Source organism: Gossypium raimondii, chromosome 6 (assembly GCF_025698545.1).
Source record: "Gossypium raimondii isolate GPD5lz chromosome 6, ASM2569854v1, whole genome shotgun sequence".
Taxonomy (NCBI): Eukaryota; Viridiplantae; Streptophyta; class Magnoliopsida; order Malvales; family Malvaceae; genus Gossypium; species Gossypium raimondii.
In genome coordinates, this window is record NC_068570.1 from 29,040,254 (window position 1) to 29,112,342 (window position 72,089).

The following is a 72,089-nucleotide window of genomic DNA, read 5'->3' on the forward strand; positions in this document are numbered from 1 at the left end:
TTCCTCATTCTACCTTAGTAACTCCTGTTGAAAGGCTTGCTGTTGTACAAACCGTGCCTCTTGCACCGCTATCTGTTCCTAGAAGGCCTGGAGTTGCGGAAGAGGTGGTTCTTGGTTGAGGGAATAATGCATTCCCTGACTAGAAGAGAGATTAAGGTCCAGGGAAGGAGAAGACCCCCGATAGATCGCGTTATCGAGGTTTTTGGGCCTGTCAGCGAACAAGTCTATTTCATCATGTCGGGGATCAGGACCCGATGCTCTTATCTGATCAGATGAGGGGATGAAAGGAGAGGTTTCGTCGGGGTGAGTCATTTTTTTACTTTAGGTTGAAGGGAACTGGATCAAACTAGAGAAAATCTGTTGGTCGGAAGCAGTCCACGTTCACCGCACCAATTATTGAGTAATATTTTCTCATGTTGTATTAAAGGAAACACAAGGGATATTTATACACATTTCTACTGTTACTATTACAACTCACAATAGGGCCCACTATTTTGTCTTGGCCTTTGAGCCGAGGGCACTAAATTCCCTGTCCCTGGTGTTGACATTCTCTAGGCCTCATTTGGTTTATTGGACGCTTACCTGTGGAGCACGTGGTCTTTTCTGACTTGGGACTGACTTTCCTTGTGAACCTCACATCTACTAGTCATGAGCAAGGGTCCTCTTTGCAGACATGGCTTGCGACCTCGTCCCTACGAGGTTTGCGCGAGCTATTCTCTTGGACCTCATTTGTGCAAAGCTTAAGCGAGCTCTCCCGCGCGAGTTATCTCTACGAACATCTTGCATTCCTGCGACGTCCTCAGCTGACTGTGCCTATAGAGGAACATTCTTCATCCGAGTCGGGTTCATCCGGGTCGGAGGTCTAGATCTTATCGGTCACTTAGACTATCGGTTCTAAAATCCTAACAATTATCAATACAAAAAAAATGTTAATTTAACATGTTAAAAAGTGTTTATTTTCTTATTTAAATATTATGTAAGGATTGTGTATAATTTTAAGAATTATATAAAAGAAATTAAAAAGTTTTTCGTCATAATTTTGACAAACTTGTGCCATTTAGGTTTAGCAGCCTCTGTCTTTCTTAAAAGAAAGGGCCAGAAAGAGCCAGCTCCTTTTGAAAAAGCAACCATGAATAAATTCCATCCTTTGCAATTTGTTTAATAGGTAGTTGGTAGGAATTAAAGTTTTAGATTTTAAAAATAGTGTAAATTAAAAAGTAAATAATTTATAAATATATTATTTATGATAATTTTTCAAATTTATAGAATTGTTAAATGCCTATATAGTAATAAATAATAAATTTTTAAAATAAATTTTATTTGGTAAATCGAATTTTCATACTTTTCTAAAATATATTTTATTTATAATAATGTAAATTATTTTTACCATTTACCCAATAAATGAAATTTAAATCCAACTTTTCAAATCGGAGCATAAAGTTTTTTTTGCAATTTATTAAGGTTAAACTCTCTAATAATTATCATTAAATTCATATATATGGATTTATTTTCTAAGGAATACAACTTACACTAGAAATCATATCATACGTATGTGAAAATTACGAAATTAGAACATTTGTATAAAAATAAAATGAAACTTTGGTTGAATAGTAAATTTAAAGTTTTATGAATCGGGCGAGTTCAAATTTCACTATATGCATATTTTTATTAGTTTTTAAAATAAAAGACTAAAATACCCTCAAATTGTATAACTTATTTTAATTACTTAAATGATATTTTATAATTTTCATAATCAAATTGGTGACTAGGTTGAAGGTAATACTAATTCAGTAAAACACAAATAGTATAAATATATATACAATTGATAAAGATCATAAATTGTGCATATTGAAATAAAATGTATAAAATTTATTAAAATGAAACTTTGATTGAATGGTAAATTTTAGATTTAATTAATTTAATTTATTCTGGTTCAAATCCTCCATATGATATATATTTTTGTTTTGTTAAAATAAAAGACTAAAATACCCTAAAAAGTATTAGTTATTTTAATTATAGAAAGACAATTTTGTAATTTTCTCTACCGAATTGATGATCTAGTTGAGTGTGACACCAACTCAATAAAACACTTAATAAATAGTATAGATATACAATTGACAGAGATAATAAATTATACATGTTAAAATAAAACACTTAATTAAGTTTGTGTAACAAATTAACTCGATACTAACTCATAATTGGTGACAACATCATGATAAACAATTGTAGTTCATAGTATTGTTAATCTGATGTATTTATATGTTTACATTTCATTTTACTCATAATATAATCTAATTTTTAAATTTTAATATAATACATATTTCATGTGTTATTATAATTAATTAGTTTCAAATTATATACTTTATTATTTATTTTATATTATTTTTAAACACAAACTTATGTTTTAAATCCATAATTTTCATATGTATTGACGTGTGATAAAATTTTAGTATTTATTAAAATTTTAGGCTAAAAAATTAATATTTTAAATTTATGATTATTCATTCAATAATATTATATCTAAAGTTGTAACTTCAATCACTGCATCTAATATTTATTATAAAAAATAGCAGTTCAGTGTTCACCTAAATATATTGAATTTCAATGTAAAAGAATCTTTATTTGCGTAAAACAATAGAGAAAGCAATAATTGTGCCCGCCTTCTTTGAACCAAGAAAAAAGTAACATCTTTGTCGTATCATTCATTATTATTTAGCCCTTCACTCCAAGTGCAGTGTGCAGTGTGCACCAAAAAGTTATTCACGTTTTTATAATTTAAATTAATAAAAATGGTAAAAGGTAAAAATAATAATTTTTTACTTGACTCAAGAAACAACACTAAACTGAAATAATATAAAATTAATTTAATATTTTTAATTATTTATTGATAGGTGGAAGGAATTTTTAATACTAATATAATTATTTTAATCAATATTAATATTAATATTAATATTAATTTAATTTAATTTTTTAATTATTTAAAATTTTCCAGTCTTTTTAAATTTTGTTTATTTTTAAATTATTTAATATAAATAATTAGGTGATATTGCTTATGTATTATTTTTGCCACATGTTATTTGGTGATTGGGCCACGTTATCATTTTTTAATGAGGGACTAGTAAAATAGTTAAATGAGTCAAGTTTACCTTTACATTTTCTAATACATTTAATATCTTTCAATTTTCCCAATCAAATTCTAAAAAGAAAAGGGTAAAAGTCAAATATCACGTGAAAACCTCTATAGTTAAAGAAAATTTCGTAACGGTGTTAATTTTTGGGTACTATACTTGACCAAAAAAGTTTAAATCATATTGAGAACACAAGTATAGTTTAGAAGATATTTTTTAATTAAGCCTTTATTTTAGGATAAAAACATTTAACTTGTAAAATATATTTAATTTTTCTATAGTTTGAAGAATATTCATTTATCACACAAATATTTCAAAAAAATAGATTTATTTATTGAGGTTTTCTTTTAAAATCATACTTTTATTATTTATATATATTATTGTTTTAAATTTTAATTAAAATAGTAAAATTCTAATTAAATATTGAAATAGTATAAAATTTAGATACATTTGACTTCTATTAAAATTAAGTATTTTGAATTTATATTTAATTCAATTATATATTATATATTATATATTTTACTTAAAATTATTAGTTACCATTATTTAAAAGGTTTGAATGAAAAGAAACTAATAAAATTAAAATAATAAAAAGTACAAATGATTCATAAAAAGTTAATATAAATAATAAAATTTAAGTTTTAAATATTTAACTTGTATTTGAATTAAAATTATTTTATTTTAAAAGAATAAAAGAGAAGATAAAACAAAATATAATTATCATTGATAACATTTTTTAAAAAATAAACATACTACCAATGAGATTCTAGCTTAAAAGAAAAGATTGTACGCAATAGAGGTGCCACATCATCCTATATACATTTCCAATTATTTAATGAAGTTTTAGCAAATTTTTCCATATTATTAGTACATAATTTTAGTAATTTTTTTAATCTAAGCCCGAACCCGAACCCGAACTCTAACCCAAACCCTAACCTTCAACCTTGAATCCCAAACCCTGAACCCCAAACCCAAACCCAAAATTGAACATTGAACCTGAACCCTAAATTTGAACTCTAACATGAAACTCAAAACCTCGAATCCTAAACCCTGAACCTAATTTCAAGGTTCGAGTTTGGGTTCAGGGTTGAGTGTCCAAGTTAAAAAATTACCAAAATTATGTATCAATGACATAGAAAAAATTGTTGAAATGTCATTAAATAATTGGAAAGGGATACACGATGACATGGCGTTCGTATTTCATACAATCCTTTCTCGACCAATGAGGTTTCAGCTTAATAGCAAGGTTAAAGCCCTAGGGACTTTAAGATCCTAGATTCGAGTCTCAATATATGTAAACCATGTATGGCTTTTGAATCCATATTTATTCTAGTTTAAGTCTCATCATGCGCAAGCCCTGTATAAATATTTATATTATAACTACACTTATTCAAATAATTTTTTTGTAATTGCAATAGTGATTATACTTGTAACTTCTAAAAAATACTTATATATGTTAACTGAAAATATATTATGTTTAACATATGCTTATATTATAATATAAGGAAATTACAATTTAAGTTAATATTATTTTATTGGAGGCTTTATATAGATTTATTTTAGTCTACGTTTGCATATAATTCAGTTATCAAGTTAGTCGTGTTTTGTAACGATTGAATTTAGTTATAGTTATTTGAATGTATTCTTTGATAATTGCATTTGTGACTATCCTTGTAACTTTTTAAAAAACATACATATATCAAATGAAAATATATTATATTTAACATATGATTATATTAAGATATAATACAATTTATAATTTATTTTAATAATAATTGAAATAATTTTATAATTAATTATATTTTTATTATTTTAAATTGAAAATTATTGAATGTCAAAATTGAAGACAACATAAATAAATAAAATAATAATTAATTAATGAACAATAAAGTTGTTCCTTTATTTAAAAATCATTTTATTAATGTATTTTTCATCAAATTTCAATGGGTAAATAAATCTTTTTCAAGCCATAGGAGCAAGATTTTTATTAAATAAAAATTTATTTACTAAATAAAACTTAGGATGAGTAGTGTATTTTTCTTTAAGCTTGTGTTTGGATAAATATAATCAAAGAAAAGGAAAGGAAAGGAAAGGAAAGAATATATTTGAATAGTGTTTGAAAAACCACTTAGTAATTGAATTTGAGTATAATTGCTATAATTGCTTGTAATTATACATCACTGACATGTTTGAGTAACTATTACAATTAGTGGGTCCCATTAAATTAGATGTAATTGAAGCACCCAATTACATTTTGTTAGCTCAATTAGTTATCAGAAATAGCCACGAGGGGGGTGAATTGACCTTTTAAAAATATGTGGAAGCAAATAGTTAAAATAGAGACAATGAACATGACAATATACAGTGGTTCGATCCCAATTGCCTACTCCACTACTTTAGCTTTCCACAATTAAGCATTTTCCCAAATTCACTAATTTGACAACCTTTGAGGATAAAGTTTAACATTACAATTCCCTTAAGATTTCTACCCAAATCTTAAGATCGTAACTCCCTTAAGGTTTCTACCAATGCTCACAAGTGTTTACAAGAAGAAAATAAAGAATTGAAGCACAAAGTGATTGGTAATGGATTTTTAATGTATCTTGAAGCACTTGATCTATCGTAATCTCACTTGTTGTAGTAGAACCTTTAGAAGCTGATATTTATACCCTCTAATTGATTTCCAATCGTTGTGGTTGTTGAGGAATCGAATAGAGCCATTGGGGATGAAAATACCAAATCGTTAAATTCACCTGCAACAAAAGGTATTGATACTTATCTATGATTATTGATACTATTAGCATTTAATGCATGATTCAATGACCATTAAAGTTAGTTTATAGCGGTACCAAAGACATTTTATCGATACTTGGTAAAAGGTATCAATAATTTTTGAAAATATATTAATACTTTTTGTGATTGTTTGAAAAAGCATGAAGTTAGAATGCAAAACGGTATCGATATCAAAGATGGTATTGATAAAAATATGATAGGTATAGATACTTTTTGAAATGCATTGATACTTTTTGCTTATGTTCAATTTTGTTTCAAGTTAATAAGCAATTTTGGTATAGATCTTGAAAAAGGTATCGATAAAAATTGTATGGGTATCAATACTTTTTGTAGGGAGTAGTTTTTCAATTGATTTAAAATGTTTCAATTGAGTTAAAAAATTTAAACTGTTTTTTGAACTTTCTCCATTTTTTAAGTGTTCAAAACATTTTCTAAGATGTTTAGAAGTCTTAAAATGATATTTATGCTTTGAACTTTATAATTTATTTGTTCAAAACAAACTTTATTCGAAAACATTTTTGTTTGTCATATCAAAACAATTTATCAAATAAAACTAGTTTAACAATCTCCTCCTTTTTATATAACAAAACATTTTGGTAAATTTATTTTTGAATTTGCAACTCCCTTTGTTAAAGTTCAATTTGAATCAAAGAGTTGATGTTATGATTTTGAAACCAAAACTTGGATTTATAATTTTGAAACAAAGACTTGAGTGTGAAAAACTGATCATCTAGGTGTTGGCATTAAAATATTAGTCTTTAAAAATAATCAACCAAATACCAATTAAATTTTCCTTTCTTTCTCCCTTTTTGTTATATAAAAATAAACAAATAAAGCTTAAAAGGAAAATAAAATGGTTAGTCCAAAGATAGATATTTAAAATAAAGAACAAGTGAACTAAAATTTACAAAATAATCATTAAAGTATCTTAAAATACCAAATAAACATTAAAGTGCAATCACATAGAAATAGGAAAAGAAAAATAACTCAAAGGATGTAATCATTTTGGTCTTTTTAATGATTTCATACACCTAATTGTATAGAACAAAAGCATGATGTATATAAATCATAAAAGACCATAAAATATGTAAAATTAAACATTTACATCAAATAAAGTCTAATTGAGCATACTCAGAGGCATTTAAAAATCATGTAAACTAAACCAAATAGGTCAAAAATAGACTAGACATGCAATATCAGCTCCCTCTAACTAATTGCATATGAGAGTCATTGAAATAATTTGTTAATGCTTTTTCAAACAATTTCAAGTCATAAAAATATTTTGAAAACAACAAAGTGCATAAATTTATTTGAACACAAAACCAAGACAAGGTAGTAATACCTAGTTCTCTCCTAAGTGTCCAAAATTTTTCTTTATCTAAAGGTTTGGTAAAAATATCAGCTAATTGATGCAAAGTGTGAATATATTTTAGAACTATGTCTCCTTTTGGACACGATCTCTAATGAAATGATGTTTAATCTATTTTTTATTACCCAAAATAAATATTATTTATTCAATTAATTTAATCCACTAAATTAATTTCTCAATTAAATAATTTTTCAATCCAATTCTAATTACATTAAAGTCATAACAATTTTACGTAATAGAATATATGAGGAAATATATTTAATTTCCTTATTCAATAAATCCATAATGTCCAATTAATCTATTTCCATCTTCAATTTCAATTATTTAATTACGATTAATTAAATAATAATTCAAAGAGCATTGAATTTATTCTCAAGTAATTTTGTGCTTTAATGGAAAAACACATTAATTGCGAATAGCGATAAATTTAACTATTTCTCTTAATTCATCATTTTCATTCATTGGTTCTACATGCAATCATTTATGGTTATCTTAAGCTAGAGGAGGAATCAATTGAATACATATAATTACGGCTCAAATAAATTATAATTATGTTCCATTTTTTCATTTATTAAATATAACATTATGTAGTCACGAAGTCATTCCTCTAAAGTATTGTGACTGAGCTGTAACACCCCTTACCCGTATCCGACACTGGAATAGGGTATGAGGCATTACTAGAACACATACACTTGCGAACGTATTTAACCGAGTTATAAAATTTCATCTAAATTAAAACTTTCAAAATTATTAACATGCTTTTATAACTCTTCACAATATATCCTCAAAACATTATAATCATAATAAAATTGGGCCTACGAGACCCGATACATAATCATGCAATTCAATGCTTCGTTTCCATTTCATTCAATTCGCAATTTCTCATGCTCACAATTTAAATCATATCACTAGCAATTTTCATTTAATTCACGTACAATTCAATGTCACTAAGTTTAACACTAATACGTATTTACCATTTAACTCAACGTTTATCGATTATACCATTCATTAACACATTTATGAAATTCTCAATTTTGCAATGAAAATATCACTTTAGCTTAAATAATAACATCATCCTGGTATAAATACACAACCACTTATCCATTTGCTTTAATTCTTTTGGGCCCATTTGTCACTTACCATCCTTGATCAAAATTAAGGAACGGTTACGGAAAATTGAGTACTTCACTTTCACTTTGCCATAGTATAATTATGGTCTTACGTATGATCACTTATCACTTGTCCTTGATCAGATAAGTGTAGCTAGGCTACCACTTATCACTTTTTCACTTGATCAGATAAGTGTAGCTAAGGCTACCACTTATCACTTTTTCACTTGATCAGATAAGTGTAGTTGAGGCTACCACTTATCACTTTGTCACTTGATCAGATAAGTGTAGCTAAAGCTACCACTTATCACTTTGTCACTTGATCATATAAGTATAGCACTTATCACTTTTTCACTTGATCAGATAAGTATAGCACTTATCACTTTTTCACTTGATCAGATAAGTGTAGCTAAAGCTACCACTTATCACTTTATCTCTTGATCAAAAGTACTCAAATCCGGCGTTCCACTTAATTTGATCATTTATTCGATTTTCGCATTTTTATTTTACTCTCATTTCAACACTAAATACATTTCATCATACATTATATATTTCATGAAATTAACACTTAATCATTAAATTTCAGCCATATGAACTTATTATTTCATCATCTTTCCACACTCGTTTTCTATGCACATCACATAAGATATAAACATATCATTCAACCATAGTCGCAAGCTAGTGTATTTAAACATAACTCTTTTTTGGGGCTAACCACATGATAAACCATTTCAATGCATAACTTATAAATTTAACATAGCATAATCTAGCCACTACTTGGCCAAAGCCTAAGCATAGACACCAAATATGTCAGCCAAATCCACATATAGCATAAGCATTATAAGCATGGATGAGCACAACACTTATTCATGTATCAGGCTTACCAACATGTGTTAATTCATAAACCATTCATGACATTATTTCATGCCAATCATATACCGAATATACCATACACACATACTATGAAACTTTATTTTCACACATGAGCTTAAACCATGACCAATAATGCACAAATATAAGCATCATTTCTATTTCATCGTTTATCAATTATAATTAAGCATATGACCAATTATACACAAATCATTCATATATTTCTCAATTTTCCTCCTCCTCCTCTCAATTCCACACCCTTAATGTGTATAACACACTTAAACAACATTATTCATACTTTCACTATTTTCTTGTATGTAAAATTCAAGCTGTCCGTCTGAGTCAGAGTCACTAAATTATTTTTATCTAGAGTTACAGAGCTCCAAATTAAGATCCGTAAATTTTCCCTGAAACTAGACTCACATATCTTCATAAAATTTTCAAAATTTTTGGTTCAGCAAAATAGTACAGTTTATTCTTTAAATTTTCCCCTGTTTCGTTGTATGACAGTTCCGACCACTCTTCACTAAAAATTAATTATCTCATTGTACAAAATTCGGATGATGTTTCCGTTTGTTTCTTATGAAAATAGACTCATTAAGTATTCTAACCATACAAATTATAACTCATAATAATTTTTGTACAATTTTTAATGATTTTACAAAATCAAAACAGGGGAACCCGAATTCATTTTGACCTTGTCTCACAAAATCTATTATATCTCATGATTTATAATTCCATTGCTTACACCGTTTCTTTTATAAGAAACTAGACTCAATAAGATTTAATTTCATATTTTATTCACCCTCTAATTCAATTCCCACAATTTTTGGTGATTTTTCAAAGTTATACTACTGCTGCTGTCTAAAACTACTTTAGTGCAAAATGCTGATTTCCATTTTGCCCCAAATTTCACAGTTTATACAATTTGGTCCTTTCTCAATTAACCCCTCAATTAATATAATTTTCTCAATTAATACTTTCCCTAGACATTATAAGTTGTATCACAACTATTGAAATTCAGAATTTCAACATATAACTCTATCTTCAAACTATTTTACTATGAGGTCCCAAACATTCACTTTCTATTCAATTCTTTCAATAAAATCAGCATATGAACAATTTAAAGCTCTAATTCCATGCTAAATAATCATATACTTCCAGCATGTATTCATAGCAACTTTCAAATTCTTTCATAGAATCAAAAACTAATGAATCCAACAAGTGGGCCTAGTTGTAAAAGTCCCAAAAACACAAAAAATTCAAGAAATAATCAAGAATTGAACTTACCTGCAGTAAAAATATGAAGAACCAGCTTGAAGAAACACTTCTATGGTGTTTTAGCTGATGAGAATGCAGAAAAATGAAGAGAAATCTAGATAATTCCACTTTGGTCCTAACTTTATTAAGCAAATTTTGCAATATTCCAATTTTACCCTTAATTCTCCTGACTTTCTTGCTGATTTCATGCCTTTGCCGTCCAGCCCAAATAGACCTTGGGTCTATTTTCCTTTTAAGTCCTCTTCCTTTTATAATTTAAGCTATTTAATCATTTCCTATAATTTTGCATTTGTTACAATTTAGTCCTTTTTGTTCAACTAATTATCGGAACTTTAAAATTTCTTGACGAAACTTTAATACTAACTTTTTAACACTCCATAAATATTTATAAAAATATTTATGGCTCGGTTTAAAATCTTCGATGTCTCAATACCTCGTTTTCAATTCTAATTATTTTAATATTTATTTCTAGTGCACTATTCACTATTTAAAAATTTTTCCTAACTTCACATTTAACTTATACTCACTAAATTAATAATATTTTCTACTCATTTGTCAAATTTAGTGATCTCGAATCACCGTTCTGACACCTTTGAAAATTCAGGCCATTACATTTTTCCTCGTCGGATTTGTGGTCCCGAAACCACTGTTCCGACTAGAACCAAAATCGGGCTGTTACATGAGCTCTCTCTTATTATATACCATTACGAAAGCTATTTAATAATTACTCGTCTAATGATCTTGTCATAAGTGTGTTACCCTCATAGGGTATTCTTAATCTCTTTGGGATAAATACGTTCTCTCAATATGATCCTATTTTATCTCATGGTAACCATTATATCTTCCTTCATGAAAATTAAATTACTATCAAATAGTAATTAAGTCATTTACCACAAAGACAAATGGTTTGTGACCATGTTTACTTTTCATCTATCATGTAATGCAATTGAGAGAGCATCACTTACCCATTTCTTGGGCAATGAATTCCACTATTGTGACTGATGCCACATACTACAAAAGTCATATACCCAACACATCAACTTTTATTTTCTTACCTATTTGAACATAGGCTTTTACTTACATCATGTTGGAAAAATCCCGATTTGAAAATGATTTTCTTTCACAGCGAAAAATTAAAATTTTGAAAATCGACCCGGTTTGTGATATTTATAGCAATAACCTTAACCGAATTTGTACCTGTGTTTTCAGCTTAGCGAACGTTCATTGTTCCCAACTTTCAACCAAATGATCTTCTCCGCTATTCTCGTACCACAACTTCTTCGAATGTGGACTCGAACCAATTGAATCAAAACACAGAGATAGAAAAAGTTCTCTCCTTTTAGGTTGAAAACGAAAATTCTTTCTTCTTAATAGAAACTGGTAGAATTGTTATTTTGGAAAAATATATATAATAGTTGAAAATAAATTCTCTCTATTTTTAGGCAGAATAACAATATCTCAAAATTGTGTTAATAGCTCTACCGGTGCCATCTATTTATAGGAAGAGAAGATAAAACCCTTGTTGAGTTGTAATGGTTTATTTCAAATAAAAAAAACATTCTACTTAGAGTATGACTAGGGTGGACAACACACCCTAGTATTCCTACTAGGGTTGTCACCCCCTTCATGTCCATGAGAGGTTTTTGGGCCTCTCTCACATCGAGTCCAATTACGAATACTTCTTGAACCTTTTTGACCCAATACTCTATAATATGATCCAACTTGATCAAGTTATTCTATTTCCCAAAATAAACTTTAATATTTATATAAAACAATTTTCTCATCCCTATTTTACCCAGCAAAATTTTGACAATTTTGCACCTAGTAAAATTTCAAGAAAATATGTTTAGTATTTCACAACTCAATATGTTCACTATGATCGAATGATTTATTTTCATTTTTGAGCTTCAAAATAATCCAAAAACATAAACTCATTCTTCCAGTCATTTTTAAGTAATCTATATAGGATTGCAAATGGATCATTTTCATTTTCATTTTTGGAAACTTACATTCATTTCCAAATGATTCCATCTCTCCATCTCGAAGAAAACCATAATCATTTTTGAATGTTTCTAATTTCTCTTTTCATATTTATTCCTTTCATTTCTATTCAGACATACAATTCATTTATGGTTTCAATAAGCTAGAGGAGGGACCGATTGAACATATGTAGTTGAGGATCAAATGATTTATAATTAAGTTCTGGCTTTTCTCCTATTAATTATAAACTCATTTAGTCACAAAGTCATTCCATTATAGTATCGTGACTGAGCTCTTCCCAACGACATACCATTACGAAAGCAACTATTCAGTGCTCGTCCAATGACCTTGTCATAAGTGTGTTACCTTCATATGATATCCTTGATCTCTTTTAGATAATATCTATTCTCCCAATATGATCCTATTTTATCTCATGGGAACAATTACATATTCCTTCATGGAAAGTCAATCACTATCAAATAGTGATCAAGTCATCCATCACAAATACGGACGACCCGTGACCACATTTACTTTTCATCAACCATGTAATGTCAATGAGAGGATATCATTTACCTGTGTTTTGAGTTATGAATTCCACTATTGTGAATGACGTTACATACTACAAAAGTTGTACATCCAATGCACCAACTTTCGGTTCCTTATCTATTTGAACTCAGACTTTTACTTACATCAAAGTGTACAAGTCACGCATACATAGTCTGTCGTCTACTCAGGATTTAGGTATGCCACACTATGAACATCATAAGTGAATAAATCCATAAACGAATTTAGGATCTATTCTGCTTAGGTTATGTCTGATGTACTATCAATCCAGTCAGCCAGTCAGTCACATCTTTGTCTCTATCTTTTGGAAGTCATTCGCTCTGATGCCTAAGACAAGACATCTCCCAATTGGACTTGATAGACGACATATTAGTCTTTCAATTAGTTTTCTCATTCCCGATTAGACTAAGGACATATTTAGGTTCATCTACTAATACAAGCTGTCTTTCCGTACTACGATCCAACCATGTAATACCGCTTAGCATCAGTTTAAACAATAGACAACCAATGAGCGACATTTTCTTCTATTTTGCTTTACGTGCAAAAATCATTTCAGGAAAATAATACAATGTATATTAATGTAATTTATGAATAATTTTATTAACTAATCTGCTCGAAAAAATTACAAGTGAACTTAGATGAAAATACTACACTTAGGGCACCAGATCTAACATATCAAAGTATACAAGTCACACATACATAGCTAATCGTCCACTCAAGATTAATGTATACCATACTATGAATGTCACAAGTGAATAAATCCATAAACGAATCTAAGATCTATTCTATTTGGGTCCTATCTGTTATACTGTCAGTATAGTTAGTCACGTCTATGTCTTTATCTTTTAGGAGTTTTTCGTTCTAATACTTAAGACAAGATATCTCCCTATGAGACTAGATAGATGACATATTAGTCTTTCAAATTGGTTTGCTTATTTCCGATTAAAATTAAAAATATGTTTAGATTATCTACTAATATAAGTTGTCTTTCTGTAATATGATCCGACTACATAATACCTCTTAGTATTAATTAAACGTTAGATAACCAATGAGCCAATATTTGCTTCCATTTTGCTTTGTGCACAAAAAACGGTTGAGAATAATATACAAAAGATATTAATGTAATTAATTGATATTTTATTAAACTAATTTATTTGAAAACACAAGTATACAAAGACGAAAATATTACACTAAGAGCACTATATCTAACAAAATAATATTCCAGTAGATGGAATGTTGAGCTGGTTGGTCCTAAAGAACAACCCATTTCACTTACTTATCAATCAATTTTTCATTGCATCCAAATAAGGTTCTTTTTATAACTGATATGATCCGAGATATTCTAAATATTATTTTAGGTATAAATCATTCTAGTAAAATCGATTTTGGCTGAAAAATTTAAAATTTGTTCTAAAATTGTCTTAATTTGGTAATTTGTTATTTTTAATAGCATTTGGGTAAAAAAATCCTACTATTATGTTACTGATAAGGGAAAATGTGTTCACCACATGCCATTTCCTATTTCATTGATTATTCTCCTATTTATAGAAAGAATAAAGGTCTTTGTCAAAATGTTTTCTTTTTTATTCTTCTTTTAAATCTTTACCTTGGACACGCGTGAAGAAAAGGGGAGATATGTGGAAAATAGAAATAAAGAGATAAAGAATGGGTTGCTCAGGCTATAAATCAGACTGTTGTGGTCTATCCGAAACACAAGAAACAACAAGTAGGCATGGCTAAAGCTACATCTTTTACTGCTTTCCTTTTGATGTCTTCTCTATTTCTTTCTTCTCACTTTTCTGTCTCAAAAGCAGACAACTCCGCTCCCATAGTGAGTGGTCTCTCATGGACTTTCTACAAAACTTCATGTCCCAAAGTAGAATCCATTATTAGAAAACAACTGCAGAAGGTTTTCAAGAAGGACATAGGCCAAGCTGCTGGCTTGCTCCGTCTTCATTTCCATGACTGCTTTGTTCAGGTGCCGGTTAATTAATATGCAAACACAGAGTCTCTTGGAGTAATAGTTATTGTATTCTGAATATTCTTCTTCCTAGAGTATTCTGAATATTACTCACAGCTTGAGTTACAACTAAAAGAAGAAATATTGCTTCAAATCCTACCATTTTCAGTTTTCACTAACAAGAATCTGCTTCATTAAAAGACACTTTAATGTGGCTACAGTGAGTTGGTGAATTTTTAATGGAAAATTGAATATGATCAGGTCATGATTTATATATAATAATAATGAATAAATATTGCAGGGATGTGATGCATCGGTGCTGCTGGATGGATCAGCGAGTGGACCAAGCGAGCAGGATGCTCCGCCGAACCTGACCTTGAGAGGATTCGAAATCATCAATGACCTGCGTGCGCGTGTCCACAAGGAGTGTGGAAGAGTCGTCTCTTGTGCTGATATCGCTGCTCTTGCTGCTCGTGACTCTGTTTACCTGGTATATTCTTTTACCACTCAATTTTCTTAAATATTTAAATTACTTCAACTTATTTGATTCTTCGAGTCAAGTTTAGTATTAATTAAACATAATAAATAATGATTTTTTTTTAGAGATATATGGTAATGAAATTAGAAAATATTAGCTAACAATTAAATTTAAATATTAATATCGATTGAGTATTAATTTAATGGGAGTTTCAACGCTCTAAAAATACTTTTATATTCTATTTAAAAGTGAAAAGAGGTTATATATTAGGTAAAATAAAATTATATATTTTAGTTAAAAGATTTATGATTTGAATATGGTATTTCAATTTACTGATTTATGGGTCTACTTCATATTAGAAATTGAAAGTTCAAAGGAAGGAAAAGTCAGCTTTTGGTGCGATAAAGCTTAAATTTCTTAAAGATTAGAGTATGGAATAAATATATTTGTTAGTTTATTTAATTTTAATACGTTTTCTACATATCCCATACTTAAAAAAGGAATCATCATTAACAAGGGTGATAACCATAATGAAAAATTTTAAATAATTCCAGTCATTCCATTAAAAGATACCCATTTTAAATCATAAAATTATAGATATTATCAAGTGAAAAATCAATAGTAATTTTACATTAGAAAGAAGAAAAAAATCTTATTAATTACAATTTGAATTAATTTAAAATAAAAGTAACAATGTTTTTCTAATAAAATTATTAACAATTAAGAAATTGAAAAAAATGACGAATCCATATTAAAATGCGACAAATCCGATGAACCTGCTAAGTGCTAATGCCGATTAGAAAATATAAAATTATGATTCTTTATTTCTTATTCCACTCCCCAAATTTCATTATTACTCCCCAGCTTTGCTTTTATAAAACTTTCTAATTGCAACAACGAGTGGGATTGGTGGTTAAATTATATTATATTTGATAAATTTAAAAACAGTAATTATTGAAAAACTAAATGTTAAAAATAAATATTAAAAATTGAGTGTTGAATTTAAATTATAAAATATTTTTAGTATTTTATTTAAAATTAAATATAAAATATAATTAAATTATTTGTTAAAAGATAAATATAATCATAAATGAAATAAAGTAAGATAAAATAAAAATTATTAAATATTGGCTATTAAGTGATGCCTATCTTTTATTATCTTCTATACTTCTTTTTTTTAGAAAAATTCTATATAATAGTTTTCATTATGTGTTACCAAACCTGTTTAAAAATTAAGTTGCTTAAAAACTAATTTTTAGTTGATTGAGTTTTTCAATAGTGCCTTGAATTTTTTTAACACTTTATCAAACATTACATGTACGAGTTTATAATTTTTTAATAAATTTTATAAATTTATAAGAATTAATTTTAAATATATTATTTTATAATTAAAAAATGTTAAAAAGTGATATTTAAAGGTTAAGTAAATAGGTAAAACTTTCAAAGCTAAAGTTCAAAAATGGTTGGAGGTTAGGTTTATTTTTGATAAATAGATAAATGATTTGATTTAAAAGATTTTCCTTTTTGCTTACCGCAATTAAAGAAACTTCTGCATAAACTTGTTATATTCACAAAATTATTAAATTAAATTAGATTTGTTTATACAAATCATGCATTGTCCCAACAAAATCTCCTACTAAATTTTGATTGAATATGGTAAATCGAATTAGACTCTAAAAGAAGATAAACTCTCCTATTTTCTTTCAATTCAAAATGTTATATAAAAGAAATCGAATTTCATTCTAGGGAGCTCATAGATTACCTTCAATCACAACGCTCTAATGATTTTTTCTTGATTGCTGCAGTCTGGAGGTCCGGACTATGACGTGCCATTGGGAAGGCGGGATGGACTGAGCTTCGCCACAAGAAATGCTACATTGCAGAACTTGCCCGCACCCTTCGCCAATGCTACCGCCATCCTCTCCAGTCTCGCTACCAAAAACTTTGACCCCACAGATGTTGTGGCTCTCTCTGGTGGCCACACCATCGGCATCAGCCATTGCAGCTCTTTCACTGGCCGCCTTTACCCTACTCAAGACACCACCATGGATCAAACCTTTGCCAAAAACCTCAAGCAAGTTTGTCCTACTGCAAATTCTTCAAACACCACGGTGTTAGATATAAGGACCCCTAACAAATTCGATAACAAGTATTACGTTGATCTCATGAACCGCCAGGGTCTTTTCACCTCCGACCAAGACTTGTACACAAATAGTAGGACCAGGGGCATTGTTACTAGCTTTGCTGTTAACCAGACTCTCTTCTTTGAGAAGTTTGTGGCGGCCATGGTAAAGATGAGTCAGTTGAGTGTCTTGACAGGCAAGGCCGGTGAAATTCGTGCCAATTGCTCCGTAAGGAATGCCAATAACAACTCCCTCTTAGCGTCTGTGGTGGAAGAGGAAGCTAGGTCTGAATATTAAGGACTTAACATCTTAACTATGTTTTTGTATCACATCTTTTCTTTGTCGGTGTATTTGCTTGCTTAAGTTGGGGTGACGGGGTTTGTATCCAGTGTTAACTTTTAATAAAAGTATCCAAACTTTGATGAAAACCAGACCAAGTCTGAAATCAACCAGACAAGGAGCTTTACAAATTAGAGCTCAAGTTAATAATATCAGCCATGGGATTAGCTTCTAAGTTGCATGGAGAATCTAACTTAATCCAGGCCTAACTATGCACATCTTTGTTCTTTTATATAGATACAAGTAGGAATTGCAGCAGCTAAAGATATATTAGATGTTGAGCACTCTGTACTGAACCTAATGCCGTATAGAGGAAGTTGATTCAGTACGTATTTTATGTATATCCGCGTATGTTCTCTCTTTGATACCCATACAGACGTGGCAATACAATAATTTTAGAAAAAGTTATATTGGTAAGACACATTATATTTCTAAAGAGATAATTAAGATGTCATTGTTGGAAATGGAGCAACATCTTGAAAGAATTGACCTTCTTGGAAAGGACATAAAAAAAACATTAGTATTACAAAAAATATATTTCAAATAATTTAATTTTATATGTAAATGAACTTCAAATTATTTTTTTAATATAACTCACTTAAATTAAGTATTTTATGTAATCTAGTTGAAATTTACTTCTATTATTAATTTTAAATAATTTTATTTCACAAAGATAATCAAATTGATAAGAGCACAACATCTACACAATCTTAAAAGTCCATGATTCGAAATTGTTTTGAAAGAGAAGGCTTGATTCGATTCAGGAAGCTCTAGACCGACTCCTATGATTTTAACAATGAGCAATGATGTTCTAAGTTTGAAAATAACAAATAAAAAGTGAGATTTAAGATCAATAGTTGAAGCAAAGAAAATACTAAGAAAAGTGAAGAAAAAGAAAAGAATAGTCAATTTGAGGCGGAAAGAATGATTGAATGTCTGGAAGCCTCTTAGGAAGAAAACTGACTTTCAAAGAAGCTTTATTGATACCTAAGAACACAAAAACAACAAGTATAATGATTAAAACAAAACTAAGAAACAAGATAAATAAAGAAAACATAAATTAAAAGGCGGAGGATGGACCGAATAAATTGATGGATATGAATAGAATGATAAATGTTTGATTGAACTCTTCGAGGAAGATTTCCCAACAAGCTCAAGCAATGACTCTAATCAACCCGCTAAGGCTGAACTCTAGTAAATTAGAATGTGAAGAGTGCTTCCCACAGTTTCAAGAAGAATACTAAAATACACAAGAAAGATATCTTGCAAAGATAAAAACTCAAAGAGTTGTATAAATCAAAATAATGAAGGATGTCTTTAATGAATAATGAAGAGACCTTTATATAGGCTAGCTAATTATATCAAAATAAAACTTCTAAGTAGAATGAAACTCTAATTAATCTAAACAAGACGTAGTTCTAGTGGAACTAAAATTTCTTGTTGACTAAGAGTAAAACTCTTGAACAACTTAAAATATTTAAAAGTATCCTAAAATTCTAAAACAAATAATAAAAATATAAAAACCTAATAGATACAATATTGAGATCATATATAATCAAAATTAAGCCTTAAAATAGCACCCAATATGAATTAAACTTGACTTAAAGCCCGAAGCTCATAAATTTTCAAAACAATCTCGTCCAGAAATTTTGCTCGTGCAGTATTCACTACAACGACCATAACTTGAGTTCCCAGACTCGAAATCAAGTAAATAAAAGTGCATTTTGAAGTTAAGAGATAATTATCCAATCGACATAAGACATATTGACCCAGAAATGCCTGGATCCCTCCCAAAAATGCATCGCAAGTCAACTGATTATAACATGGGCTAGGTGTATAGGCCTAATTGGGTTCTTTGAAGTGTAACACCTAATTATTTTCATCATGAATTGAGCTTTTAAGTTCGCGAATATACTTGGACTCTTCTTGTAACAACCCAATTTTAGACGGTGTTAAAAAATGTGATTTCGAAACTCAATTTCATAAACCAAGTTAGTGAAATTATGAATAAAAGAATTTATATACTTAACTGAAAATATATTAAAGGATGGTCAAGAAATTTAATCAAAAAAATCACCAATTATAGTGTAGGGACTTAATTGTAAAAGTGCAATCTCTATTAAATTTTAATTTACTAAAAAACAAAAGGATGTAAGGAGCAATTGGGACAAGGACTTATGTAATAGAGATTCGTATACAATTATTGGGGATAACAAGAATGATTAATTTAGCCAACGTGACTTGTCCTACCATCAAAATAAGCTTCGCATCCCAACCATTTAACTTATCTCGCACATTGTATTAAAAAGTAGAGGAAGAGACAGGTTGATGAAAAAGTGGGATACCCAAATCTGAAGCATCTTGGAAACCCATCATATTCACAATGTTGTTAGCAAGTGTATGATCAGTATTAGGCAAAAAGAAAACATGAGTCCTAGAATAATTAATTTTGTGCCTAAAAAAAAGACAAAACTGAGAAAAGACTTAATCAAAGTTGCTTGTTCTAGGCTTGACTCACTACGTCACGCCCTAAATTTCTTAAATATGGAATGTTAAATTATGTTAAATAATTTAATTTGGTTCGGTGTTTAAGTGTTGTGGTTGTGTGCGTGAGGTATGGGGTTCAAGTCGTTCCCTTGAAATTTTGTTACTTTTGATCTTTTGACTTAAATCTTATTTTCTCACAAGTTATGATAGAATGAGCTTATTGATTTAGTGGTAATGTGTTAGTGTACCTTTTGGTTTTGTGTTCGAATATTTATGTGTACAAATTGAGAATTATTTTTGTTTCTTAGGCATAGGTTAGTAGTTGTGTTAAATTGAAATTTTAAATAATCTGGTAGGTTGGGATAATATCAGAATATTTTATTTTTACTTTTGGATTAAATTTCAATTTCCCTAATTTTGCTCCCAACAAACCGTCCAAGCCCCTACTCTTCTCACGTTGTTTTTCTCTTTTCTCCTTTTCCTTTTTATTGTATTTTTCATCTCTTCTTTCTTTCTTTTTCTCTCTTGAGTTCTTCCTTTTTCTTTTGCGTTGAATCTTGTTGCTACTGTTATTCCTTTTTGCGGGACTTTTGTTGACCTCCGTGTTTGATTACATTTAAGGATAGTGTAAGTTATTTAAGTTATTTTGTTGTGATTTTGGTGTTAATTCGTTCGTTGCGCAAGGGTGAAATTATGAGTTTAATTCTCGTAAAATAGTATGATAAATATTGTGTTAGTTTTCTTGTTATGCGAAAGAGGTGAAAATCAAAACCCTCCAGTAGAGTAGATATAGTTTTTGACGCTATTTCAGAGAAGTAAGTGTTTGAACTTTGTCTTAGGGATTGAAATTTTGATTTAAGGATGTTATTTTGGATGTGTTTTCAATAGTTAATTAGTGTGATTTGATGAATGATTGTAGGACTCATGAGTTTCCAATTGTGTGGTCAATCAAATTTACTATCAGCTGTGTGAAACTAACCTGAAATTTTGACTAAAACTCGAAAATATTGCAAAATAGGGGCTATTTGAAATTGTCCAGCGTTACCTGGCCGTATGACAGACAGTATGTGATTACACAACCAGTGTAGGTAGGATGTATGGACCACATGGGCTAGCTTATTGGGCCGTATAGGCCTTTTTGGTCAATTTTAAGGCTCGATTAAGGGCCGAATAAGGAATTCAAAAATTGGGTCTGTGTGTATTTTGTAGGCATAGAAAAGTGTAAGATTCGGTATGTTTGCTCATGGGTAAGCTCATAAAGCATGTTGAGTAAGTTATGTTATGTTTAAAATGTGATATGGTATGCTCTATAAATATGTATGTTTTGGGTATGCATGCCATACAGTTTATTTATACGCATTGAGGTGGGTTATGTTTTGATGGAGAAAGTGTAATCTTCAGTTTTAACTGCAATTATGGCAATTAAACCGCAATTTTTTTCAAGCATCTTAGCTTCATATTTATGAATGGCATACCGCCACGTATCAGTGTGATTGGATGGATGGAATCTTGTAGTCCTAATTGGTCTGATTGGTTGGATGGAGTTTGTGTGTAGCGAATGGGGGTAGGATATGCTTTGATGGCTCTGATATGTTATATGATATGATAATTTCGATCTGATTATTTGTATATGCAAACTTTATAAGTAAATGCTATATGTGGGCCAAGTCACACACTGGGCGTCAAGCTCACCCGTCTGTTTTGTTTCGTTTTAGGTGATCCTCAAGCTTAGGATTGGACGACGACTCTAGAGCTCGGTTTGCACATTATTGGTTTAGTATGTTTTGGACTAATTTTATGGACTTTTTGGACTTTTAATTTTGTTTGGACATTGTTGTTGGTTTTGGTCTTATTTTTACAAACATGCTATTCATAATCGAAATATTATACAAGATGTCGTAACTAGGAATACACTATGGTTTATAAGACACAATTAAAAAATGATTTTCTGCTGCCAAGTTTTTATTTGAAATCTGATACAATGTTTTTATCACGCAAACGATTAGAGTAAATGGGATCTGTTTTAATAAAGCTAATAAAAAGCGGTTTTCGTCAAAGTACTCATGTGTTTTTCGAAGTAGTTAAGTTATCAATGTGTTATTCAATTATGTTTTTCTTTAAGTTAAAAATGAGTTTTTCACCAAAATTAAGCAACATTGTTCTCACGTACGATGTAACATTCACAATCCGACTGTAACATCTAGGCCGGGTTTGGGGTGTTACACACCATACTTTTACTTATTCACTTTAGTCCCCTTTTCAAGCATTTTATGTATACTTAATTTATTTAGAGTTACACTTCTCATGTCACATAATAATTCACTTTTTTACTTAAATTCTTATAAGTTCTAAATATAATCTCTCTGGATTCTTTCATACTAATATTTTTTTTAAAATCATTTTCTCTACACTTAACATTTTTGAATACTTACCTCTCTTGAGTACTTACCTCTCTTGGCTAAATAGAGTTCTCATGAGTACTTACCTCTCTTGGCTAAATATCACTTATTTTGCTTCACTTATCTTCCTTTCTCATTTTTGTCACTTTTATTTCTTTGTTTATAATATTTTCATTACTTCTCTTTTCTCTTCAAGAACACATCAAGAAAATAATTAAAATCTACACTAGGGATCACTTTCTCATATTTCTACTTCAATTAAACATAAAACTCATAAGAAAACACTTAGATTCTTATGTTATCTCTTTAACCTCTTCACTTTTCTTTTAACTTTCTTCACTTCCAACTCTAAATTTCTTCTCTAGGGTCTTTAGCTTACTTTTCCTCTTAGGTGGCTATGAAAATTCTCAAGATTTTGAGGTGGAATGATGGGATTTAATGAAAAATGACCAATTTATAAAAAAACCAAAATTTCTCTCTTCTTCCTTCTCTTGCACGTTGGAAGCAAATAGAAAAGTATAGAGACATTTTTCCATCTTTCCAAAATAATTATCTAGTTTTGACTTGAATGGAGCGGTGATTAAAGCTCTTGTCAAATATTTGTTTGGAAGGAATCCGAAGCATGTTACACCCATCCCCTACTCCTAATATTATATATAAAAAAATAATTATGATCTATTATAAAATAAATAAAATAAATAAAATATTAATAAAAATCTCAACATCATAATTAACATCCATTGGATCTTATTTACAAATTCCATAATTATCCATTTCCAACAATGACCCTTTTGCCTCTAAAAATCTCTAAAATTCTTCCATTGAGTCGCTGTCCACTTTTGGTAAAATTTACACTCCTTATCCTTCCACTCTTTCTCTCAAATTCAATTTAATCCTTTTATGCTTTAAATTTCACACTTTGACCCTAATACCTTTTAAATCCTTATAATTTAGTCTATACCTCAGATAAATATTTCTTATATATTAGTCTCTTCAACTTCCTCTGATATCCAACTACCTTCTCTACTAACACTGATAAATCAAATTTTATTTATTCTAAAAAACCAACTCATATATTCTCAAATTAACACTTCTTATTAGCAATGGGGTTTTAGGGTTGTTACACAATAATAATCCAATTGCATTTTCACAAGCCAAATGGTTCGATGCCATGAAAGATGAGGTAAAATCTATATAAAAAAACAAAGTATAGGATCTCATCAAATTGCCAAAATGTTCAAAGCGCGTTATATGCAAGCAGATTCTTAAAACTAAGCACAACTCAAATAACAATATCAAACGACATAAAGCTAGACTTGTTAATAAAGGTTATACTCAAAATGATTGTATTGATTATAAAGAGAATTTCTCACTAGTCTCTAGTACTCTTGAAGAATTATTATGGCGTTAGTGGTTTATTGTGATTTAGAGTTAAACTAAATTCATGTGAAAACAACTTTTTGAATGAAGATATTGAGGAAAAAATTATATGTGTCAACATGAAGGTTTCTTAATTGAATTAAAATGTCATATTATGTGTAAGCTTAAAAAGTTAATATATGGGCTTAAACAAACTTCAAGGCAATGATACATTAAGTTCAATGATATCATAAAGTTTTGGTTTTCAAGAAAACGTCATTGATTAATGTATATCAATAGATCAATGGGAAAAAGTTCAATTTCTTAGTTCTTTTAAGTTGATGATACTTTATTTGTTGTAAACGATGAATAACTTTGAAATGAATTATATGGAAAAAGACATCCTATGTGATGGGAATTGAAGTATTCGTGATTGATCACAACCATTTTATTTTTTCTTAGAAAATCAGATCGAAAAAGTTCTAAAGAGATTTAATATACATATTTTTTAGTAAAATTATTCTTATTGCAAAAGGGACAAATTTATTCTTAAGTAATGTTTAAAGAATAATGTAGAATGAAAAAGAATGAAACCAATTTCTTATGCTTCTATTGTGGGTAGTTCATAAAGAATTATAATATCATTATAGGATATCTAAATTGTTGGAAGTGATTAGATTTTCATACATACATTCTACTAGATGTTTTGATAGTTGAATATCCACTTTTGGCTATTTGTTTTTACTTGCTGAATGAGTCATATTATGAAAAATGTTAAACAGTCAACCATTGCATCATCTACAATGGAAGCAAAATTTGTGGCATATTTTGAGGCCACTATTCATGCATTATGGTTGTAAAAATTTATTTTAGACTTGCGGTAATCAACATCATTACCAAGCCATTGAAAATTTATTGTGATAATTTTGCAACAAATTTTTCTCTAAGAATGACAACTACTCTAGAGGTGTAGAACATATGAAATTAAATAATTTTCCATTGAGAATGAAGTTTAAAAACAAAGAATGGTTATAAAACACATTTTGAATTGATTTTATAATTGTAGATCCATTAACTAAAGGCTCACAACCAAAGATATTTAAAGAACATATATATAGAAGGTGTCTTGGTTGTATTTATGAACAATACTTTATAACAATGTGATACTCTAAGCTCAATTATTGTGTTTAATGTATTTTTGTTTACAATAATTGTGTGCACATAATTTACTCAAAATTATTTAAAATAGAAATGTCTTTATAAGATATCGTTGTAACAATGATATTACTTAAGGACCTATTATATTGACTCATAATAATATAATAAAAGTAAGCTTCTGAATTAAACTACTAGCAACCATCATAACTCATATTACAATTCAGGCAATAATGATTAATATTATATTATATTTTGTTTTGTGAGTTTATGTTTTATTACATTAATGCAAAATTTTAACCTATTTTATAGATTCCATTAAAGCTAAAATTAAGTGTACCCATTTAAAGTAATTGTTAACCAATTTAAGGTAATTGGTTTTATTTCCTTTAACAGTAAATTATATCCTATAAATTTATTTGGTTAGTTAATGGACATGGTCAGAGTAAAAGTTGTCCTACATAAATTGATACTTAGGCTGCACACATAAAACTATATAAAAATACATCCTCTATCATTAGGGTTTATGTCAATTTATTATAATATTTTTTCCTCAAATCCAATCAGCAATTTCGTATCAAATAACCTTATATATTTTGATGAAAATCATATTATCATAAATATATTAAAATTATTATTTATGTAACATTAAAATTCCAACTTTTACGTTGGAAAGCAGGCTAGTTAGTCAATCCCGATATGTACGGAACTTATTAATTACTAATCTGAGTACGACAAAAAATCTGCATCAATGGTTATGTTTTATTGCTCGAAGATAAGTTTAGGGAGAAAGAATATATCAGTGAAAACCTTTAGAAGACAGAGTACTTCAAGAAAAGAAAAGAAGGCAAAATCTCAGCAGCACCTGGTCATTTTGCATGGCCTAATCATAAGTAGCATATGGTAATTGCTTCCCTTCATTCGAAGTACTGAATTCCCTTGTGGATGCAGACCTACTGACTTGACTTATTCTGTACGTGTTATCATTGTTCTTCTGATAGTTTTTGGCCCGTGTTTGTGATTTGGGTAAAGGGGGACGGTTTCTGATGTTCTTACTACCATTAGAATAAACATTGGTGTTTGGAGATGTCTTTTGGCCAGAAGAAGCAAATGGAGAGAGCAATAGGGAAGGACTCTCCACCTGGGTCTGCTTTGAACCTGATGAGGTGCTGGTGGTACTACTCCCAGCCTCTTGAACTTGCACATTTGGCTCAGGAGTCTTACTGTCCTGAAACAATCAAAAGTTGGTGTACTATTATTATGGGACAAGAACTACTACTAACATTAAAAGCAGGAACTTAACTCTGTTTAATTTGTTCATCTACTTGCTTAAACATAATAGAAAACTAGAATAGATTTGACAGATGTCTGATTATAACATGCGCATCTCTTTGTTCCAAATTCCTTACCTCCCTACGAACGTTGTCATCTTCGTTTTCTTCACCCACCTCATCCTGTTTCCTCTGTTCACGAAGCGCTCGAGACCGTTGCCTTATATTTGGATTTCTATGCCTATAAAAATGAGAAAAGTGATTAGGTACTGCATGGCAAGCTCTACCTTCGTGGAAAACAAAATGTAACTACACTTGCATTAAGATTGAATTGAATACCACAAATTTTACTTATTGCTATGACCAAATGGAAAAGCCATTTTCCACGCGTCTTAGGAAGTGACAATACTATATAAATCATGACCAAAAACTTGAAATTTCATATTTATCATTGTATTTAACTGTAAGTACTTGGTAATACATGTCAAGGTTGAATGTAGAGTGTTTGTGCAAAGTTTCTTGTGTGCCGTCAGACTTACAAAACGTAGGATCTGGATTTCATTGTGACAAGCAAGAAATCTTGGGGCAGATTAGCATGCAGGCAGTATATTTCTATTACGCTAACATGATTATGCAGATAGAAATATCCTTATTTTGAAATTCTTCATTCATATCTTTTCATGCAAAAACTGTATCTTAGACTTTTAATCTAGTTCTTTCGGAATCCTAGATATGCAAAAGCTTCTTACTTGTCTACTACCAAGTCATGCACCTTGACAGTGCTCTTAAATTCAAGCCAATGATGATGTAGCATCAAATCATGAGCAAAATGATGCAAAAACATATTCACCCTTCTGATTGCGACTCCCCACATTAATTGCCAATTTTTCTCTTGGAAGGCAGAAACATCTGAACATGATTGGTACAAAAAGATTCCTAATCAATCTGTGAAGAAGAAACTTACTTTCTCTGCTCATTGGCTTCATCATCCTTGTTATAAACAACAGGAAGACCAGAAAGGTCGCACGCTAGTGGACTTGTGAGAAAAAACTGCAAATACAAAGTATTTCTTAGCTCAAGGTTAAGAATAAGGTTCGGATGTAATCTGATAATTGCAACAAGAGCTCAAGAACAGCGGCATAATCATACTAAAGAGTAGGACCTTATATGGTCATTACATATACGAGTATAGAAATCCCAACTGACAAAATGGTACAAATAATAAAATAATATGGCAGAATTAATTAGACAACATAATAAAAGGGTAAATGCCAGACAACTAGTTTAAGAGAAAGAAACAGTCAAAGGGGAAGAAAAGGAAAAGTTTATTTGGCGAATGCAAAGTCAATTCATATGTGTTTCTTAAGGCTAAAACACAGAGTGAATACATGAATCATTGGCTCCTTTAACACATCAAACTTGTGTTGAACTTAATCATCAAACTTTGATTAACCATTGATAAATCATTAGCTCTATAAATTTTTTGAATTGGCAATTCTACCATATAAAAGAAGCAGAAAAAGTAATATCATTATTTTCCAACATTGAAAGAAGGAACTTCTGCATACTGAAGACTGATTTCGACAAGTGTTGTTAGTCACAATGCACTGATGGAATGAAACTAACAAAGCTAGATACAATACAAAAATAAAGATGAGTAAAGTTTCAAAGGCCATCCTTTTCATCGGCAGAGAAAGAAAAAGAAAAATAGAATGGTACTAAATAAGTTTCCAATTCATACTTCATTTTGAAGCGCTGAAGATGCAGAACCACGGTATGCAGGATCTAAAGCAAGAAGGGTGCTTAAAAGACCCAAGGAAGACTGAGGAAAGTTCCTGAAAGCATCCGCTAAACTAGGTTTGCATGATTGCGGAGGTCGGAAAGTTGTTGACAGCCTCAACTTTTTCCAATATGCCTCTGATGGAGTACCGCACAACTTGAAAATCTTGTGAAGTTGCTCAACCTGGATGCCCCAAAACAAATTCTAATATGAGAAACTAGTAACACCAAGAATTATACAGATTAGTGAAGAATATTAGAACGCCTTACCTCTGTTCTACCTGGCATGATTGGCCTCCCTGCAAACATCTCACCCAAAAGGCATCCAGCACTCCAAAGATCAATTCCAACTCCATAATCTGTTGAACCTAACAACAGCTCAGGGGCTCTATACCATAGTGTCACAACTCGGCTTGTGAGAGGACATTTCCGGTTTGGAGAAAAATAATTTGCAAGCCCAAAGTCAGCAATCTTTAGCATCCCGCTTTTGTCAATCAGCAAATTTGATCCTTTAATATCCCGATGTAAAATGCCCCTCTCGTGGCAGTGTTGCAAACCCGAAAGCAGCTGATGCATGTAACATTTTATCTGCACCAAGGATTCAAGATAGAAACTGATTGAACTAGTGTCTCCAATTCCTGAAGTCCCAGAAAGAGTAAAGAGGCAAAGAAATCCAACCTGTGGCTCAGTAAGCCTTTCCTCAGGACGAAACATGATTCTTGCCAGATCCGAATGCATGAAGTCAAAAACTAGATAAAGACTATATTGCATTCTTGATGTTGCCAATCCCTCAAGCTTCACTACATTGGGATGATCCAACTTCTGTAATATCATTATCTCTCGTGCCATAAATTTCACACTCTCAGGTTCTGATGTGTCAAAACGGACCTTCTTCAAGGCAACTATCTTTCCAGTTACCTTATCTCGAGCTTTATACACATTGCTGTAGGTACCCTGGCCTATCTATAACCAAACAACATAAAGAAATTTTACATCATTTGCATTTCTTACCATATAAGTTTATAATGTTTTAAGTTGCATCAGTTACTCACGGAATCAAAGACGATAATGATGACCATAATAATAATATAATGAGAGCAACTCAGAAGATCCTAATACAACCAACTTGGCCTTGTCAAGTTGAGATTGTTCAACATTCTCACCAAGGTTGGAGCAGAGAAGGATAGCATCAAAGATAGTAGTGATTGCTTTTTCTTTCCATCACTTTCTTGGCAACCAAATGATGTCAGCCAAGGAATTTCATATTAAACAAAAGGACATACGTTTTCAGATTGTAAACAAGTTATTGAAAATCCAAATTCTACTTATTACAGTTATTTGATAGTCAGCCAGCCATTGTTACCAGAGTAATTAGATGTAACATCAAAGTTCAGACTCAGAGATTTACCTTATCAAGCTTATCATACGACTCGGCACTTTTTGGAACCAAACCAGCCAAAACCTCTTTAGGGATATTGTCAATTAGCCATTTAGGCCATCCGTCAACCATTTCATCTCCAGCAACCAAAACATTTCTCCTTTCAACAGTTTCATTGCTACTCTCTTTTTCTTTACCGGCAACAACACCATCAGCACTACCAAATCCATTAAGCTTTTTTGGCGGTTCGGGCCTATGAACCCGATCTGGATCAGTATACCTCTGACCAGTCGACCTTCTATGAGCGGCAAATGCTCCTTTTCCTTTATACCCATTTTCCATTTTTAGCTTCTCTAAGCCCCTAGGTGGTGATTTCATTGGGTTCTTGCCTTGAACACAACCCATTTCTTTGTTTCAGCAACCAAAAAGGCTTCTCCTTCTTGATGGTTTAATAATGAGAAACAAAGTAGAGAAAAGGCCAAGAAGAAGAGAATAAAAAGGGAAAAGATGACACTTGGAAGAGTTTAAAGAAGGAAAAGAAGGAAATAGAAGAAGAAGAAGGTGACAAAAATGGCCGTCCTAAGCCGGCATTGTTGGAAGTTTGCTGTATGGGTGAAACCAAAAGGATCTCTTCTTTTCTTTTCCTTTTTTTGTTTCATTCGAATATTTCCTTTCGGAATTCCTTTTTGTCTCGCTTTTGCCGCTCATTGAGACAAAAATAGTGAAACTTGAAACCCCCATTCATGGAATTGCCAAATGTATTTATCATAACTGTTTAAGGCGGGAGACAAATAGTTGAAACTTGAAAGCTCAAGTGTTGCTACTGGAATGAGTGAACCAATGCATTTTGCCACCTGGAAGATGCAAGGTCACGTGACAAATTGAACTTAAATGGATCTTGATCATGGAATCTACAGCAAAACTGTCCAATAGGGTTTTGCCATGTCATGTCATGACTATGGGGACCACAGAAAGGGTGCCAACCATCTTATCTGGATGACTTGTCAATCGGCAGCTGCTATAGCTGTTGGGGGAAGGGAGGATACAGATTTCTCTCTCACCTGCACTGCTGCAGCTGTTATTACTACCCTGAGCTCCTCTATAATGTCCAAGCCAAAAGAAATTTATGCTTTGTTGTGCCTCGTCTTTCTCTCCTCCTTTACTTGTTGAAGCTTGTATGCCTCACCTTAACCTTTGCTTGGGGACATTCAGGCCTTGGGCTTCTAGGACAACGACTTTTCTTTCTTCCAGGCACGTCTTTTTTTCCTTTATTTTCTTTTTAATGGTTTTGGGTTCTGAGCATTTTCTTTGTTTTAGCCAAAAATTGAGCACTTGAATTTGTTTGCTTGGTTTATTTAACTTTTAGGGTATCATTTTAAAGCTTTTTCCTTCGGCTGCGTCAAACAAGGGAAAGAATCATATGGGTCCAATCCAAGATTCTTAGGTTAGGTTCTTTATTGGCTTGGCTGAGATATTTGCAGCAGTGTAAAAGGGAGTTCATGATAATAATAGGTTTTGTTGGTTCTAATCAATGAATTAGTGGAACAATAATTAAGGATGATTCTTTATCTCTTCTTTCTTAGTGGAATAGCAGCAACAACAACATCAGCCAGTTCCAAAATATAGAAAATAGAAAATCATCAACATCCAACATCAAAACAACAGAACTTATCCAGTAAGACTCTAAGAACAACAGAGACTATTGCTCCTAGTATAGATAGCTAGCTGAGGGGAGATGCAAATCCTTAGTTGAACAGCCTCCTTAATAGTGCAACAACAGTAGAAGCACTGAAAATAAGTGTGAGCTGTCCTGAATTATTGTTACTTAAAAGTTAAAAAGTAATCATGAAAATGCATGTGATATATTAGTAATGTTTAGGTTGAGTACGTATCTGATTTCCCAAGCGAATTTCCTTGTTGAAAAGCAGTTTGATGGTTTGCTCTTGTTAAAACCAATTCTGGAAATGTCTGGCATTTACATTCCTTGTGTTTCATACCACCCTTGACTCCATCAGAGCCAGATGCTAGAACTTGAGTATTATGAGCTTATATGCATTTCCTGGTGTCAGTTGAAGAAGCTGATATCTGCAGCAAATACCATTTCTATAACTCAAGCTGGTTATTCTATCTTCTTTTGGCGATTATATGTCAGCTCAGGAAGCTTCTGTTACTATCCTAATCCTATAGTCCCTTGTCAAAACTAAGGTGTCTCATATACATTCATACACTTCACTTTTTCCTAAAATAAGGTGTTTCAGTAGGATAGATTTTTAAGGCTCAAGAAGTATATCTGATCTTTATGACAGAATTTGAGGTATCAATGTTTGAATTTGCATTTGTGAGTTAATCAATGCAGGCAAAGAGAAGTCTGAGTGACAGTAACCTAACCCTGGGCTAACCTTATTGGATAGACATCAACAAGTAAAGGATTCAACCTTGATCTTTACCTTATAATCTTCTACATGCAACATGAATTATGGAATATTGAGCTATTCGAGAAACTTAATTTGGTGAACTTTTTATATTGTTTTACCACTATGTTAGAATTTTGCTTGTTACTGCAGCAAGCTGAGTTACTTAAGATGTGTAATTATCAACCATGGGAAGATGATTCACCTTCAAGTGAAGATCATGAACCAAGGACCAGAAATGTCACAAACACTGTGGCAACTGGATGGCATCCATGGGAAACCAGAATAGCAATGTTAGAGGCACGGATAGCAAGGATTGAGGTTCGACTTGACGGTCTTGAAACAAGGATGTTTTATCAGCAGAAGGCACTGCGGATCATATCTTTGCTGTTTTTGGTTACTCTTGCATATGCCATATGGAAATGAATGTGAGGGATGATAAAACTGTTGAAGCTGTAATGTTGTACAGCTCTACTTAGATGTGGACTTAGCTCGCCATCTCATGTGACGCGATTTTTGCACTGCAGAAGTCAAACAGAAGCTAACAAGGAGGAAACAAGCTACTTAAATTTTGTCAACTTGTTGTTCTTTGTCTGTCTACAGATGATTGTCACAACCATGTTTTGTTGGTCTTTATGATATATCATCACTATGATTTTCCAATTTTTCTCCTTTTTCCATTTTCTAGTATGAAATCCTTTTTGTCAAAACAATTATTTAAGCAATTGTTAGAATATATGTTCATCACATATATATTGTAAGAATAATTACATATTATTATTTACTATCATAAAAGATTAGCCCAAATTAAAACTAATCCAATTTGGTTGTATTAAGATTTAGCTATTAAATAAAGTATGTGTCAAGATCTTAGTAACTAATTTCTAATTGATGATATGTTTATTAGAAATTAGAGTTAGTGCAAAAGCTATATATATTAAGGTTATAGTCTCCAAATTACACATATACGTAACTTTTCTAATATATCATCTTTAGAAAACAGAAAGTCATATTCTTTTAATTACTTGTGTGCTAATTTGGAATATCAAAACGACAAGATCGAAGATTCCAAGAAATCAATAAATTCAAATATGTTTTCGCATTTTTGTTCTTGATGATTTGACATGATAGATCCTGGTTAATAAAATTTTATATTAGATTTTATTTTCGGTTCTGACAAGTGGCATCTGAGCCTCATCATGTCAAATCATTGAAAAAGAATTGATTTTTTTATGTTTTTTTTTTTGAATTAATTTGTTCTGAATTTGGTGTTTTGATCATACATGATACACCTAATAAATCTTTTAGATTTAAAACTTTTAGGGTTTTAAAGCAATATAAATTGACTGATTTCTGCCGTGTTTATTGGTATTATAGATGAATGCTTTTTAAGTGAAAGATGATGGTGGTGGATTTAGGTTTAAGTTAGTGCATCAGTTTGTTTTATATGGATGTATTTATGCGATATAAATCTTATAATTTTATTATGTGTTAAAAAAAGTTGGAAGAATGCGCTTATCAAGTCAATCACCATTGATTTATATGCGATTAAGGAATATTTTATTTGGTTTGATCTCTCGTTGGATAGAGAAAACAAAAGCAATTATCTTTAAATTTTAAAATTTTCCATCAGTTACTTTGTAAATTCTCTAATAGTTGATTTTTTTTCACACAAATGCTCTGCAAATTTGGCAGCATTCGAATTGATATGAGATTTTCGCACAATTGCTTTAGTTCATAAGAATTGCTTTGGGATTTAGTGCATTGTTGGAGGGATTCAATATAGGTGAAGGCAGTGATATTGCTTTGGCTTTTTTTTTTTTTAAATATATATGGTCGTAGTATTTTAAGGATGAATTTAGGTTATTTTTATGAGTATTTGATTTTGACCTATTATGATTTCAAATATTTAGTTAAATTATAATATTTTACCAAATTAGTTTAATGGATATTCGTTGAAGTTGTTAATTTTCTGCTATGAATATTTATTCAGTTTTTGGATGTTTTGATATAAACTCATGTTAATTATGATATATGAATTTGGTTTTAAGTTTGGTTCAATTTAATGGTTGCTTATAATTTGTCAAAGATTAAGGTATTTAATTTCTCATTCAGCAATGAGACAATTTTATTTTGAATTATTGTTATGAACAATTTAAATTTGAATATGGGTATGTTTATATATTTTTAAAATAACTTAATTGAAATAATAAGTTGTCAAAGTAATATTTGTTATTGAAATTATTTTGTTTTAAAATATAAAATGTTGTGTGCACGTAACTTAAGTTACGTTAATATTGATCGACCCAAAGGAAGGTTAATATTTTACTAAATTACATGTGCAACTGTGCTAATAAACATGTGACAATTAATCAGTTTTACATGTGAGCAATAAATCGACCCAATGGAAGATTTATTGTTCAACATGTTTTTATTGTCAGTTTTTTTATTACTACAATAAGATATCACTTACAAGTTAATATTTTTGTCCGAAGATGAAATATTAATGGAGTGTTTGATATCTTGAGATGAGATTTACCTTTATTCAAATTATTTTGGTTTAAATTTGAAATATTTTGAAACAAATAAATTCATATTTTGGCTTTGAGTTTTGATTAAGGATGGCTAATATTTTAAATAGATTAGTTGAAACAAAATACTACCAAAGTGATTTATTTTATGTACATTTGTTTATTTAAAATATCAAGATGATTATATGTTTTTGTGATTCATGCCATTATTAATTGACCCAAAGGTAAGTTAATATTTAAAAGAATTTCAACATCTGTGGTGATAAATGTGTGACAATTATAAGGTATTTTATGTGAGCAATAAGTTAGTCTAAAGATTGATTCATTGTTTGGCCTAATAATTTATTGTCAATGTTTGATTGCTACAATAAGAGTATTGTTATTGTTAATATTACTGTCCAAAGACTTGATATTATTGTTGTGTTTGGTATCTTGAGATGAGATTAGCCACTATTTTGAATTTATTGTTTACTTATGAATATTGATGTGAACTTGTTTTTATCTATTTTGTTCTATATTCGGCTAGTTCATCTTCTGTTATCACAATATCCGCTAATATAAATTCTATACTTATGCTTAATGGGACTAATTTCAATGAATAGAAAATGCAGTACTTCTGGTGCTTGGCTTTAGGGACATAGACCTTACACTAAAGGAAGAACAACCCACACCTCTCACTGTAGCAAACACCCTTGATGCTAAAAGGAATTTTGAGAGGTGAGATTGTTCAAACTGCATGAGTCTAATGATCATTCACATAGCAGTCCAAAAGCCTTTAGGGACATAGAATTTGAAGAAATTACTCAGGTCAAGGGTTCCCTTAACGAAATTGAGAAATGTTTTGCAAAAAACTATAAGGTTGAGATGACATCACTTCTGACTTCTTTGATGTCTATGAAGTATAAGGGTCAAGGAAACATGAGAGAGTATATTATGGAGATGTTTCATGTTGCTTCAAGACTTAAGGCACTTAAGATCGAGCTTTCTGAGGAATTGCTTATTCTTATGGTTTTGGTATCACTTCCTGTAGAGTTTAACCAATTTAAAATTAGTTACAACTATCAAAAGGAGAAATGAACTCTAAATGAGCTCATTTCTCATTGTGTGCAAGAGAAAGAAATGTTGAAACATGATAAGTCTGAAAGTGCACATTTGGCTAGTGCCTCTAAAGACAACAACTTACATTCTAAATAGAGTACCCAGTAAAACAGTTGCAAAAACACCTTATGAGCTTTGGACAGGTCAAAAGCCTAGTTTAAAGCACTTTCAAATTTGGGATGTCCAGTTAAGGCAAGGCCTTGGCCACGTGGAAAGAAATTGGACTCCAAAATAGTGAGCAGCTACTTTACTAGTTCTTCTGAGTGATCTAGGGGATACAAGTTTTATGATCGCACTATTAGGAATATTTTTGAGACGGGAACTCTAACCTTTTTTGAGGATGTTGAGTTTGGAGGGAGAAATAAGGTTAGAGACATAGCTTTTGAGGAGGAATTTGATTTTAACTTAGTTCTTGCTGTCACTTTTGACGATGTTTAAGTTCTCATACCTACCATTGATCAAGAAGTAAATCCAGAACCTCAACAAGACAATATTTGAACAACTCCTTATTCAAGATGAAGTAATTATTCCAGAAGAACAAACTCAACAACCTCAAGAACAAGTGTCATTAAAGATGTCCATGAAAGAGAGAAGAAATGTTATTTCAGATGATTATATTGTATTTCTCTAAGGATATGAGAATGACAATAGGATGATGGAAGATGGTCCAATCAACTTTCGTTAGACCATGAAAAATTCTAATTCTAAGTCTATGCAAGGCAATAAAGTTTGGGAACTTGTCCCATTACCTGAAGGTGCAAAATCAATTGGTTGTAAATGGATATTTAAAACCAAGAGGGATGCAAGTGGTAATGTAGAGAGGTATAAGGTGCATCTTGTAGCTAAAGGATATTATCAGAAAGAAGGATTTGATTTTACAGATACTTTCTCTTGAGTTTCATCGAAAGACTCTTTCAAGACAATCATGGTGCTTGTTGCTCATTTTGATCTTGAGTTACATTAGATGGATGTTAAGACCGTGTTTTTCAATGGCGACAATAAAGAAACAATTTATATGGTACAACCAGAAAATTTTGGGTCAGGAGACCCAAAGAATATGGTTGCAAATTAACAAAATTCAATTATGGACTCAAACAAACTTCTCGTCAATGGTACTACAATTTTCATCAAGTAATTGTCTCATTTGATTTTGAGATGATTATTGTTGATGATTATGTATACAAAAAATTCAGTGAGAATAATTATATATTCTTAGTTTTATATGTCAAAAACATTTTTCTTATCACTAATGATATCGGCTTATTGCACGGAATCAAGAGGTTTTTTTTATCTAAGCATTTTGAGATAAAAGATCTTAAGAACGCCTCTTTTGTTTTAGGAATTCAGATACATTGAGACTGATCTAGAAGTATTTTTGGATTGTCACAAAAGAGCTATATCAATAAACCATCCCTAAAGTTCATTGTACAACACATCTCAATCTCCATATAAATGCTCCATGACCATCTGTTTAGCCCACCATGCTTTCTTGTACGACACTCTGTACTGAAACTGGCCTTGCATGTCGACAATGAGGGCTAATACAATAATGGTTGGCATGTCTTTCACCAGCGGCATGATGCAGTTATAGATTGTTTTCCCATCAAGTTTGTGATGGTCTTGCATCATACGTGTAGCAGTCATGTATGTGGCCGTTCAAAATTTTTGATTTTCCCACAGTTGCGACCTCTAGATAAATGCAGCTCGTACCTATCAGTTGCACCCATTTGAAGACCTCCAACACTCCCCAACATATAATGTCGATGTAGATTTAATGACTTTGTAGTCAACTCACACATTCATGCTATACCGCTTGATGGCAAATACGCAATCCTCTTTGTATGCGAATTGTTGGCCTATGTACAACTATTTCAATTCAGAATTTGCCACCAATAGGTGAGAAGGTATTATATTTGGGTATTCAGGGAACTCAGATGCATGTCTTGTTGGATCGGCGGCACCCCTACGGCGCAGCGAAAAAAAATAAAATCGACGACCCTAACCATGGATCCATGTGTGAGAAACGAATCGGGGTGATCAAGGTTACGAAATTACCTAATGTTTATTCAGAGTAGACAGCAACACCTCAACAACGAGTAGTCTGATCTGCTGTCGAACCAAGCCGTAATCTATCGTGATCCCGGCCTCTACGTAATCCACCCAGTTGACTACGAACGGAAGGAATCCCCAAAACAATTTTGAGAGTTATTTTTCTTTGATGGCTGCTAGGCTCAAACAAAGAAAAACGGGATTATATATATATCCTTTTGTTTTAGGGTTTTTAGGAATTAAATAAATATAATAATATTTTTATACCGAAAATTATAATTACATTAATTACAATATAAGTTCAGTAAACCATATATTTATTTGAATTCTTATGCTAACCAAATTCATGTCGTCATTATACATACAACAACCTTGTACATAATGTGTTGGAAATTTGATTACCGAATTAAATTAATTCTATAATTAATTTAATTCAAGAGACCCCAAAAACAATACCAACTATGGTTTATTCCGTTCATTTCAACTATAGGGTGTGACCCTGTAGGTTCCTATAACGTTAGCAGTAACATTAGAATGATTCTAATGCTACAAGCAATGAGTGGCATCTAGCAATGCATCATTGCTACCTAAGTCACAAGAGATCATGATTCGACATAACCTTTTTTTATGATTAACCTTTTATGCAATAATCCTTAAGTCCTTTATATCTGGATTGGACACAAGTCATGGAATAGTCACACTTGCATTGTCCATTCCATGTTCCTTGATATCTTAAGTAGACTACGATATACAAATAAGTATGACATCTAATATCAACTTATTTGAGCATGGCCATGCATTTCTAGTCTCACTTAATCAAGTGGCCTAAGATATTACTCCTATTATGTAGGAGGGACTTATCCTATATCGACCAACCATATCCCTCTACATAGATTGTGGTATATCCAACATCAGTCTTTATAGAACAACCGATTCTGATACGCTTGATCAGATCAAAATATACAACTCACGATGTTGGGATTATGATGATCTCAAGTCTGAGAATCATATAAATATTAATCATTATGAGTAATGTCGTGACAATTACATAATAATCCAAGAAACATACTCATAACGGGTCAGTCCAATATGTTGTTCTCTAACACACATATTCATGTAATGATTCTGACATTCCATATCAATGACAACTCTTTATCATCAATCAACTACATGTTAGTCTTAATGCATTATCGTTGTCTTATCCAACAATAATACTTGACTCAGGACATTATTATAAAACAGTTTATTTATATACACAGAAAAGAAACTGAAATAATAATGGTAACGTGTAACACCCCTAACCCGTCTCCGTCACTAAATTAGGGTTACGAGGCATTACCGAACAAATACAACTTTTTGTTTGTTATTATTTTTTTTCTTTTTTTTTTAACAAATGCAACGAAACCAAATTCAATCATAGGAAATAAGTCATTTTCGCATGACTATTAATTTCATATACAGAATTTATAATGTAACATTCAAAACCTCGTCCAGCCTATACATGCCATAAGTTGAGTTCAAATATTTAAGTACCGAAATAGTAGATAGAGTGATGAACTTTGCTGACGATCCCCGAGCTCGTAACGCGTCTCCAAAATCTATAAAACAAATGAATAAAACCAAACGAAGTAAGCTTTTATAGCTTAGTAAGTCTACAATGATATCAAATATATATATAAATAAATAAATAACATAACCTTCTAATCTATTTTATGAAATTTCAACTAACACGACCAACTAACATTCATACATTATTGTACTCGCACCATTTCATTTATAGTCGATATGTATACCGCGGATGAATTCAATTTAATATATATATTATACAAAACAACATTACAATTGAATGTATACAATCGAGCATATATACATATTATACACATATCAAACCGATTGTATATGTACACTCATCTAATGGTAAGCTCTAAATCAATTCAATCTAACACATATATATACATCAATCACATTTTATATTTGTTTGTATATAAATATACTCATTATGAATTTATACCGAATACATAGCTAACACATACATTCGAATATATATATATAATGAGTACATGTATATATATATATATATATATCAAATGCATACATGATTAATTATCAAACACATAAGCTCAACATATATATGTTTAACAACCACATATATCTAATGTACATATGTATTCATCGATTTCATATAATAAAAAATCATAGATATATCCATTGCATATTCTCACACAATTTTAAACAGATTCACCGGCATTTAGCCTGCTAGGCTCAAAGCCTGATTTAGTACACCGGCACTTAGCCTGCTAGACATATTGTATATACAAACGTGAATTTGAATATTGTATATACATATGAAACCCTCATACTTCAACCATGTTCAAAAACATATATATATATAAATATATATATATATTTATATACTTATATACCTTTCATACCTTAACCATTTGCAAATATTTATATAAGTATAAACTTATTTGTTCAAGCATTAGAAATACTTGTATATAAATCATTTATACAATATTAAATAAATATACTTTAAATTATCGTTCAGCAAAAAATAAAATACATATACATACATATATACTAATTTAATAACATTTAATAGCTAATAGACTTACCTCGGATATCAGCAAACACGATCGACTATTCGATTACTTTCGACTTTCCCCGATCCAAATTCGTTTTCTTCGTTCCTTGATCTAAACATAATCAAATTTAACCTTTTTATTCATCAAAACATTCAATTTAGTCCAACAATACATAAATGGGAAAATTACCATTTTACCCCTAACATTTTACACTTTTTGCAATTTAGTTCTTTTTGCACAAAACACAAAATACACAAAATTTGCCCATACCACACAAGGGCCGAATATTCATGGTTCTCATATAAGTCCAAACATTGCATTTGTTTCACATTTTAGTCCCTCAAAAATTTATTTTCACAATTTAGCCTTAAATACTCAAATTCATCAAAAATACCAATACAAAACATGTTAATCTAAGACATATCTTCCATTATTCATCATCAAACATCACAAAACACAAATATTCATCAATGGCATAACTCAAAATATTCATCAATTCACAAAATTAAGACATGGGTTTTGAAGAACACGAAGCAACAATCTCAAAACGTAAAAATTATTAAAATCGAAACAAAACTAACCTTAATCAAGATGAACAAGTGCCAAACCTAGCCAAGCTTTCTTCTCTTTTTCTTTCTTTAGTTTCGTGTAAAAGATGATGACAATGGCTTATTTTATGTTTTATTTCATTATACTATACATTATTTATTAATTCACTAATTTAACCTTTAAAATAAATAAACAAAACATATATAATAAGGTTATTTTAATACTTAGCCACCCACTATCTATGTTTTAGTCTAATTGCATCATTAATCCCCCATTTTAAAAAGACAACAACAATTAGGTACTTTTAGATTTAACCCCTAAATTTTTATTTTAAGCGATTTAATCCTTTTATTTAATCGGACACTCAAATGACAAAATTAAAACACGAAAATTTCACACAATTAAATTCACACATAATAAACACACAAAATAATATTTAAAATATATTTTTTTTTCTAGTTCGGATTTGTGGTCCCGAAACCACTATTCTGATTAGGGTCAAAACCGGGTTGTTACAACTCTCCCCCTCTATAGAAATTTTCGTCCCCGAAAATTCTTACCGGTGAATAGGTTTGGATAATGCTCTTTCATCGTGTCTTCTGACTCCCAAGTTGCTTCTTCAATTCCGTGTTTATGCCACAATACTTTAACTAACGGAATTTTCTTATTTCTTAATTCTTTGATCCCACGAGCCAAAATACTAACCGGTTCTTCTTCATAGGACATATCAGAGTTAATTTCAATCTCCGTCGGACTAATCACTTGTGAAGGATCAGATCGGTATCTACGGAGCATCGAAACATGGAATACATTATGAATCTTTTCTAACTCAGGCGGTAACATCAATCTATAAGCAACCGGTCCAACACGCTCTATAATCTCATACGGTCCAATGAATCTCGGACTCAATTTGCCTTTGCGATCGAATCTAAGTATTTTCTTCCACGGTGAGACTTTTAAAAACACTTTATCCCCTATCTGAAATTCTATATCCTTTCTCTTCAAATCCGCATAAGATTTCTGACGATCCGATGCTGATTTCAGACTATCCCGAATCACCTTCACTTTCTGTTCAGTCTCCTTAATCAAATCAACCCCGTGTATCTTATTTTCACTGAGCTCAGTCCAATACAGTGGTGTACGACATTTACAACCGTACAAAGCCTCGTAAGGTGCCATTTTGATACTAGATTGAAAACTATTATTATAAGCAAATTCAATCAAAGGTAAGTATCGTTCCCATGTACCTTCAAACTCGAGAATGCAACATCTCAACATATCCTCAAGTATCTGAATAATTCGTTCAGATTGACCATCTGTCTGCGGATGGAAAGCTGTGCTAAAATGTAGTTTCGTACCTAAGGCATCTTGTAGTTTCTTCCAAAATCGCGATGTGAATCTCGGATCTCTGTCTGAAATAATAGAAATGGGTACACCATGTAACCTCACAATTTGTGAAATATACAATTCCGCAAGTTTATCGAGTGAAAAATCTGTACGAATCGGAATAAAGTGTGTCGATTTTGTCAACCTATCAACAATAACCCAGATTGCATCTTTCTTGCTCGATGTCAACGGTAAACCGGATATAAAATCCATCGTGACTCGATCCCATTTCCATTCAGGTATCATGATCGGCTGAAGCAACCCAGATGGTACCTGATGCTCGGCTTTAACTTGCTGACAAATTAAACATTTCGAAACAAAGTCAGAAATGTCTCGTTTCATACCTTGCCACCAATAGTCTTTGTTTGAGATCGTTATACATTTTCGTGCTACCCGGATGAACAGAAAATCGACTACTATGAGCTTCCTTCAAAATCATCTGAATTAACTCTGAATTTTTCGGAACACATAATCGGTTTCTGAATCTCAAACAATCCTCAGCATCTACTAGAAATTCTGAATCAACATTTAAGTCACACTGAGCTTTTTTGCAAGTAAATCATTATCGACTTTCTGAGCTGCACAAATCTGTTGAACAAATAACGGTTTTGCTTTCAACTCAGTTACTATCGCACCATCATCAGACATAACCATATGTGCGTTCATTGCACGCAAAGCAAAGAGTGATTTTCGACTTAGGGCATCAGCAACAACATTAGCCTTTCCGGATGATAGTCAATCACAAGTTCATAATCTTTTAACAATTCTAACCATCGACGCTGTCTCAAATTCAGATCTTTCTGAGTCATCAAATATTTCAGGCTTTTGTGATCGGAATAAACATGACATCTTTCGCCAAACAAATAGTGACGCCATATTTTTAACGCAAATACGATAGCAACCAATTCCAGATCATGCGTCGGATAGTTCTTTTCATGCGGTTTTAACTGTCTCGAAGCATAGGCTACAACTTTGCCTTCCTGCATTAAAACACAGCCCAAACCATTTAAAGATGCATCACTATAGATAACAAACTCTTTTCCCGATTCTGGCTGAACTAATACTGGAGCTTCGGTCAAAAGAGCTTTTAACTGATCGAAACTTTTCTGGCACTTTTCTGACTATTCAAACTTAACGGCTTTCTGTAATAGCTTTGTCATCGGGGTTGCAATTATAGAGAATCCTTTTACGAACCGTCTGTAATAACCAGCAAGTCCTAGAAAGCTTCGAACTTCCGAAACATTTCTCGGAGGTTTCCAATCAAGTATAGCCGAAATCTTGCTCGAGTCAACCTGAATACCCGATGCTGACACAACATGGCCCACAAAACTAACTTCACGTAACCAGAACTCGCATTTACTGAACTTTGCATACAACTGTTTATCTCGCAAAGTTTGTAACACAAGTCTCAGATGTTCGGCATGCTCGGTTTCATCACGTGAGTAAATCAAAATATCATCTATAAATACCACCACAAACCGATCCAGATACTGTCTAAAAATCTGATTCATCAAATCCATGAAAACAGCAGGTGCATTAGTAAGTCCGAAAGGCATAACTAAAAACTCGTAATGTCCGTACCTCGTTCGGAAAGCTGTCTTTGGCACATCAGAGTCTTTAACTCGCAACTGATAGTATCCCGATCTCAAATCTATCTTCGAAAACACTGAAGCCCCTTTTAGCTGATCGAACAAATCATTAATCCGTGGTAACGGATACTTATTCTTTATTGTCACCTTATTAAGCTGCCGATAATCAATGCACATTCTCATCGTTCCGTCTTTTTTTCTCACAAATAGAACTGGTGCGCCCCAAGGAGAGAAACTCGGTCGTGCAAAACCTTTATCACCAACTTCTTGCAATCAGTACTTTCAATTCTTTTAATTCGGTCGGTGTCATACGGTACGGAGCTATCGAAATTGGAGTCGTCCCTGGTACTAACTCAATACCAAACTCTACTTCTCGAATAGGTGGCAAGCCCGGTAATTCTTCAGGAAACACATCTGAATACTCACACACTACTGGCACAGATTCAGTCTTCTTTTCGGTCACTTTACTATCAATAACAAATGCAAGGTAAGCTTCACAACCTTTTCTCACATACTTCTGAGCCGACATCGAGGATATCATTTCTGGTAAACCATTCAGATCATTAGATTCAATCCGAATAATCTCATCATTCTGACACCGTAGATCAATAGTTTTCCGTTTACAGTTTACTATAGCATCATGCAGAGTTAACCAATCCATACCCAGAATTATATCAAATTCATCGAATGGTAACAACATCAAGTCAGCTGGAAAACATAAATCTCGAATCATCAACGGACAATTCTTGCACACTTTGTCAACCAAAACACACCGGCCCAGGGGGTTCGATACTTTAATTAAAAATTCAGTAGACTCAACAGGCAAAGTCTTACTGAATACTAAAGTCTCACACACATAAGAATGAGTCGAACCAGGACCAATCAATGCAATAACAGTAGTATCATAAAGAGTGAAAGTACCGGTAATAACATCTGGAGAAGAAGCCTCCTCTCGAGCACGGATGGCATATGCTCTGGCAGGTGCACGAGCCTCAGATCGAACTGCCGTGTCCTTTGTCCCTCTCTGACTACCACTTACATTACTCAAATGCCTCGACGGTCTACCTCGTACTGGCACATTACTTGGTCTGGTATTCTGCACAGTGTTTTGCTCAGCTATCATCGGACACTCTCAAATGAAATGATCCTTTGAACCGCACCTAAAGCAAGACCGATCATGTAATCTGCAATCTCCAGGATGCCATTTCCCATAATGCTTGCACTCTGATCTATTTTGCTGAACACTACCTGTAACACCCCTTACCCGAGACCGTCGCCGGAATCGAGTACGAGATGTTATCCAATTTAACTTACCAATTCAGAGCATAAAAATTTGCTTTTAAAATTAAATTCACTGTTCATAACAAGATTGTTCACCTGCGCGACTGTCACTAATTTAATTATAGCTTGAGTTACAGAACTCAAAATTTAAATCTGTAAATTTTCCCTGAAACTAGACTCATATTCCCACCTACCATATAATTTTCAGAATTTTTGACTTAGCCAATTAGTACAGTTTATTCATTAAAGTATCCCCTGTTTCATAGCTCGACAGATCTGACCTCTTGCCACTAAAAATCAATTATCTCATTGTACAGAATTCATATAAGGTTATAGTCTATTTATTTTAAAAATAGACTCACTAAGGAATCTACACATATAAATTATGACCTATAATTCTTTCTGTACAATTTATAATGATTTTCTAAAGTCAGAACAGGGGACTTCAAAAACCATTCTGACCCTATCTCACTAAAATTTAAATATCTCAAAATACAGAATTCCTTTGCCTACGCCATTTCTTTCATATAAAATAGACTTAATAAGATTTAATTACATATATAATTCACTCTCTAATTCTATTTCTACTATTTATGGTGATTTTTCACATTCACGTCACTGCTGCTGTCAAAGAAACTGCTTCTTTGAATTAGTTACCATTTACACATACATAATACCAAAACATAATCTTTACTAACCATTTCAATAGCTAATCTTAGCCATATCATTTGAACATGCTCAAAATGATTAAGACTCTATACATGCCATAGTTTAAACATTTTGAAAAGCACATAATACCGAGATGGCTATGATAGTGTGATACGAGCTCCGACGGTCCACTATTCGATCAAGTTCAAATCACTATAAAACAAAGGAAAGAAAGAGATGTGTAAGCTATAAATAGCTTAGTAAGTTACATGTAAACAATAATTACTCATTTAATAATTAACACTTTTAACATATAACTAATCAAAACATTTCTTAGCAATTTCAATCACTTACACATGCACAATCTTACCAATTCACTTGCATATACATTTTCACACTTAACATTTCATATTCACTTTAATTCATTATTAATTCCGTTGAGCAGTTGGAATATACACGGATACGTAGAGATTTAGCACATAAGTGCCACAATCGATATGTAGCCGGCTACCAGCGATATATAGCCGGCTACCATCGAAATGTAGCCGGCTACCACCGATCAATAACACCGAAATGTCCACGGCCCGCTCACACAAGTCGTCAGTGTCGCAACACATGCTAGATCACCCAAAGACCGGGACTCACTGTAACACTCAGTAACACTTGTAACATTTGGTCTCTAGTGACATGTCACTTGTATCCAATTCTATTCCTAAGTTCAACCGAATTTACACTTAACACTTTATTTTCAACACTTTATCACTTGAATAATTCATGAACAATTTTCCTTCCACATTCAATATTAATTCACATATCAAATATAATTCACAATTTATACAAATATAACTATTATTTACATATAACTTACCTCGGATGCAAAACGACTATTTTTGTAATTTAGTCGATAACTTTCTCTTTTCCCAGATCACTTCCACTATTTCTTCTTTCTTGATCTATATTAACACAATTTAATACATTTTATCAACATTTCATTCAAATACAATTCATACACAACATTTTGGCAAATTTACATTTTTCCCTAAACTTTTCAAAATTCCACTTTTGTCCCTAAGCTCGTAAAAATAAAATTCACTAAATTTTAAATTTCAAACTTCACTAAATCATATTTCATGCTCATAACAGCCCTCAATTTCACAAAATCACAACTTTATGCACACTTTACCATCTTTCACAATTTAGCCCTTTTCAACATTTTCATCAAAATTCATCTAGTAAAACTTGTAATTAACACTTCAAACATTCATTATCTAACATCACTAATCAATTTACAATTATATCATGAATGGGTCAATTTTAAACTTTAATTTCATTTAAATTAAATGGTAGAAACATGAAATTCAAGCTTCAATAAGCATAAAAATACGAAAATAATAAAAAGCGGGCAAGAAATCACTTACAATTGAGCTTAGGAAGTTCAAGAACCCTAGCTATGGTGACATGAATTTTTTGGCAGCAAACGTCTGATTTTAAGAAGATGAACACTTGTTTTCATCTTTATTTTGTCTTTATTCAATTTGGACAAAATGCCCTTGACCCATTACTTAGATATTTTTCTAGAAATACCCTTTTGTGTCCATAACACTAATTCATGGTCTAATTGCCACATAAACACTTCCAATTTCATGCAATAATTCAATTAAGTCATTTAATCACTAATTAGACACACTTTGCATTTTTCTCAATTTAGTCCTAAAAATTCAATTAAGCACTAAAGCATTAAAATTTTCTATCCATATTTTCACACAATATTTCAATCAATCAGTAACTAATAAAAATTTATAAAATTAAACTATTTCACTTCGGATTTGTGGTTACGAAACCACTATTCCGATTAGGCCCTATTTTGGGCTATCACACTACCAACGCTAGCAACTGAAGTAGCTCGTGAACTCACAGGGGGTCGATCTCGATCATGCTTAGGAAACCCTGTAGTAGATTTAAATCGGCTACGATCCTCTCTGGATTTCCTTGAGGTCGACTGAAACGATTTGCTGAATGATCTTTTGCGAGAATCTCGAGCTTCATAGTCAGCTTTCCTCTTCTCTTTCCCGAGCTCCTCAGCTTTACAAGCTCGTTCAACAAGTACTACGAACTCTTTTATTTCAAGTATACCAACTAACAGTTTGATATCTTCATTCAGCCCATCTTCAAATCTTTTACACATGATAGCTTCAGTCGAAACACATTCTCGAGCATATCTACTGAGCCTCACAAATTTCCGTTCATATTCAGTCACAGTCATACGACCCTGTTTCAATTCAAGAAATTCCTTACGCTCGATCAATGAATCTCGGCTAATGTATTTATTACTAACTCATCGAAAGAATTCCCAGGTCACTCGCTCTTTCGGAACCACCGATACTAGTGTATTCCACCAGTGATATGCAGTGTCCCGTAATAAAGATATGGCACATTTCAAGCACTCATCAGGGGTGCAAGATAACTCATCAAACACTCGAACAGTATTATCAAGCCAGAATTCAGCTCGCTCAGCATCATCATCATCAGTAGCTCTGAACTCTTCGGCCCCGTGTTTTCGAATTTTGTCAACAGGAGGCTTAAGTAATCTCATCGGATCACTTACTTGAGGTATAACAGGAATCGAAGATGGATTAGTCGGGGGTGGGGGTTGTTGTACAACCGGATTAGTTCGGACATATTGAGTAAACCAGTTATTCATCATTTGGAAAAAGGCTTGTTTAGCCTCTCCCTCCTGGTTACTCGAGGTCGGTTGAGAATCTACCGGCTCTGTCCCTTGCGTGGGAGCAGGAGCTATACTCTCAACATCATCGGCTACAGCTCGATCGGGATCCATTACTATACGAAAACACATTTTTAAATGTCAGCAATCATCACACTCTCTCGGTATAAAAATTATGGCATGTATAGCTAAACTCATACACGCTACGTTAGTCCAAGAATCAACTAAACCGTAGCTCTGATACCAATTAAATGTAACACCCCTAACCCGTCTCCGTCACCGAATTAGGGTTACGAGGCATTACCGAACAAATACAACTTTTTGTTTGTTATTATTTTTTTTCTTTTTTCTTTTTAACAAATGCAACGAAACCAAATTCAATCATAGGAAATAAGTCATTTTCGCATGACTATTAATTTCATATTCAGAATTTATAATGTAACATTCAAAACCTCGTCCAGCCTATACATGCCATAAGTTGAGTTCAAATATTTAAGTACCGAAATAGTAGATAGAGTGATGAACTTTGCTGACGATCCCCGAGCTCGTAACGCGTCTCCAAAATCTATAAAACAAATGAATAAAACCAAACGAAGTAAGCTTTTATAGCTTAGTAAGTATACAAATGATATCAAATATATATATAAATAAATAAATAACATAACCTTTTAATCTATTTTACTGAAATTTCAACTAACACGACCAACTAACATTCATACATTATTGTACTCAGACCATTTCATTTATAGTTAGATATGTATACCGGTCGGATGAATTCAATTTAATATATATATTATACAAAACAACATTACAATTGAATGTATACAATCGAGCATATATACATATTATACACATATCAAACCGATTGTATATGTACACTCATCTCATGGTAAGCTCTAAATCAATTCAATCTAACACATATATATACATCAATCACATTTTATATTTGTTTGTATATAAATATACTCATTATGAATTTATACCGAATACATAGCTAACACATACATTCAATATATATATATATAATGAGTACATGTATATATATATATATATATCAAATGCATACATGATTAATTATCAAACACATAAGCTCAACATATATATGTTTAACAACCACATATATCTAATGTACATATGTATTCATCGATTTCATATAATCAAAAATCATAGATATATCCATTGCATATTCTCACACAATTTTAAATGATTCACCTAAGCATTTAGCCTGCTAGGCTCAAAGCCTGATTTAGTACACCGGCACTTAGCCTGCTAGACATATAGTCTGAAATGTATCACCGGCATTAAGCCTGCTAGACGTAAAGTCTGAATTACTTCACCGGCATTAAGCCTGCTAGGTACAGAACCTGAATATCACAAATACGAGAATAATTTCTAATATAACTCTTACTGGCATTACACATGTTTTAAACATATATACATAATTCATATAGCTATAACCACACTTTCAAGAAATTGGCAAACCATAGCCCGGTTACAATCTGTACTTACAATCCATACTTTTAGTTCAATACATATAATCGTACATACGTTTATACTCATTCAAACCACACTCATTCAATAATACATAGTTCATGCATTAAATTCATTTCAAGAATTTATACATACACATACAACTATTTCAACCTCATACATTTTCGTATACGTATTACACCTCTTAATTTTTTTTAACTCGAAAACCTATACTTATATATATATATATATTCATACATAATCGAACCTCATACTCATATATATAACTTCATATCTAATTTCAATATAATAACTTATACATGTACATATATATACATATTCGAACCTAACCTATACGTATATAATTTCATACTTAAATTTAATATGAAAATGTATATACATGCTTATTCAATTTATCATATACTTTTAAAACATACATATCATATATCAAATCCAAAAGTTTACCATGTATATACATATAAATTCATTCAACCTTTTGTATATATATTTATGGTATCTATACCTTTGATTTAATCAATAATTCATACATGTATATACATACGTGAATTTGACTATTGTATATACATATGAAACCCTCATACTTCAACCATGTTCAAAAACATATATATATATATATATATTTATATACTTATATACCTTTCATACCTTAACCATTTGCAAATATTTATATAAGTATAAACTTATTTGTTCAAGCATTAGAAATACTTGTATATAAATCATTTATACAATATTAAATAAATATACTTTAAATTATCGTTCAGCAAAAAATAAAATACATATACATACATATATACTAATTTAACAACATTTAATAGCTAATAGACTTACCTCGGATATCAGCAAACACGATCGACTATTCGATTACTTTCGACTTTCCCCGATCCAAATTCGTTTTCTTCGTTCCTTGATCTAAACATAATCAAATTTAACCTTTTTATTCATCAAAACATTCAATTTAGTCCAACAATACATAAATGGGAAAATTACCATTTTACCCCTAACATTTTGCACTTTTTGCAATTTAGTCCTTTTTGCACAAAACACAAAATACACAAAATTTGCCCATACCACACAAGGGCCGAATATTCATGGTTCTCATATAAGTCCACACATTTCATTTGTTTCACATTTTAGTCCCTCAAAAATTTATTTTCACAATTTAGCCTTAAATACTCAAATTCATCAAAAATACCAATACAAAACATGTTAATCTAAGACATATCTTCCATTATTCATCATCAAACATCACAAAACACAAATATTCATCAATGGCATAACTCAAAATATTCATCAATTCACAAAATTAAGACATGGGTTTTGAAGAACACGAAGCAACAATCTCAAAAACGTAAAAATTATTAAAAATCGAAACAAAACTAACCTTAATCAAGATGAACAAGTGCGAAACCTAGCCAAGCTTTCTTCTCTTTTTCTTTCTTTAGTTTCGTGTAAAAGATGATGACAATGGCTTATTTTATGTTTTATTTCATTATACTATACATTATTTATTAATTCACTAATTTAACCTTTAAAATAAATAAACAAAACATATATAATAAGGTTATTTTAGTACTTAGCCACCCACTATCTATGTTTTAGTCTAATTGCATCATTAATCCCCATTTTAAAAAGACAACAACAATTAGGTACTTTTAGATTTAACCCCTAAATTTTTATTTTAAGCGATTTAATCCTTTTATTTAATCGGACACTCAAATGACAAAATTAAAACACGAAAATTTCACACAATTAAATTCACACATAATAAACACGCAAAATAATATTTAAAATATATTTTTTTTCTAGTTCGGATTTGTGGTCTCGAAACCACTATTCCGATTAGGGTCAAAACCGGGTTGTTACATAACGCCTTATATTAATAAACATGATAAATCAAGTATGTTATTACAACCATCTCATGATTGATCTTTGGGCATACTCTAACATGTCTTGCATCAAGATCTAGACTCAATATGTAAGCCCCAAGGTTATTGCGTATGATAATGCCACGACTTGAGTTCCCAACAGAAGGGGCGTGTACATTTTCACCCTCGTTCACACCTTTATTATCGATATCATTTGAAACCTCATCTATATCAAGGTCATTAAAATCTGCACCCTCGTGATTAGAATAACCATCATTATCGAGTCCTTCACCATCTGCATCGTACCAATCACCACTGGAGGTATCTATAAACGGGGACCTAGATTAGGGTTGTTATACGTAGTCGCGCCATGGTGTGGATTTTCGGCCCATGTCAATGTTTCTCCATACTGTAGTTAAACTCGTGTACAAATGATCGCTTATCAATAAACATTCTCAGAACCTCCGTACACGAGTTTTCAACTCCATATTTTTGACTTAATGGAGTGACATTTACAACGGGCTTCACATCCATTAACTTAGCAAACAATTGAACTGATTCAGCATTCACGTTCCCAATCGAGCAATAAAGTGCGATCATTGTCTCCTCGTCTTAAATCATGTACAAGTTCCATCTCAGTAAATTTGATAGGATTTGATGAAATTGGAAATTTGTCGAATAGTCTGTACATCCTCCTCCCACACCGTCAAGCTATTTTTGCACTAATCTTTTGTTTTATTTCTTCAAGTTTTACATTCTAATTAAATCTTCTATTTTTTGGCGAGATTCAAATATACAACCAACTGTTATTTGTAAAATTACCTCCTCAAAATAAACGTATACGAAGAATTGATTATTCATCTTCGATACAATATCTATAAAATAAATTTAAAATAAAAATTAGTCTTTATTTAGAAAAAATAGTGGCTCCTACTAAAAACTATATTTACATACAAATAATTACAAACTAACCTTATAAACTTGAACTTGATTTTTAAAAAACCTGCATAAATCTTCTTCTTTTCTTTTCTCTCTTAATCAGACACTAAAAACTTTAGCAAAAATCAAAACATTCAATAGATACAATTTTTTGGTCAAGGTGGGGTTATATATTTTGAGTGGTGTCACCTGACAACGTGGCGGGATTATTGCTTGACATGTCGATCACACCACTAATAATATTTATTAGTCTCCTTTTTTCTATTTTCAACTTTTTTTTTCGAAAAACATTAGTGCCGCCTAACATACTAATGGCACCCATTAAAAATTTTTTGACACTCTAGCCACCGGTGCCGCGTAACAACGTCGCGACACCAATTAAATTTTTTTTTAAAAAAAATCACTAGTGCTACCTAACAAACTGAAAACACCATTAAAAAACAATTTTCCTTTATTCCCTCCACCGTAAATACCCATATTTATCACTTTCACTGATATATGATTGTGTAATGATTAGGAAAAAAAAAGTGTGATACCACACGGGTTATTTTTGCATATAATTTTTTCTCTATATCATTTTTAATTAATTAATTAATATTTTAAAATTATTTTGATAAAAAAGCCGTATTTTCTTTCTTAGTAAGCAATCAAAATTCATTTCAATAATTTATTTATTTTTAAATTACCTTTATAACAGGCATACTCGAAATTCATTTTACATCCATTCTTTCTTTTCACCCATCTACTTTTCCACCCAACCAAACAAAATACTGACCTTCACTCATATTTAACATTTTAACCGAACGGATGTAACCGATTGATCTTGAAGAAATAACTGGATATTGAGAAGCTCAAAGTGCCAAAAAAGATAAAATTGGCGGTGTCAAAGAAGCTCAAATGTTGAAGCAAAAGCACACTTGATATGCTTGGAGATTAAGTCCCCCACAAATGACCTTGTAATTTTAAGGTCAAATTTTATGATGCCCGGCAAAAAAAACAAAACATGCAGCACAAACAAGGATCAAACGAACAATTGATTAATTAAAACACTACTTGTCTAAGATATTTAGGCCAACTCAAAACAAAATGTCACATCCACTGCTGCAAAGGATGCTTATAAACCATGGAAATAAACACTCTGCCTGACAACATATATGAAACATTCAACGCTTCTTAGAGACACCTACAGTCTTTCCTCTGCGACCAGTGGTCTTGGTGTGCTGACCACGGACACGAAGACCCCAATAGTGCCTCAGCCCACGGTGGTTCCTGCATTACAGTATTTCACGTGTTAGCTGTCACACCACATCCCAACAGCCAGATGGACAATCGACCAAGATGCAAACTACTTACATAGAATCTGTTGAATCTGTTAAACCACAGAAAATGGCACATAAAAAAAAATGCAGCAAATCGAGAATTAAACATGTATGATTTTAGATTTTTCACTTTTGACCAAAACCACATCAATGGTTATTCAATTCCTCTCATCTTAATCAACAAAAAACGTCAAACAAGATAACCACAATAATATACCTCCCATTTTGATAATAACTTGCCAGCCAACACATTTAAAAGATTTTTAGGAGACAGAACTCGAATCGAGAAATGATACATGTAGATTCTTACAAAATCATGATACATGTAGATTCTTACAAAATCACTTACGTGCATAATAACACATAGGATATCATAAAGATACGTTATTCCTTCTTAAGCATGAAAGAGGATAATAAATAATAAAAAATTAAAAGCTACAGAAATGAGCCCCAAATAAGTTGCCCAAATCATTTAGTCAAACGTTTGAAAGAACTTCACTGAGAATGTGAAAGCAATTGCTTATAGTAAATTGATATATGATGAGGAACCATGAACTCAAATTAAACAGAAATACTAAAGCATAGATACAATTGGCCTGATCATATCATTTTAAGCATCAAACATTTGGAACATACAGCAAACATGGGAAAAGATAAACTCAAAGCACAGATTAGTAAGAACGAAGTACTAACCTGATCTTCTTCAATCGCTCCAAGTCATCTCTCAACTTCATGTCGAGAGCATTAGACACAACTTGGGAATACTTCCCATCCTTGTAATCCTTCTGCCTATTCAAAAACCAGTCAGGGATCTTAAACTGCCTGGGGTTTGCAACAATGGTCATGAGATTGTCCAGTTCCTGTGCAGTCAATTCACCAGCCCTGATAAAAAAATCAGCAAAGTTGCACAAAAGCTCAACAACAAACCAAAAAAAAAAAAAACTGAATACATGACTCCTCATGCCACAAGCCTATACATAATTGAAGCCTAGAAGATAATCTAAAGTTTTAGATGAAAAAATAAGAAATCATAATTTTCTTCCACACATGAATCAATTCATATCAATGACAAAAGTAACCGTTTCAACCTGAAATACCAAAAAACAAAATCATCTACTATATTTTTTTTCTAAACTTTGAGCTATACGACATCTTATCGGCTCCCACTTAAGCCCAAAATTGACATAAAATAGGAAATCTCCTTGCATCTAAATTTTCATAATAAAATATACCTCTTGTTCATGTCGACATCAGCCTTCTTGCAAACAATGTTAGCGAAACGCCTTCCAATACCCTTGATGGAGGTCAAAGCAAACATAATCTTCTGCTTTCCATCAACGTTGGTGTTCAGCACACGCAAAATGTGCTGAAAGTCTTCGTTCGCCACCAGAGACTGTACAAACACACACAAAAAAAGAAGAGTTAAAAGCAATAATGTTAGAAACAAAACGTCAACCCTAATTCAAACCAAGAAAAAACCATCCCCGAAAAGGGAGAAAAAAGGAAAAGAAAATTTAGATTAAAAAAACAGTGAATCAGATCAAGAAAAATATGGAATTGGAATTAGAAAGATGGAATCACAATTACCATTTTGATTTGGTGAGGGAGGAGGAGAGACTATGGGAAGTGATGAGCTGAAGCGAATAAACAGCGGAGATCAAGTTAGGGTTTTTAAGGATTCCTCTAACAAACGTATTTATATTGGTTCATAATAACTCTTAGGGTTTTTTAGTTGGATTTTGGGCTTAAGAGAAAATTAGTGCACTGTTGTCATAAGGCCCAAATTTTCCGGTCCTTCAAAACTCACCATTACACCGATTTCACCCAATACTATTATAATTCGATTCCCCTATACAATCATAATTTAGTTAGACTGAGTTGAAAAAATTTAATCAATTAAAAATAAATATTAATTTTTAACTAGTTAATTTTTAAAAAAAAATTCAAATAGACTTGGCTTTATTAAAACATAAACCAGAATACATGTCAGCCTGGAACCAAAAAAATTAAAACAACAAATAAACCAAAGTTTTTAAAATAATAAATAAAAAGATAAAGCTTTAGCCCAATCACATTTAATGCCTGAAATTGTGCCAACCTTTCATTTTTTTCTTTTCAATCTCGATGATTTCAGTTTCCAAGGAAGCGTTTCTTTATTTTCATCTCTCAAAACAATCACTCCTCCCTTCGAACTTTACCCACAAAAGGTTCCAAATTAGTCTGGTTCCAGATTTGTTTAGTTAGTATCCAGGAGAGGTTTAAAATTGACTAAACTTCAACTGAAACAGGGTATTCTCGGAGGACGTGGTCTAGATTCTCATTTGCCCCCTCACATTTCGGGCAAGCCATATTCGCCACTAGTTGTTTATGATTCAAATTAACTAGTGAAGGAATAAAATTTCTAGATATTCTCCAAACTGTAATTTTTAGCTTTGTTGGAAGCTGTAGGTTCCATAGCTGTCTGTAAAAGTCTCTAGAGGTGGTATGTAAATCATTAAAATTAGGGCCTAGAATACTTGGTTGTAATAGTTTATAAGCACTCAAAATAGAAAAGTCACCGAAACGTTCACCACACCAGACCACCAAGTCATCGTGGAATTCCTTCTCTAGCGAAATCCTCAATATGCTGGCCACATCAACATCCGAGAAGGTATTAATAACCAATTCTTTATTCCATTCCATTTCTATTTCTATTTATCAACTCCGCAACCATTGAAACGCTATTATTATTCATACTCACATTCAGTCTCTAATTAATTGAACTTGGTATCCATGCATGCTTAGTAATTGAGATGTTTTCACCTCCCTAAATGTGCATTTAAGAAATCGAAACTTGGATAATATTTTGCCTTTTAAACCCGGGCTAATAACGAATCAGGATTATTTAGAAGTATCCATCCCTGTTTGGCCAATAGAGTGATGTTAAATTTCTTCAAACTATGAAACCCTAAACCCCTTCCTCTTTCAAATCACAGACGACGCCACCAATGAATCCCCATTCTTCCACGCCTCTTTTGCCACCAAAATCGTGCCATAATACTTTCCATTTCATCGTACAAAGTTTTTGGCAGCAAAAAAATGCCATCGAGTATGTTGGAATGGCTTGGAGCATTGACTTAATAAAAAAACTTTTTACCCCCTTGCGATATTAATCTAATGCACCAACCATCAATCTTCTTTTTAATTCCGTCCTTCAGTAGTTGGAACGATTCCTTTTTCTTTCTACCCACCATGTTGGGTAGGCCTAGATATTTCTCTGGATTATTCGAATAACGGACCCCTAAACTATTTGAAATTAATTCCTAAGACTCTTCAAGGGTATTTAAACTGTAAAAAATCGTTGATTTATCAAAATTGACACTAACCTGAGCACATTTCATATTCCTTTAAGATGTTTTTTAAAATGTTGGCACCCTGGTCGGAGGCCTCTCCAAACATAACACAATTGTCTGTAAAAGAGAAGGTGTGATATCTGAGAACCTCTCTTTCTGGCCTTTTCCCTTTAATCATCCCATCATTTAAAAGCAAGTCTCATAAGAGCAGAAAGTCCCTTACTGCAAATAAGAAATAGAAAATTACTTAGAGGGTCTCCCTGTTTGAGACATTGTGAAGGCCAAAAGGACTCGCCCACTCTCCCATCCAATTTAAGTGCCATAAAGCCCTTCCTCCCTATTCGCTTTTGATGGAACGTATGCAATATCTCATATACCAGCAACACGTTATCAATAATCATCCTTCTTGGCACAAACGTGCTTTGGGCCTAATCTATACAAACCTCGAGTAACTTCTAAAAACGGTTAACTATCGCCTTTGCTAAGACCTTGTAAATCATATTGCATAGATTGGTTCGTATGAAATTAACCATGTTCTTAGGGTATGACACCTTAGGGATGGCCATTATAGTACTTTCATTCATACACTTTAGCTCTTTCCCTTCATTTAAGACACCCAAGCAAAACAACATAATATTATCTCTGACTATGTGCCAACATATCTAAAAAATAAAGTAAAAAAACCATCAACCCCTAGAACCTTTGTTGGACCCATACCCTTCTGCGCCATAAAAATCTCCTCTTTCATGTAGCTAATAGTCAACATCATGTTCAAATAATTTGTAATGCATCGATCAACCCCAGGTAAGATGTGTTCCAAGTCCCCTATCTTATTTGTTGCAAACAAATTCTGAAAGAAGCCTCGCGCCACAACCTCAATTTCCTCTACGTCTGATACTTCCCTTCCAGCATCGTCTTCCAAAACCTTAATTGTATTTATATGTCTGTGATAAGAGGCAAATTTATGAAAGAAGCTTAATCGTCTTCCAACCTTAACTAGTTTGCATGTGCTCTTTGCTCCCAAAAGGTTTCTTCTTTGTCAATTTCCAAGTTTAACTGAACTTTTGTGTTAGTAAGCTTTACCAAATTTTCATCATCTCGATTCTTCGCCATCAGTTGTTCCAACTTCCTAGTCAAATCTCTTTTCAATCCAACCCTTCCAAGCTTAATTGTGTTTGCCCAAACCTCCAAACCTTCTCTTAGGTTTCCTATCTTTGCAAGCAAATCACCCAAAGCCAAATCCCAGATTCTTTTTACCTCCCATTCGAATGAGTCCTCTATCGTCCACCATGCTTCAAAACGGAACCATTTTTATCTCCATCCAGTACTCCCCCTATCTGTATGTATAAGTAGAGGACAATGATTAGAAAAAGAATGTGGTAAGTGTTTAATTACCGCATCAGGGAATATACTCATCCATTTACTAGTAGCTACCTCTCTATCTAGTCTCTGCCTAATTTTAGTTTATGGAATATTCCCCCTTTCCCATGTGAACTAAGGTCTAGAAAAACCCACATCCAGTAAGCGACATGCATCTAGGGCATCCCTAAATAGCTCTATTCTTCACTCTTCTCTTGGAATGCCCTCTACCTTCTCTGAGGAGTACATTATCTTATTGAAATCTCCACAAAGTAACTGCAATTATGTCTAGAAGCATCATTCCGATAATCCGCAATTTACTTAATCATGAAGTCAGTCCACAATAAGTACCATGATTGAAAACTCCTTATCATATATTCTTTATGAAAGCAATTCATCCAACTATTTTGTCCAATGTCCTCATCATGTGTGTCTTACCCTCATATAATATCCTTAATTCCTTTAAGTTAAATCCGCTCACTCAATATAATCCTATTTTATCTCATTGTCACCATTGTGACTTCTTAATGATTAATATGATCACTGTTAACAAATGACTATGATAAATTGCTCGCTCGAGGCCAAGCAATCCGTGTCCACTTTCCATATTTGTTAATCCACACAATGTCAATGAGAGGATACCGTTAACTCTTTAATTGAGCTATGGATTCCATTGTCGCTAGTAAAGCAATGTCATACACAAGTCATGTACCCAACATAACGACTATGGGCTCGATCATCTTTAGAGCATAAGTCTCCACTTATATCAAAGCACACGAGTTACATACGCATGGTCAATGACTAGCTTAGGATTTAAGTAAATCACACCATGAACGTTTGTAAAACCCCTAGCCTGTATCTATCGCCAGATTAGGGCTATAGAGTATTACCAGAGTGTAACATTATCTAATGAACATTTTATTATGACAAACAAATCACAACATCAATCATAGCAATATCGTCTAAAATCATACGTACGATCCCTTTTACGAGCCTTCAAGACCCTAAAAAGTCATTAGAAATGAATCGGGACTAAATCAGAAACATATCAAATTTTTTGAAAAAAGATAAAATTTTTCAAACTGTAGGGGTCATATGGCCGTGTGACTCATACGGCTAAGAGACAGGTCATTGTCTGTGTAACTCAATGACTTGGGTCACATGGCCAAGCCAAATTGCCTGTGTAACTCAATGACTTGGGTCACATGGCCAAGCCAAATAGCCGTGTACCCTTCGAAATAACCCTACACGCCCATGTGTCAGGCCGTGTGCTAGGCCGTGTAACAGCTTGATTTGCAACTCTTTGAAAGCTACAGGGGAAACATGGTCGTGTCGCCTGGTTATGTGTCACACACGACTGAGACACACGCCCGTGTGGACGAAAAGTAGGCCCTTTCCAAGCCATTTTTCTTACCCAAACTCATACCATTTGCACAAGCCAATTGTACCTATAATCAAGAACTCAAAAGACACCTAACATATGCATATTCAAGCTTACACATTATAGAAACTATCCTTTCAACCAATATGCCAAAGTGGCACCTCAACTTCAACAATCAAACTTGCCTAAACACCTATCCAATTCATTCATCATTTAAGCTACCAATTGAACAACTTCAATGCCACATTTGTCCATGGTCATATACCACAAATATTTATGCACAAAAAATACCATTTTGGCCATTTTCATATCTATCATTCACCTTACCATTTTGACATAAAGCTAATCGCATTAAAGCTACCAAATCTAGGCACTAACCATATAATAAACTACCTCAATCCATGCCAATCAACAATTCATAATAGCCCATTATAAACATCATTTCATTTCCATCATTTTTACCTCCACGACATCAAAATAACAACCACACATAAAACTATATATATTCATAATATCATACCAACTAGTTCATCATCCAACATGATATATAAACAAGCCACACATAATAGCTAAATTCATCAAACAAGACACTTATACATGCCATTATAACCATGACTCAAAATCATCAAAATGCACTGATTTAGTCTATGGATAGTGTGATGGATCTCCGACAAGCTTCCAACCTATACAAGCCTCCGATTATCTAGAAACATGGGAGAAATCACACAAGTAAGCATATAATTCTTAGTAAGTTCATAAATCATAAACAATACTTACCATTTCATTTTAAAAACTTAAAGGCAATTAATGAACATATACAACATAGCTTGGCACAAGTCTAAGCACCAACAACAATTCACAATAGTGATTAGGACATAAGTTAGTCAAATTTATTACACAACAAAGAGCTTCCATATACTTTCCATATAAACATTCATACTATTATGAACATACTAGCAATCTTTAATCACTGTCATCTCATATCTTTCTCATGCTTTCATGACATTATAAATCGAAGCATATACTGATCCTTCCCTTTTTGTATACCCGTTCAACCACTAGAATAATATCGGATACTCGAGAATCTCGTACACTATGTGCTAACACGTGGTCGAAACCATTAGTATCTCATATCTCATATAATTGCTCTCTCTCAAGCCATAAGAGTGTCCATTTACACAAGCTGTCAGTCAAGACGTAATTACACGGTGCTGCTCACACAAGCTGTAAAGTAACCACAACACATGCCGAAAAGTCAGCCACCGGTAGGACGTACAAGACCAACACCCAAAATACGGTAACCCCCAATGACATGTCATTTGTATCCTATATATTCATTCCTAAGGTTTAAACAGAATCGAATGTCCTTGAAACTACGTTGGATATTTTTGTAGAGTTGTAATAGCATAATATAACATAAAAGTATTTAATTTGAACATAATTCAATGCTATTTAAATGTACGAACTTACCTCAAGCACGGATGAAAAAATACGATCAGTTAGTCCAACACTTTTTCTTTTCCCCGATCTAAATTCGTACATTGCTTTTCTTGATCTAAAGAATCAAATTTAACTCATTCAAATTTCATTCTATTCAATTTAATCCAAAAACCATATTTTGGAAAATTACACTTTTGCCCCTAAAATTTTGATTTCATTACAGTTTAGTCCCTAGCTCATAAAAATGGAAATTCATGCAATTTAGTACCAACCCATTATAGCCAAATATCACTTAGTCCCTTAGCAAGCCCTACATTTTATTTATTTCACAATTTCACCATGAATAATTTTCTATTTTTCAATTTAATCCATAATTGACAAATTCATCAAAATTTCTTTTACAAAAGTTGTTCAACTATCATCAAACATTCATTTTCATCCATCAAGCATAAAAAAAACAACTAACATACATTCATGGTAAAACCCTAGACTTTTAATAGTTTTGCAAATTAGTCCCTAGGCTGCTAAATTAAACTACAATGACTCCAAAAACATAAAAATTATTAAAAACTGAACAAAAATGCACTTATATGCACTAACAAGAGTTGGCCGAATGCTTGGATGCTCAAAAATGGTGATTTCCTTAGGTTAAAAATTGGCTAAGGAAGAAACAAAGATGACAACCTTATTTTTTTTATCATTTTACTAAGTTAATTTATTAAATTACTAATATAAGCTTTACTTATTACATTAATGGTGTCCATAATTGTCCACTACTTTAATTAATAGTCTAATTACCATTTAAGGCCACTGACATTTTAATTCCATAGCAATTTAACACCTTTTACTAAGAGAACACAAGTTTTGCACTTTTTGTAATTTAGTCGTTTTATCAAATTAAATATGCAAACGATAAAATTTATTCACAAAATTTTTATATGGCACTACTAACATGCTGTAGACATTAAAATATTAAGAAAATAAATTTTTTGACTTCAGATTTATTGTCCTAAAACCACTGTTTCGATTTCAATGAAAACGAACAATTACGACTCTCCCCCTTAAGAAATTTTTGTCCCTGAAAATCTTACCAAAAATGTAGATTCGAATATTGCTTTATCATAGCTTCCACGGGCTCCCAGGTGGCTTCCTCTATCCTGTGACATTGCCAAAGAACCTTTACTAAAGCTATATTTTTATTTCTTAATTGTTTAACCTCTCGTACCAAAATTCTGATTGGTTCCTTGTTGTACAACATATCAGGCTGAATTTCAACATCTGCCGGTGAAATGATAGTGAAGTGTCTGATTGGTACCATTGTAACAAGGATACATGAAACACATTATGAATCTTTTCTAGCTTTGACGGTAAAGTTAGCCGATACGCCACTAGCCCTATTCTTTTAATGATCAAATAAGACCCAATAAATCGTGGACTAAGCTTCCCTTTGCAACCGAAACAAAGAACTCTATTCTAAGGCAATACTTTCAGAAATAATCTATCGTTGATTTGAAATTTAATGTCTTTATGTTTCAAATCTGCATACGATTTCTTTCGATCTGAAGCTACTTTCAAACTGTCATGGATTACTTTCACTTTTTCTTCAGTCTCTCGAATCAAATCAACCCCGTGTATCTTTGTCTCACTATACTTGGTCCAATACAAAGGAGTTCGACATTTACGACCATATAAAGCTTTGTATGGTGCCATCTTTATACATGACTGATAGCTGTTATTGTATGCGAACTCAACCAATGGTAAATATTTCTCCCAATTACCCTCAAACTTTAATACACAACAACGAAGCTGTAACACCCCAAACCCGGCCTAGGAGTTATGACCGAATCTGGCGGTGTCACATTGAGGTGTTTAGTGTAAAACTTGTTGTTGTTGAAATCTTTAAATTCAATTAATCATTTTGTTATTAAACGGTGATTCCAAAACGGGTTGTTCATTTCCAAGCATGCATCATTAAAAACTAATCACTTTTAAAACGTTATAAATTTTCTAAAATCTCATTTATTGCGAAAACATGGTGTCTTTGAAAACGGTTACCTTTTGAAAACCCTTCTTATTCTACAACTATCAGTTTATATCAAACTAAATAAATGAAAACCCCAATTTAAAGTTTATAACTTTAAAGAGTTCTTTTTACATAAAAATACCCAAATTCAGTTACTTATAAATCAAAAGCTAAAAACGAAAGCTGATGTGGTTGTGTGGCCACCTCCGAGTCCCTCGTAGTACCGAATCAACTATGGCTGAGGATTACATGCACATTTAAGAGGAGAGGGTGAGTTTACGAAAACTCAGTGTGTAATCCCTTATCAAACAGTCGGCATGCAGAACAGAATCAGTGTAGGCCAGAGCCCTTTAACAGTAATAGTACAGTGTGGGCCTTAGCCCAATATAGAAACAGTGTAGGCCTAAGCCCGATACAATATCAGTATGGTGCAAGTATGCAAACTCATCCCAATCCAGCCAACACACCACCTGTACCAACCCAACACACCATGTGGGGACAGAGTCGACCCACCCAACCCTCACACCAATATCTCAGCATAGTTGCCAGTAGTAATAATGTAGCAGAGCTGCTAGTAGTCAGAATGGATAAGAGCCATAAACAGGAGAGCTTTAAGCTATAAACAGAATGACTACAAGCCATAAGTATAGTAATGTGATTGACACAAAGCCATCAGTAGTAGTGATATGATCGACACACAACCATCAGTAACAGTAACATGATCGGCATAAACCCATCAGTAGTAGTGGTATGATCGGCACACAACCATTAGTAACAGTTAAATGATCGGTACACAGCCATTGGTAACGGTAATATGATCGGTACAAAGCCATCAGTAACGGTATTATGATCAGCACAAAGCCATCAGTAACGGTACTACGATCGGCACAAAGCCATCAAGAGTATCGCAAAGAAAGCTACCAACAAATGATGATTGTAACAAGGTCGCGAAATAGTATATGTGGCCAAGCCACCAGTAATAGTGATTGTGGCAGAGCCACCAGTAAAGTACTTCCTCCATAACAGTATCCCAACCCTATGCAGTATGTCGTGTATGCAGAATGCCATGCTCAGAATCAGTCATTCAAATCACAGACAAATCGGTCATTTAACCACAGACAAAACGATCATTTGACCTCGAGGGGAAAAATAGTCATTTACCCACCAGGGCGTTTCGGTCATTTTACCTTACAGGGGCATTACGGTCATTTTACCTTACAGGGGTATCACGAACATTTTACCCTATAAGGGCATTACGGTCATTTTACCCTACAGGGGCATTACGGTCATTTTACCTTATAGGGGCATTACGATCATTTTACCCTACAGGGGTATTACAGTCATTTTACCCTACAGGGGCTTACGGTCATTTTACCCTATAAGGGTATTACGGTCATTTTACCCTATAAGGGTATTACGGTCATTTTACCCTACAGGGGTGTTACGGTCATTTTACCCTATAGGCGCATTACGGTCATTTTACCCTATAGGGGCATTACGATCATTTTACCTTACAGGGTATTACAGTCGTTTTACCCTATAGAGGCATTACGGTCATTTTATGTTACAGGGGTATTACGGTCATTTTACCTTACAGGGGTATTACGATCATTTTACCATATGGGGGTATTTCGGTATTCTACCCTACGGGGGTATTTCAGTATTCTACCCTACGGGGGTATTTCGGTCCAGATATCGACCTCTCGGAAAGGTTCGCAATCGCCTCGAGCGACTTAGGTAACCTAACTGGTCACAACAGTGTAAATGGGCCCAAGGCCCATTACTCGGCCCAAGTAGGCCCACATGCTCGTCTGCCCTGTTCAGCCCAGATTTCACCACAGCTATGAGATTTGCATAGCCTAGTCTAGTATTTGCCACAAATAGTGGGTTTCATCTGTGTGGGGCCCACAAGCCCATTGAGCCCATACGGCCCAACGTGGCCCATTACGGCCTAAGCCCATGAAAATGCTCATGGAGGCCTCCACAATTTATCGCCCATGATTTGCATGTTTGGCTTTCCACATGAGCGATCGCACGCTCGTGTGGTCTCAAATGTCGTATTTCAGCTTTTCGACTTTTGCCGTTCTACAGTTACACTACGGAGTTTACACACCTGATGTGATTTGCAGATTTCCTTCGATCTGAACACACACTCTTATTCCGCAAATCAATGATCATCGCACCTTTGGGTTCCCAGGTAATGTGCCAATCAACCTTGACCACCACCAGTTAGGAATGGAAGCAATGTAGGTTGGAGAAAGCGACGAATACCTTGAAAGCCTGGGATATATATAGCTCTCCACAACAACAACCTTTTCCCCAAATCCCAAATTCTCCTCAAATCTTCTCTCCAAATATCCCTCCTTGACAACCTCCAAGACCCATTCAATCTCTCACCCAACAGAGTTCGAAACCACATCAAACTCTTGCCGCCTCATGATAGCAAAATAAATATCCTTTTTGCTTGAAATGGGATTCGAACCCAAGCCCCCCTCAATAGCTGAACATGCCACTTGCCTCCTTGTCACAAGCTCTTTTGTGTCATAGTTTTTCTTCAATTAACTAAAAGGTCTAAAGGCCAAAGTCTAGGTTCCTTTAAAAGAAAAACCAAAATAAATTGCAAGAGTCAAGACTTGAACCTAAGCTCCCTTGCAACTTTAATGACACCACAACCACTAGACCACATGCTTCCTTATGACATTTTTTAACATAATAATTTAAAAGGCCTACATCCAAGCATCCAGGGTTTTATCCACTTAAAACCAAAATTTTTGCTAAAGCCTAGGTTTGAACTCAAGACTTTTCCAACTCCTTTCAGGACCCTTAACCACTAAAGCAGACATACTTTTGTGCACAGTTTCCAAATCGTTCCCTTGCTCAAGGCCCAATACTTTTAGACCCAAATTTTGGGGCGTTACAGAAGCATATCTTCAGTACCTGAATTACTCACTCAGATTGATCATCTGTCTGAGGATGAAATACAGTACTAAAATGTAATCGCGTACCAAGAGCTTCTAGCAACTTGCTCCAAAATCGCGATGTAAATCGCGGATCTCTATCGATTATAATAGAAACTAGCACCTTGTGCAATCTAACAACTTCAGCAACGTATAATTCAGCTAGTCTCTTAAGGGAGTAATCTGTACGTACCAGAATAAAATGTGCTGACTTCGTCAGACGATCAATGACAACCCAAATGGCATCTTTCTTTCTCTAAGATAGGGGTAAACACGATACGATGTCCATAGTAACTCGCTCCCATTTTCATTCCGGTATCATCATTGGTTGTAATAACCCTGAAGGTACCTGATGTTCAACTTTAACTTGTTGTCATACTAAACATCTCGATACGAAGTCTGAAATATCTTGCTTCATACCCGACCACTAGTACATTTGTTTCAGATCGTTGAACATTTTAGTGCTAATAGGGTGAATGGACAAACTATCCTAATGAGCTTCATGTAAAATTTTCTGAATTAACTCTACATCCCTTGGTACACAAAATCTGCCTCTAAAAAGTAAGCAATCATCAGACCCAATCCGAAAATCTGAATCAGGAGTTGACTTGCAAAATTTTCGTTTAGCTGCCAATGCATCATCGTACTTCTATGCCTCACAAATCTATTGTAAGAATAACGGTTTAGCTTTTAACTCAGCTAAAATCAAACCATCAATAGACAACGTCAACCACGTATTTAATGCTCGTAAAGCAAACAAAGACTTTTTACTCAAAGCATCAGCAACTACATTTGCTTTACCTAGATGATAACCAATAATCAAATCATAGTCTTTCAACAAATCGAGTCATCTAAGCTATCTCAGGTTCAAATCTTTCTGGAACAGTAAATACTTCAAACTCTTGTGATCAGTAAAAATGTGACATTTTTCACCATACGAATGGTGCTACCAAATCTTCAACGCAAACACAATAACTGACAGCTCAAATCATATGTAGGATAATTTTTTCATGCTGCTTTAACTGTCTGAAAGCATAAGCTATCACTTTGCCTTCTTGCATCAAAACACAACCTAAACCATTCAAAGAGGCATCACTAAAAATTACAAATTCTTTACCCGATTCAGACTGAACTAAAATTGGTGCCCTGGTCAACAATGCTTTCAATTGGTTGAAACTTTGCTGACAGTTTTCTAACCATTCGAACTTCATATCTTTCTATAATAGTCGCGTCATCGGAGTAGCTATCATCGAGAATACTTTGACAAATTGTAACCTCCCAAACCCGGCCTAGACGTTATGGCTAGATTGAGAAGGCTACATTAGCTTCCGAAATGGCTAAGCTAACTTAAATTACTTTTGAAGACTTTAAATAAACTCATTTTAGAGAAAACTGTAGTTGTACTTTGAGTTAGCTTAAAAGCATTGATTTATTAGGTCGTGTATGCTTAGGATTCATTTTATTGTTGAAAGAGTTGTTTTAGAAAAATCGTTTGCTTGTCGCTCTTCTTTTAAAAAAATTCAATGTTAAACTATTGCAGCGAAAAAAACAATTTTCAAGTCATTTTGAAAAATTAGTCGCCTTATCGATTTGTTTTTCAAAAATAGTTCATTTGCAATGTAGTGGAAACTAGGGAACAATATAAAAAATAGTTTCCTGATATAATGCATTATCTGGTTATTATGCTTGAGTAATTTATGCATGCAAAAATCCCCAAAAGAAACGTTACCAAGCCATAGACTAGAAATAATTAAAAATTACAGGCCAAAATCAATAAAGGCTTAATAATACTTAATTAAAAAATAATAATCCGAGGTCTAAGTTGATTCTCCAAATGTCGAGTCCGGTCCTAATTTTGAGGTTTACCTAAAAAGTTAAACACTATTTGGGGGTGAGCTTATGAAAAGCTTAGTGTGAGTCGAATAATTATTTAAACGGGAAAAAAAATTAAATACAGTGAAACATATTAGCATTAACAGAAGAAAACAAAACCATCATAGGAATTTCATGTCATTACATAGCCATTATCAAATTGATGTCAAACGGTGTATGAGCATAGGTCATCACTCATTCGAGTAACAATCATTAATTTCGATACCAATTAATACAAAAAAAACACAATGCGTAGCATAAATCAATAACATTCAAATATGTCGTGCACATTATGCAATGAAAAAAGGTTCCTACCCATACAATCCACTACACACCACGAGTTCCCCAGAACCCGTCTGCCAAACTCTAAAACGTTATGAGCATAGCTCGATATGGTAAAACCACCAAATAACCAATAATGCAGAAAATCTGGCAGATATCAAATAGTGCGATACAATCGCCAATAACATATAATATGCGATAAAATCACCAATCCCCTCGGTACTCCAGGTGTAGTACATTGACTATGAATAATGCGGACTTAATACACCGCCAGTACTCCACGGAACTCCACCGTCTACCACAAAATCCCAACCCAATACATATGCAATATCTCACGCAATCGCATACATAATCATATCTCAATACTTTTTACATTCATTTGACATGCTCAGCATGTCCTCAATAATCACATACTTTCAGTAAATGAAAATAGTGTTCCAATCTTTCAAATTACCATTGAGTTGGTATCAATCAATATCGTTCAATTTCATATACTTTACAGATTTTCATTGTGCATAAATAGCACCTTTTTCAATACACAATATAACAAATATCTCATGCGTTTAAATCATACATAAGCTTAATATCTTAACACATTATATCATTCAGTCAAATATTCTCATATCTCATAACTCAAATATGCAATTACAAATTCAATCAAGCATCCATACTATCAAACTAGCAATTTTGCCAACATGTCAGTCTTTTAAGGCTTGAAACATACCTAGTTTGGCCACTCACAAAATAAATAATTTGGCTATTAAGACAATCCAATAAACAAGGTAATTTATCATATATAACATGATATTTAACATTTTGAAACAATTTTATGATTTTAGGACCCACACCTTATTTTTTGCTTCGTCGCAGCATATTAGCAAATCTTCCCATTTTCCTTAATAATTCCTTAAACGAACCTAAACCAAAAGTCAGTATGAATTCAATAAATTTACCATTAAACTATCCCCCAAACACTCACTTATGAGTTCAAACCAATCGTTGAAATTATAACTATTTTATGAATCCAAACTAGTTAGATTCCTTACACTGTATCAATGCAAATCGTACGTACAATCGTTCTTCGCCTTTACGGATGGTTTGGAGCATTTGGGTCAGCACCCAACAACTATGTCGAAATAACAAACTAGTTACCCTTAATTGCACTTACGCTTCATGATTTGTGGGATCCGAATGGCTAATCGATCAAGAATGTTTTTCCCTAATTGAAATGGGTTTAAAATCTGATTAGAAGGGTTAAAGAACTCAATTAATTCTGGAAAAATATAGGCAAGAACCAAGAAAAAAAAACAGGCCCCTTTCTTGCACATAGGCGTACGCACCACCACCTATGGTGGCCAAAATTGGGGCTAAATTTTAAAAAGGTTTGAGATCTCATTAAATTCTGGAAAATAACCTTTGAAATCATTTAAAATCCCCCAAATTATAGAGCTAGAAATTTAGGTTTTGTATGGACAAGATTAATTAAGAAATTGAAGAGAGAAGAGACCTTACCCAAGCTAGTCGAGAGGAATGGCAATGGCATTTTCTTGGCAATGTTCGAGATCGATCTTGGAGTTCAAGATTTCAGATTTGGGGCTGATTTTAATGAGGAAAAATGACAGCAATATGGTGGAGAATATGTTAACAAATCTTGTGGCAAAAATAAAAAGAAGAAAGAGTTGGTAAAACTAGGTGTAGGCGACGACAACAATGGGAGAAAGAAAGAAATTTGAAGAGAAAAGAGGAGAGGAAGAGGGTGAACGGCTTGGGTAGGTAAAAGTTGAATTAAAGGCTGAAAAATACAATAAAAAGTTATATTTATACTTAGGGTTCAATGATATGGATGGCACATACATTAAAAAAACAAGGGATTTTGCAAAATTTAATTATTTCGCAAGGGAAGGGATTTGAACTTGGGACCTCAATTAATTTCCATGCTTTCTCATATTTCTTTTAACCATTAGGCTTTTTCCTCATTCATGAAATAATTTTGCAATATTTATTTTAAAAACAAGGCATGTCGCATACTATGGTTTAAGGCAAAATTTGAAAAATAATAAAAATGGTGAGAGAGAAGGGATTTGAACTTGGGTTTCAAGGAACATTTCACTAAAACTTAACCAAAAAACCAATACCTCATTTATTTCCTAAAAATGCATAGATAAATTTCAAAAACTAAGGCATGGCCACTCTCTCTCAATTCACAAACTCGATTCTACTAACCCTTGATATTTGGGATGTTACACAAATCTTCTGTAATAACCAGCTAATCCCAGAAAACTTCTAACTTCTGATACATTTCTCAAATATTTCCAATCAACAACCACTGAAATTTTACTTGGATCAACTCTCATGCATTCAACTGTCCCAGAAAACCAACTTCCCAGAGCCAAAATTCACATTTACTAAATGTGACAAACAAATGCTTCTTATGCAGAGTCTGTAATACAATTCTCAAATGCTTAGCATGCTCAGACTCATCTCGAGAATAAATCAGAATATCTTCTATAACGACCACAACAAATCGGTCTAGATACAGTCTGAAAATTCTGTTCATCAAATCCAAAAATAATACAGGTGCATTAGTTAAACTAAACGACATCACAAAAAATTCATAGTGTCCGTACCTGGTGCTGAATGTAGTTTTTGGCACATCTAAATCTTTAACTCACAACTGATAATAACCAGAATGTAGATCAATCTTTGAGAATACCGTTGCACCTTTCAACTGATCAAACAAATCATCAATTCACGACAATGGATACTTATTCTTGATTGTAACCTTATTAAGCTGATGGTAATCAATACACAATCTCATTGATCTATCCTTTTTCTTAACAAATAGAACCGGTGCAGCCCAAGGCGAGAAGCTAGGTCGAGTGAGCCCTCTATTTGTTAACTTTTGCAACTGAGCTTTCAACTCTTTCAACTTTGTAGGAGCCATTTTGTATGGAGCTATCGATATTAGTGGTGTTCTCAGTACTAACTCAATGGCAAATTCGACCTCTCTGATCGGTGGTAACTTGGGTAACTCTTCAGGGAACACATCGGGAATTCACAAACCACATACATTGATTCAAGTTACAACTTAGACATTTTAGAATCCAAAACATATGCAAGGTACGCTTCGCAACCTTTTCTCATGTATTTTTGCGCTG

At 32.6% G+C, this 72,089-nt stretch overlaps 3 protein-coding genes and 2 long non-coding RNA genes across 6 annotated transcripts; 2 read left to right on the forward strand and 3 right to left on the reverse strand.

Moving 5' to 3' along the window:
* Window positions 1-14,791: 14,791 nt before the first annotated feature.
* LOC105774113 (peroxidase 12) lies at window positions 14,792-18,083 on the forward strand. Its single transcript, XM_012596466.2, has 3 exons — window positions 14,792-15,072; window positions 15,356-15,544; window positions 17,338-18,083. Exons 1-3 carry the CDS (start codon window positions 14,827-14,829, stop codon window positions 17,950-17,952), a joined length of 1,050 nt encoding a protein of 349 aa, XP_012451920.1. The 5' UTR covers window positions 14,792-14,826; the 3' UTR covers window positions 17,953-18,083.
* Window positions 18,084-26,138: 8,055 nt separating this feature from the next.
* LOC105774299 (probable serine/threonine-protein kinase At1g54610) lies at window positions 26,139-30,488 on the reverse strand. Its single transcript, XM_012596745.2, has 7 exons — window positions 29,853-30,488; window positions 29,123-29,407; window positions 28,715-29,032; window positions 28,407-28,628; window positions 27,630-27,715; window positions 26,804-26,906; window positions 26,139-26,622 (listed from the first exon to the last, which is right to left on the reverse strand). The coding sequence occupies exons 1-7, from the start codon at window positions 30,225-30,227 to the stop codon at window positions 26,278-26,280; spliced, it is 1,734 nt and encodes a 577-aa protein (XP_012452199.1). The 5' UTR covers window positions 30,228-30,488; the 3' UTR covers window positions 26,139-26,277.
* LOC105774300 (uncharacterized) lies at window positions 30,486-32,982 on the forward strand. Its single transcript, XR_008197125.1, has 2 exons — window positions 30,486-31,077; window positions 32,391-32,982. It is a non-coding gene; the product is annotated as an uncharacterized LOC105774300 (long non-coding RNA).
* A 6,348-nt stretch (window positions 32,983-39,330) lies between these two features.
* Window positions 39,331-40,622, reverse strand: LOC128041844 (uncharacterized). The gene is made up of 2 exons (XR_008196752.1): window positions 40,527-40,622; window positions 39,331-39,509 (listed from the first exon to the last, which is right to left on the reverse strand). It is a non-coding gene; the product is annotated as an uncharacterized LOC128041844 (long non-coding RNA).
* A 13,244-nt stretch (window positions 40,623-53,866) lies between these two features.
* LOC105773985 (40S ribosomal protein S18) lies at window positions 53,867-56,026 on the reverse strand. 2 transcript variants are annotated; one of them, XM_012596254.2, is made up of 4 exons: window positions 55,873-56,025; window positions 55,518-55,678; window positions 54,979-55,167; window positions 53,867-54,235 (listed from the first exon to the last, which is right to left on the reverse strand). In XM_012596254.2, the coding sequence occupies exons 1-4, from the start codon at window positions 55,873-55,875 to the stop codon at window positions 54,130-54,132; spliced, it is 459 nt and encodes a 152-aa protein (XP_012451708.1). In that variant the 5' UTR covers window positions 55,876-56,025; the 3' UTR covers window positions 53,867-54,129. The 2 variants fall into 2 exon arrangements, with proteins under 2 accessions (XP_012451708.1, XP_012451709.1); XM_012596255.2 differs by having other exon boundaries at window positions 54,179-54,335; window positions 55,873-56,026.
* Between the last annotated feature and the right edge of the window lie 16,063 nt (window positions 56,027-72,089).

Bases quoted from the DNA above. Each gene is read 5' to 3' on its own strand.
- LOC105774113 (XM_012596466.2), top strand. From the start codon at position 14,827: ATGGCTAAAGCTACATCTTTTACTGCTTTCCTTTTGATGTCTTCTCTA. The intron at 15,073-15,355 runs GTGCCGGTTAAT...TAAATATTGCAG, and splicing joins TCCATGACTGCTTTGTTCAG to GGATGTGATGCATCGGTGCT. The intron at 15,545-17,337 runs GTATATTCTTTT...TGATTGCTGCAG, and splicing joins CTCGTGACTCTGTTTACCTG to TCTGGAGGTCCGGACTATGA.
- LOC105774299 (XM_012596745.2), bottom strand. From the start codon at position 30,227: ATGGGTTGTGTTCAAGGCAAGAACCCAATGAAATCACCACCTAGGGGC. The intron at 27,716-28,406 runs GTATGAATTGGA...TTGTATTTGCAG, and splicing joins CTTCAGCGCTTCAAAATGAA to TTTTTTCTCACAAGTCCACT. The intron at 26,623-26,803 runs GTAAGGAATTTG...TGATTGTTTCAG, and splicing joins ATGACAACGTTCGTAGGGAG to GACAGTAAGACTCCTGAGCC.
- LOC105773985 (XM_012596254.2), bottom strand. The intron at 55,168-55,517 runs GTATATTTTATT...TTTTTTTATCAG, and splicing joins GATGTCGACATGAACAAGAG to GGCTGGTGAATTGACTGCAC. The intron at 54,236-54,978 runs GTTAGTACTTCG...ACTGTAATGCAG, and splicing joins GAGCGATTGAAGAAGATCAG to GAACCACCGTGGGCTGAGGC.